This window comes from Loxodonta africana, chromosome 16 (assembly GCF_030014295.1).
Source record: "Loxodonta africana isolate mLoxAfr1 chromosome 16, mLoxAfr1.hap2, whole genome shotgun sequence".
NCBI lineage: Eukaryota > Metazoa > Chordata > Mammalia > Proboscidea > Elephantidae > Loxodonta > Loxodonta africana.
The window spans coordinates 31,931,814-32,003,243 of NC_087357.1; the positions used below are offsets into that span (position 1 = coordinate 31,931,814).

The 71,430-nt window shown below is 43.0% G+C and overlaps 2 protein-coding genes and 1 non-coding gene across 9 annotated transcripts; all 3 read right to left on the reverse strand.

The window, feature by feature from the left end:
• Positions 1-13,879: 13,879 nt before the first annotated feature.
• NOLC1 (nucleolar and coiled-body phosphoprotein 1) lies at positions 13,880-30,328 on the reverse strand. 2 transcript variants are annotated; one of them, XM_010589036.3, is made up of 13 exons: positions 30,155-30,328; positions 28,335-28,390; positions 28,081-28,220; positions 27,850-27,980; positions 27,171-27,336; positions 26,426-26,556; positions 26,170-26,305; positions 25,686-25,814; positions 25,360-25,473; positions 24,610-25,245; positions 24,316-24,419; positions 24,073-24,165; positions 13,880-23,886 (listed from the first exon to the last, which is right to left on the reverse strand). In XM_010589036.3, the coding sequence occupies exons 1-13, from the start codon at positions 30,272-30,274 to the stop codon at positions 23,728-23,730; spliced, it is 2,115 nt and encodes a 704-aa protein (XP_010587338.2). In that variant the 5' UTR covers positions 30,275-30,328; the 3' UTR covers positions 13,880-23,727. The 2 variants fall into 2 exon arrangements, with proteins under 2 accessions (XP_010587338.2, XP_023402559.2); XM_023546791.2 differs by having other exon boundaries at positions 28,081-28,223.
• Positions 14,192-14,294, reverse strand: LOC111750373 (U6 spliceosomal RNA). Its single transcript, XR_002785517.1, has one exon. It is a non-coding gene; the product is annotated as a U6 spliceosomal RNA (small nuclear RNA).
• A 1,602-nt stretch (positions 30,329-31,930) lies between the features above and the next one.
• On the reverse strand, positions 31,931-47,112 carry PPRC1 (PPARG related coactivator 1). Of its 6 annotated transcripts, none has more exons than XM_010589038.3 (14): positions 46,960-47,112; positions 42,864-43,055; positions 41,363-41,509; positions 41,154-41,246; positions 38,168-41,036; positions 37,823-37,876; positions 36,985-37,042; positions 36,130-36,200; positions 34,418-35,141; positions 33,284-33,433; positions 33,114-33,180; positions 32,871-32,992; positions 32,472-32,623; positions 31,931-32,180 (listed from the first exon to the last, which is right to left on the reverse strand). In XM_010589038.3, exons 1-14 carry the CDS (start codon positions 47,110-47,112, stop codon positions 32,077-32,079), a joined length of 4,956 nt encoding a protein of 1,651 aa, XP_010587340.2. In that variant the 3' UTR covers positions 31,931-32,076. The 6 variants fall into 6 exon arrangements, with proteins under 6 accessions (XP_010587340.2, XP_010587339.2, XP_064125465.1 ...); XM_010589037.3 differs by having other exon boundaries at positions 36,130-36,197; positions 41,145-41,246; XM_064269395.1 differs by having other exon boundaries at positions 33,114-33,174; positions 41,145-41,246.
• Positions 47,113-71,430: the final 24,318 nt, after the last annotated feature.

Here is a 71,430-nt window from a genome sequence, read left to right on the forward strand (position 1 = left end):
CCATGGTCTCCAAACCCCCACCCCTGCTATGCTGGCCTTTGAACCATTCAGTTTATTCAGGAAACTTCTTTGCTCTTGGTTTAGTCCAGTTGTGCCGACCTCACCTGTATTGTGTGTTGTCTTTCCCATCACCTAAAATAGTTTTTATCTACTATCTAATTAGTGAATACCCATCTCCCACCTCCCTCCCTCCCCCCTCTCATAACCATCAAAGAATATTTTCTTCTCTGTTTAAACTATTTCTCGAGTTCTTATAATAGTGGTCTTATACAATATTTGTCCTTTTGCAACTGACTAATTTCACTCAGCATAACACCTTCCAGATTCCTCCATGTTGTGAAATGTTTCACAGATTCATCACTGTTCTTTATCGATGCGTAGTATTCCATTGTGTGAGTATACCATAATTTATTTATCCATTCATCCCTTGATGGGCACCTTGCTTGCTTCCATCTTTTTGCTGTTGCAAACAGTGCTGCAATGAACATGGGTGTGCATGTATCAGTCCGTGTAAAGGCTCTTATTTCTCTAGGATATATTCTAAGGAATGGGATTGCTGGATCATATGGTAGTTCTATTTCTAGCTTTTTGAGGAAGCACCAAATTGATTTCCAAAGTGCTTGTACCATTTTACATTCCCACCAGCAGTGTATAAGTGTTCCAATCTCCCCACAACCTCTCCAACGTGTATTATTTTGTATTTTTTGGATTAATGCCAGCCTTATTGTTGTGAGATGGAATCTCATTGTAGTTTTGATTTGCGTTTCTCTAATGGCTAATAATCGTGCACATTTTCTCATGTATCTGTTAGCTACCTGAATGTCTTCTTTAGTGAAGTAAAGGCAGTCTTTTTAACAAATGGTGCTGGCATAACTGGATATCCATCTGCAAAAAAATGAAACAAGACCCATACCTCACTCCATGCACAAAAACGAGCTCAAGATGGATCAAAGACCTAAATATAAAATCTAAGATGATAAAGACCATGGAAGAAAAAATAGGGACAATGTTAGGAGCCCTAACACATGGCATAAACAGTATATAAAACAGTACTAACAATGCAGAAGAAAAACTAGATAACTAGGAGCTTCTAAAAATCGAACACCTATGTTCATCCAAAGACTTCACCAAAAGAGTAAAAAGATTACCTACAGACTGGGAAAAAGTTTGTAGCTATGACATTTCCCATCAGCGCTAGATCTCTAAAATCTACACGATACTGCAAAAACTCAACTACAAAAAGACAAATAACCCAATTAAAAAATGGGCAAAAGATATGAACAGACACTTCACTAAAGAAGACATTGAGGTAGGTAACAGATGCATGAGGGAATGCTCACGATTATTAGCCATTAGAGAAACGCAAATCAAAACTACAATGAGATTCCATCTCACAACAATAAGGCTGGCATTAATCCAAAAAATACAAAATAATACACGTTGGAGAGGTTGTGGGGAGATTGGAACACTTATACACTGCTGGTGGGAATGTAAAATGGTACAAGCACTTTGGAAATCAATTTGGTGCTTCCTCAAAAAGCTAGAAATAGAACTACCATATGATCCAGCAATCCCATTCCTTAGAATATATCCTAGAGAAATAAGAGCCTTTACACGGACTGATACATGCACACCCATGTTCATTGCAGCACTGTTTGCAACAGCAAAAAGATGGAAGCAAGCAAGGTGCCCATCAAGGGATGAATGGATAAATAAATTATGGTATACTCACACAATGGAATACTACGCATCGATAAAGAACAGTGATGAATCTGTGAAACATTTCACAACATGGAGGAATCTGGAAGGTGTTATGCTGAGTGAAATTAGTCAGTTGCAAAAGGACAAATATTGTATAAGACCACTATTATAAGAACTCGAGAAATAGTTTAAACAGAGAAGAAAATATTCTTTGATGGTTATGAGAGGGGGGAGGGAGGGAGGTGGGAGATGGGTATTCACTAATTAGATAGTAGATAAAAACTATTTTAGGTGATGGGAAAGACAACACACAATACAGGTGAGGTCGGCACAACTGGACTAAACCAAGAGCAAAGAAGTTTCCTGAATAAACTGAATGGTTCAAAGGCCAGCATAGCAGGGGTGGGGGTTTGGGGACCATGGTTTCAGGGGATATCTAAGTCAATTGGCATAATAAAATCTATTAAGAAAACATTCTGCATCCCACTTTGGAGAGTGGCTTCTGGGGTCTTGAACGCTAGCAAGCGGCCACCTGAGATGCATCAATTGGTCTCAATCCACCTGGATCAAAGGAGGATGAAGAACACCAAGGACACGAGGTAATTACGAGCCCAAGAGACAGAAAGGGCCACATAAACCAGAGACTACATCAGCCTGAGACCAGAAGAACTAGATGGTGCCTGGCTACAACCGATGACTGCCCTGACAGGGAACACAAGAGAGAACCCCTGATGGAGCAGGAGAGCAGTGGGATGCAGACGTCAAATTCAAGTAAAAAGACCAGACTTAATGGTCTGCTGAGACTAGAAGGACCCCAGTGATCATGGTCCCCAGACCTTCTGTTGGCCCAGGACAGGAACCATTCCCAAAGCCAAATCTTCAGACAGGGATTGGACTGGACAATGGGTTGGAGAGGGATGCTGGTGAGGAGTGAGCTTCTTGGATTAGGTGGACACTTAAGACTATGTTGACATCTCCTGCCTGGAGGGGAGATGAAAGGGTAGAGGGGGTTAGAAGCTGATGAAATGAACAGGAAAAGAGAGAATGGAAGGAGGGAGCAGGCTGTCTCATTAGGGGGAGAGCAACTGGTAGTATGTAGCAAGGTGTATATAAGTTTTTGTGTGAGAGACTAACTTGATTTTTAAACTTTCACTTAAAGCACAATAAAAATTAAAAAAAAAAAAAAAGACCGTCTTTTCCCCATTTAACTGTTTTGGGGCCTTTGTCAAATATCAGGTATTCATGTGTGGGTGGATTTATGTCTGGATTCTCAGTTCAGTTCCATTGGTCTATATGTCTGTTGTTGTACCAGTAGCAGGCTGTTTTGACTACTGTGGAGGTATAATAGCTTCTAAAATCAGGTAGAGCAAGGCCTCCCACTTCTGTTCTTCTTTTTCAGTAATCTTTTACTTATCTGGGGAGCTTGCAAGGAGCACCTGGTGGATTCAAACTGCTGACTTTTTGTTTAGCAGCTGGAACACGTAACCACTATGCCACAAGGGTTTCCATTCATTTTTTTATTCTTTATAAAAATGTGTTTTATATTGTTATATCACATGCGTCTTTACAAGCAGACTTATCAGTTAGGGATATAAAGATAATTTCAAGCATATTTTAATACAAAGCTTTGTACATAATAGATGTTCAGTAGATACTCATTAAGTTGAATTGAATGTTGTTTGAAGAAGAAAAGATTGGCTCCAAAATGTCAAAGTTTACCAAGAGTTTAGACTGAGAGTATGAGGGCTACAGAGTAAGAAACAAGCTTTGCCATCTCCTCCTCTGAGAAAGTCAGTCAATGTCAGCCTTTGCTCATCCAGAGTCATGGATTGAATTGTGTCCCCCCAAAATGTGTGTCAAATCAGCTAGCCCGTGATTCCCAGTATTGTGTGATTGTCCACCATTTTGTTATCTGATGTGATTTTCCTCTGTGTTGTAAATCCTACCTCTATGATGTTAATGAGGCAGGATTACAGGCAGTTATGTTAATGAGGCAGGACTAAATCTACAAGATTAGGTTGTGTCCTAAATCAATCTGTTTTGAGATAAAAGATAAGTGAGCAGAGAGACATGGGAGAATCTCATACCACTGAGAAATAACAGCCAGGAAAATATCACATCCTTTGGACCAGGTCCCTTTGCTGAGAAATTCCTTAACTGGGGAAGATGGATGACAAGAACTTTCCCCCAGAGCCAACGGAGAGAGAAAGCCTTCCTCTAGAGCTGGCAACCTGAATTCAGACTTCTAGCCCCCAACGCGTCTGTCAGTTTGTCATATTGAGGAGGCTTGTGTGTTGCTGTGATGCTGGGAGCTATGCCACCGGCATTCAAATGCTATCAGGGTCACCCGTGGTGGACAGGTTTCACCTGAGCTTCTAGGCTAAGACAGACTAGGAAGGACTCTACAGTCTACTTCTGGAAAGAATTAGCCAGTAAAAACTTTATGAACAGCAGCGGAACATTGTCTGATGTAGTGCTGGAAGATGAGCCCCTCAAGTTGGAAGGCACTCAAAATATGACTGGGGAAGAGCTGCCTTCTCAAAGTAGAGTCGACCTTAAAGATGTGGATGGAATCAAGCTTTCAGGACCTTCATTTGCTGATGCGGCATGACTCAAAATGAGAAGAAACAGCTGCAAACATCCATTAGTAATCAGAACGTGGAATGTACTAAGTATGAATCTAGGAAAACCAGAAATCATGAAAAATGAAATGGAACGCATAAAGATAGATATCCTGGGCATTAGTGAGCTGAAATGGGCTGGTGTTGATCATTTTGAATTGGACAATCATATGGTCTACTATGCCGGGAATGACAACTTGAAGAGGAATGGCATTGCATTCATCGTCAAAAGGAACATTTCAAGATCTATTCTGAAGTACTGTCAGTGAAAGGATAATATCCACACGCCTACAAGGAAGACCCGTTAACGTGACTACTATTCATATTCACGCACCAACCACTAAAATCAAAGATGAAGAAATTGAAGAGTTTTACCAACTTCTGCAGTCTAAAATTAATTGAACATGCAATCAGGATGATTACTGGTGATTGGAATGCGAAAGTTGGAAACAAAGGACATGTAGTTGGAAAATATGGCCTTGGTGATAAAGACGACGCTGGAGATCACAGGATTGAACTTTGCAAGACCACCGACTTCCCCATTGCAAATACCTTTTTTCACCAACATAAACAGCAACTATACACATGGATCTCACCAGACGGAATACACAGGAATCAAGTCGACTACATCTGTGGAAAGAGATGGCGGAATAGCTCAATATCATCAGTCGGAACAAGCCCAGGGGCAGACTGCGGATTAGACCATCAATTACTCATATGCAAGTTCAAATTGAAACTTGAGAAAATTAGAACAAGTCCACGAGAGCCAAAGTACAACCTTGAGTATATCCCACCTGAATTTAGAGACCATCCCAAGAATAGATTCAATGTGTTGAACACTAATGACCAAAGACCAGATGAGATGCAGAATGACATCAAGGGCATCATACATGAAGAAAGCAAGAGGTCATTAAAAAGACAGGAGAGAAAGAAAAGACCAAAATGGATGTCAGAAGAGACTCTGAAACTTGTTCTTGAATGTCGAGTAGCTAAAGTGAAAGGAAGAAATAATGAAGTAAAAGAGCTTAACAGAAGATTTCAAAGGGCTGCTCAAGAAGACAAAGTAAAGTATTATGAGGACATGTGCAGAGACCTGTAGACAGAAAACCAAAAGGGAAGAACATGCTCAGCATTTCTCAAGCTGAAAGAACCGAAGGAAAAATTGAAGCCTCAAATTGCAATATTGAAGGATTCTACAGGGAAAATATTAAACAATGCAGGAAGCATCAAAAGAAGATGGAAAGAATACACAGTCACTGTATCAAAAAGAATTGGTCGACGTTCAACCATTTCAGGAGGTAACATACGATCAGGAACCGATGGTACTGAAGGAAGAAGTCCAAGCAGCACTGAGGGCATTGGTGAAAAACAAGGCTCCAGGAATTAACGGAATAACAATTGAGATGTTTCAACAAATGGAAGTGCTCACTCGTCTATGCCAAGAAGTTTGGAAGACAGCTACCTGGCCAACTGACTGGAAGAGATCCATATTTATGCCTATTCCCAAGAAAAGTGATCCATCTGAATGAGGAACTTAAAGAACAATATTATTAATATCACAAGCAAGCAGAATTTTGCTGAAGATCATTCAAAAGTGGCTACAGCAGTATATCGACAGGGAACTGCCAGAAATTCAAGCTGGATTTAGGAGAGGTCGTGGAATCAGGGATAATATTGCTGATGTCAAATGGATCTTGGCTGAAAGCAGAGAATACCAGAAAGATGTTTACCTGCATTTTATTGACTGTGCTAGTGCATTCCACTGTGTGGATCATAACAAATTATGAATAACATTGTGGAGAAGGGGAATTCTAAAACACTTAATTGTGCTCATGAGGAATCTGTACAAAGATTAAGAGGCAGTTGTTCAAACAGAACAAGGGAATAATTCATGGTTTAAAGTTAGGAAAGGTGTCCATCAGGGCTGTATCCTTTCACCACACCTATTCAATCTGTATGCTGAGCAAATAATCTGAGAAACTGGACTATATGAAGAAGAATGGGGCATCAGGATCGGAGGAGGACTCATTAACAACCTGCGTTATGCAGATGACACAACCTTGCTTGCTGAAAGTGAAGAGGACTTGAAGCACTTACTGATGAAGATCAAAGACCACAGCCTTCAGTATGGATTACGCCTCAGCATAAAAAAAAAACAAAAATCCTCACAACTGGACCAATAAGCAACATCATGTTAAACAGAGAAAAGATGGAGGTTGTAGAAGATATCATTTTACTTGGATCCACAATGAACCCCAGTGGAAGCAGCAGTCAAGAAATCAAAAGATGCATTGCGTTGGGCAAATCGGCTGCAAGAGATCTCTTTAAAGTGTTAAAAAGCAAAGATGTCACACTGAGGACTAAGGTGTGCCTGACCCAAGCCATGGTGTTTTCAATTGCATCATATGCATGTGAAAGCTGGACAGTGAATAAGGAAGACCAAACAATTGATGCCTTTGAACTGTGGTGTTGGTGAAGAATACTGAATATACCATGGCCTGCCAAAAGAACGAACAAATCTGTCTTGGAAGAAGTACAACTAGAATGCGCCTTGGAAGCAAGGATGGCAAGACTACGTCTCACATACTTTGGACATGCTATTAGGTGGCATCAGTCCCTGGAGAAGACATCATGCTTGGTAGAGGGTCAGCGAAAAAGAGGAAGACCCTCAACGAGATGAATGGACACAGTGGCTGCAACAATGGGTTCAGCATAGCAACAATTGTGAGGATGGCCCAGGACAGGGCAGTATTTTTGATCTGTTGTGCATAGGGTCGCTACGAGTCAGAACCAACTCAACGGCACCTAACAACAACAACCACAAGCCTCCTAGACGGTGAAAGAATAAATTTCTCTTTGTTAAAGCCATCCACTTGTGGTATTTCTGTTATAGCAGCACTAGATAACTAAGACAGCCTGCTTATCAATTGCCACACACAAAAAACTTGATGAGGTCTTGAATGATATTACATCAAATTTATAGGTTAATTTTAGAAAAATGAACGTCTTAGCATTGTTGCGTCTACCAACTCATTATCATGTTATATCTCTTCATTCATTCATTCATTTCTTTCCTCAATAGTTGTTTTTAGTTTTCAGAATAGAGGTCTCATACATCTTTCATTAGATTTATTCCTTGATATTTGTAAATGATACCGTTTTTAAATTTAGTTTTTTCTTTCTTTTTTTTGTTGATATATAGAAATACCATTGATTTTTGTATATTGACTTTGTATCCAGCAATCTTGCTAAAATTCACCTTTTAATTCTAATAGTATGAAGCTTTTAAAAATTTTCTAAGTATATTACCATATCATCTGTAAATCGTGTTAGCTTTAGTTCTTCCTTTCCAATCCATATATATTTATTTTTTATTTTCCTTTTCCCGTATTATACTGCCAAGGGCCTTCAATACAATGTTGAATAGACATGGTGATAGCAAATCTCCTTTTCTCGTTCCTGATGTCAAAGGGAGAGATTTTAACAATTCACCATTAAGTATGATGCTTGCTGTAGGTTTTCTTTTTCTTTTTTTATTGCAGTATAATTCACAAACCATAAAATTCATGCTTTTAAAGTGTACAATTCAGTGGCTTTTAGTATATTCACAAAGTTGTGCAGCCATCATCACTATCTAATTCCAGAACTTTTTCATCACTCCCAAAAAGAAACTCAGAAGTGACTCCGCATTTCCCACCTCCCCAGTTCCCTGGCAACCATGTGGTGGACACCATGGTTTTCTGCTCTGTGGGTTTGCCTACTCTGGACATCTCATATAAATGGAATCATACAATACATGGCCTTTTGTACCTGGCTTCTTTCACTTAGTGAAATGTTTCCAAGGTTCAACTGTGTTGTAGTATGCATCAGTACTTCATTCCTTTTTACAGCTGAATAATATTCCATTACATAGAATATATTATATCCATTATGTGGTTATACCACATTTTGTTTACACATTCAGCTGATGAACACTTTGAATTGTAAAAACTTTTTGGCCATTATGAATACTGCCACTATGAACATTCATGTATAAGTTTTTGGTTGGACATATATTTTCAATTCTTTTGGGTGTTGTAGGTTTTGTTTGTAGATAGTTTCACCAGATTAAGGAAGTTTACTTCTATTCCTGATTTTTTAAGAATTTTTTTTTTTAATAAAAAGTGAATGTTAAATTATGTCAAATGCTCTTTTTTGGCATCTATTGAGATGATCATATGATTTTTCTCCTTTATTTTGTTAATTGGTGAATTGTATCAATTGGATTTGAAGTTTAAACCAACTTCTGTCTCTTTTAAGCAGTTTAAAAGTGGGTTTGCTTTTAATAGTCTGAAAATCTTTTTAACGTAGTGTATTTTATTGGAGCTCTTAGACCATTCGCACTCCATTTGATGTAATTACTGATTTAAACAGGTAAACAGTTATCATCTTGCCATTTATTTTCTAGTAAATAATTACAGATCTGTTCTTTGCTCCTTTATTCCTCCTTTCTCATTTCCTTTGGATTAATAAAGTAACTTGTATTCCAATCCTCCCCCGTATTAGCTTTTTTTTTTTTTTAATTGTACTTCAGGTGAAAGCTTACAGCTCAAGTTAATATATGTATACATATATTGTTATGTGACACTAGTTGCAAACTCTGTAATGTGACAGCACACTCCCCCTTTGCACTGCAGGTTTCCCATGTCCCTCCAACCAGCTCCTGTCCCTTCCTGCCTTCTCATCCTGTCTCCAGACAAGAGCAGCCCATTTGGTCTCCTGTATCTGCTTTAAGAAGCACAATCTTTACAAGTATTGTTTCATGTTTTATAGTCCAGCCTAATCTTTGTCTGATCTTTGGCTTCAGGAATGGTTTTAGTTCTGGTTAACAGAGCATTCGGGGGGGCCATGGCTTCATGAGTTCCTCCTGTCTCAGTCAGACCATTAAGTCTGGTCTTTTTACGTGAATTTGAGTTCAGCTCCACATTTTTCTCCTGCTCCATTAGGTACTGTCGTGTTCCCTGTCAGGGTGGTCATTGGTGGTAGCCAGGCACCATCTAGTTCTTCTGGTCTCAGGCTGATGGAGTCTCTGATTTATGTGGCCCTTTTCTCTCTTCTGCTAATATTTTCCTTGTGTCTTTGGTGTTCTTCATTCTTCTTTGCTCCAGGTGGGTTGGGACCAACTGATGCATCTTCGATGGCTGCTCACAAGATTTTAAGACTCCAGATGCCACTCACAAAGTGGGACGCAGAATACTTTCCTAATAAGCTTTGTTATGCCAACTGACCTAGATGTTCCCTGAAACCATGGTCCCCAGACCCCAGCCCCTGCTACTCTGTCCCTCAAAGTGTTTGGTTGTGTTCAGGAAACTTCTTAGCTTTTGGTTTAGTCCAGTTGTGCTGACTTCCCCTGTATTGTGTGTTGTCCTTCCTTTTGCCTAAGATGATTCTTGTCGACTCTCTAGTTAGTGAATTCCCCCCTCCTTCCCTCCCTCACTTTCGAAACCATCAAAGAATGTTTTCTTCTGTGTTTAAAACTCTTTTCTTGAGTTCTTATGATATTGGTCTCGTACAATATTTGTCCTTTTGCAACTAATTTCACTCAGCATAATGCCTTCCAGATTCATCAGTATTGTGAGATGTTTCTCAGATTCATCATTGTTCTTTGTTGTTGCGTAGTATTCCACTGTGTGTATGTACCATAATTTGTTTATCCGTTCGTCTGTTGATGGGCACCTAGGTTATTTCTGCCTTTTTGCTATTGTGAACAGTGTTGCAATGATCATGGGTGTGCATATATCTATTCGGGTGATGGCTCTTATTTCTCTAGGATATATTCCAAGGAGTGGAATTCCTGGATCATATGGTACTTCTATTTCTAACTTTTTCAGGAAGCGCAAAAGTGATTTCCAAAGTGGTTATACCATTTTACATTCCCGCCAGCAGTGCATAAGTGTTGCAGTCTCTCCATAACCTCTCCAACATTTATTATTGTGTCTTTTTTGGATTAATGCTAGCCTTGTTTGGGTGAGATGGTATCTCATCGTAGTTTTGTGTTACATTTCTTTAATGGCTAATGATCATGAGCATTTCCTCATGTATTCTTTAGCAGCCTGAATGTCTTCTTTGGTGAAGTGTATCTTCATATCATTTGCCCATTTTTTAATTGGGTTATTGGTCTTTTTGTTGTTAAAGTGTTGCAGTATCCTGTAGATTTTAGAGATTATACCCTGACCGGATATGTTGTAGCCAAAAATTTTTTCCCAGTCTGTAGATTGTCTTTTTACTCTTTTGAAGTCTTTTGATGAGCCTAAGTGTTTGATTTTTAGGAGCTCCCAGTTATCTAGCTTCTCTTCTGGTGTTTGTGCAGTATTAGTTATGGTTTGTATTCTGTTTATGCCAGGTATTAGGGATCCTAGTGTTTTCCCTATTTCTTCTTCCATGATCTTTATCATTCTAGATTTTATATTTAGGTCTTTGATTCATTTTGAGTTAGTTTTTGTACATGGTGTGAGGTATGGTTCTTGTTTCATTTTTTTGCAGATGGATATCCAGTTATGCCAGCACAATTTGTTAAAGACAGACAGTCTTTTCCCCATTTAATGGACTTTGGGCCTTTGTCAAATATCAGCTGCTCATAGGTGGATGAATTTATGTCTGGATTCTCAACTCTGTTCCCTTGGTCTATGTATCTGTTGCTGTACTAGGTGGTAGAATAGGTTCTAAAATCAGGTAGTGCGAGGCCTCCCACTTTGTTCTTTTTCAGTAATGCTTTACTTATCTGGGGCCTCTTCCCTTTCCATATGAAGTCGGCGATTTGTTTCTCCATCTTGTCAAAATATGTTGGAATTTGTATAGGAATTGCATTGTATCTGTAGATCACTTTGGGTAGAATTGACTTTTCACAATGTTGAGTCTTGCTATCCATGAGTAAGGTATGTTTTTCCACTTATGTAGTTCTCTTTTGGTTTCTTGCAGTTTTCTTTGTATAGGTTTTTTATGTCTCTGTCTTGATTTATTCCTAAGTATTTTATCTTCTTGGAGGCTATTGTAAGTGGTATTGATTTGGTGATTTCCTCTTTGAAGTTATCTTTGTTGGTGTAGAGAAATTCAACTGATTTTTGTATGTTTATCTTGTATGCTGATACTTTGTTGAAATCTACTATTAGTTCCAGTAGTTTTCTTGTGGATTCTTTGGGGTTTTCTGTGCATAAGATCATATCATCTGCAAATAGGGATGCTTCTACTTATTCCTTACCAATTTAGGTGCTCTTTATATCTTTTTCTTGCCTTATTGCTCTGGCTAGGACCTCCAGCACAATGTTGAATAAGAGTGGTAATAAAGGCATCCTTGTCTGGTTTCCGTTTTCAAGAATGCTTTCAGACTCTCCATGTAAGACGATGTTGGGTGTTTGCTTTGTATAAATGCCCTTTATTACATTGAGGAATTTCCCTTCTATTCCTGTTTTTTGAGAGTTTTTATCATGAATTGGTGTTGGACTTTGTCAAATGTCTTTTCTGCATCAATTGATAAGATCGTGGGGTTCTTATCTTTTGTTTATTTATGTGATGGATTACATTGATTGTTTTTCTAATGTTGAACCACCCCTGCATACCTGGTATGAATTCCACTTGATCATGGTGAATTGTTTTTTTGATATGTTGTTGAATTCTATTGGCTAGAATTTTGTTGATGATTTTTGCACCTATGTACATGAGGGATATTGGTCTGTAATTTTCTTTTTTTTGTGGTGTCTTTACTTGGTTTTGGTATCAGGGTTATGCTGGCTTCATAGAATGACTTCAGGAGTATTCCATCCTTTTCTATGCTCTGAAATACCTTTAGTAGTGCTGCTGTTAACTCTTCTCTGGCAGTTTGGTAGAATTCTTCAGTGAAGCCATCAGGGCCAGGGCTTTTTCTGTTGCTGTTGTTGGGAGTTTTTTTTTTAATTACCTCTTCAATTTCTTCTTTTGTTATAGGTTTATTTCATTTTTCTACCTAGGTTTGTGTTAGTTTGGGTAGGCAATGTGTTTCTAGAAATTTATCCATTTCTTCTGGGTTTTCAAATTTGTTGGAGTACAATTTTTCGTAGTATTGTTATGATTCTCTTACTTTCAGTTGGGTTCATTTTGATACTGCCCATCTCATTTCTTATTCAAGTTTTTTGCTTCCTCTCTTATTTTTCTTTCGTCAATTTCACCAGTGGTTTATCGATTTTGTTGATCTTTTCAAAGAACCAGCTTTTGGTCTTGTTGACTCTTTCAATTGTTTTTCTATTCTCTATTTCATTTATTTGTGCTCTAATTTTTTTAATTTTCTTTATGCTGGTGCCTGTGGGTTTTTTGCTGCTCTCTATTTGTTTGAGTTATAGGGCTGATGTTTTGATTTTGGCCCTTTCTGTGTGCATTTATTGCTATAAATTGACCTCTGAGCACTGCTTTTGCTGTGTCCCAAAAGTTTTCATTCTTATTTGATTCTATGAATGTCTTTATTCCGTCCTTGATTTCTTCTATAACCCAGTACTTTTTGAACAAGGTATTGCTCAGTTTCCATGTATTTGATTTTTTTTCCTTGCTTTTTCTGTTATTGATTTCTACTTTTATGACTTTATAGTCAGAAAAGATACTTAGTAATATTTCACTGTTTTGGATTCTATTAATGCTTGCTTTGTGGCCTAATATGTGGTCTATTCTGGAGAATGTTTCATGTGCGTTGGATAAGAAAGTATACTTGGGTGCTGTTAGGTAGAGTGTTCTGTATATGTCTAGGAGATCAAGTTGGTTGACAGTGGCATTTAGATCTTCCATGTCTTTTCTGAGCATCTTTCTAGATGCTCCACTGAAAGTGCTGTGTTGAAGTATCCTACCACTATTGTGGAGCTGTTTCTCTTTTCAACGCTGTTAAAAGTTTGTTTTATGTATTTTAGGGCCCTGTCATTGGGCATGTAAATATTTATTATGGTTATGTCCTCCTGGTGTATTGACCCTTTCTTTAATCATTATATAGTGCCCTTCCTTACCCTTTGTGGTGGATTTAACTTTAAAGTCTATTTTGTCAGAAATTAATATTGCTACTCCTGCTCTTTTTTGATTGCTGTTTGCTTGATTTATTTTTTCCATCCTTTGAGTTTTAGTTCATTTGTATCTTTGGGTCTAAGGTGTGTCTCTTGTAGGCAGCATATAGACCGATCTTTTTTTTTCTAATCCATTCTGTCACTCTTGTCTCTTTATTGGTGCATTTGGTCCATTTACATCCAGTATAATTATTGATAGATATGAGTTTAGTGCGGTCATTTTGATGTATTTTTTTTGTGTTGTTGACAGTTTCTTTGTTCCACTTAATTTTCTGTTCTGTGTTGCTTTTATTTATGTATTTTCTTTTCATTATTTTCATTGTCTTTGATTTTGTATTTGTTGAGTCTTTATGCTTTTCTTATTTTTTATTTTGATATGTATGTTTGTTAGTTTCCTTTGTGGTTACCTTAAAATTAACCTCCATTTTTCTAAGTTTAAACCAATCTTTTATTTCTTGATATCACCTTACCTTCCTCTCCATATCAAAGTTCTATGACTGCACAATTTAGTCCCTCCTTTTTTTTTTTTTTTGATGTTGTCATCTTTTATATAACGACATCTCTATTTCCCCATTTTCAGTGTTTTAGCTTTGACTTATTTTTGTGACTTTCATATCTGGGTTTATATCTTGTTGTTCTGTCCTGTGTTCTAGTCTTGGGTTGTAATCTGATATTATTGATTGTCTAGCTGAAGGACCTCCTTTAGTATTTCTTGCAATTTTGGTTCGGTTTTTACACATTCCCTTAATTTCTGTTTATCTGGGAATGCCCTAATTTCACCTTCATATTTGAGAGAGTTTTGCTGGATATATAATTAAAAATATGGAACTCTTCAACACTTTGCATGTTATCCTTGTGTAGGGGCCAAGCTAATCTTCTCTGTACCATTCCAATTTTTGTATACATGCTACTGAAGCAAACACCCTTATTGTATTCTTTTTAACAGTTGCTTCATATTCCATTATAACGTTATTGAAATACCTTCACAATTCAGAATTTTTTGAAACATGGCTTTTGCCATTTACTAAGATATATGCCTGCAGGAAGTGAGAAGAGCTTCCACCCATCAGCAGCTGGGTGACTACTTCACCTTATTTCTTAACACATCAGTTTTAAGGATTCTCTGATACAGAAGCGAACTCAAGATCTGCTGCCTCCCCTAACCTTTTCAGAAATCATTTTGGGATACACAGGTAAAAGAAGCCCTTGTCTTCCCAAGTGAATAAGTTTCCCAAAGACTGATGATGTAAATTTGAAAATGAATTCAGTATATATTTTGAAAATGGTGGCAAACGTGTAATAGTAATTACGATAAAATATAATTTTTGAAAAATACTCCAAATATACATTTCAAAAACAAGTGGAGTCCCAGTAAACAAGGTAAAGTATACATCTGAAAGGAGATTCAAATATTCACTTGAAAAGAAAGGCAGTCCCAGTATTATATTCAGAGCTTTTAACCTGTTGTGAAAACATTGGTGTTACCAAAAAAGCATTTATGATTTTTTTGTAAAATTATTGCTCAAGACATTGTCCATAATTATTCAAGCCTCTTATAATAAGGACCTTTATGACAATTTTTTTTTTTTTTTTAGAATTAAGTACCACCAGGAATAGTTGTGTCTCTATATGCTTCCTTATCTTTTGGGGATAATTATCAAACCTATTATAGTCCCCTCTTTGCTTTGGCTGCCAGGAGCCTCTGAGTTAAATTTAATGTTCAAAGTCAATAACTGTATCGACCTAAGTTTATGATGGTTACTTCCTCCTATGTTTTATGTTTTAAATCATCTATTTTAATGGTTTTAACGCCTTATTAGTGAGCTTCTTCAAATTTCTCTTTGAAATAGCACTTTAAAAAACAAATACTAGGTGAAAGCCACTTTACATTAATTGTCTATAATCCATAGACAGTCCCGCACTATGAATTTTATTACCTCCATTTTATAGGCAACTGTAGCATAGTGTTAAGGGCATGAATTCTGGAGTCCGACTGGCTGGATTTAAATCTCAGCTCTACCTGTCTGTGTAAACTCAGACAAGTAATTAACCCTTCTTTGCCTCATTTTCTTCTTCTGTAAAATATGAATAATATTTCACAAGGTTGTCATGAGGATTACATGAGGTATGCTTATAAAATTTATAGTGCCTGGCTTGTTGTAAGCACTTAATCATTATTATTATTATTTACACATAAGGAAGCTGAGATGAAACCAACAGAGTACTACAGCCTAGTACCACACAACTAGTAGTGCTGGAATTAAAATACAGGGCCATTTGGTCCTTTCCATTGCACTCTGCTGCCTTCCTCAGGATAGGCTGTAAAAGAGGAAACAAAACCTTTTAGAACCCCCCAGGACCCTGCCTTGTTCTGTAGTTGCTTTGGCACTAATGATGGCTCAGCATCATTGTACCTGGGACTGCTTTCTCGGTCCTGCTCTCTGGTGATCCCTCCAGTAACCTGGAGTTCTTGCTTGGGCTTGCAGATGCAGTTTGGTCTCCTTCTGCTAAGAGTCTCTGGGAACACATCTTAGGGTTCACGGCCCCCATAGCCACCCTTTCCCTTTGGTCTTATTACCCACCTTTGCTCTGTCCCCCACCCTTCTCTTTCCCTAAGGTTTCTCCCCATTTCACCTGTTGCAAGTAAACAGAGTCCTCCTTAAAAATACCCTTTTTATATGGTGAAATACAATAAGCATAAATGTGCAGCTTAATGAATTATTCTAAAGTACCACGCAATTAAAGAAATAGTACATTGTCTGTGCCCTAGATGCCCCCCTTATACCACTTCCCAATCACTCGTTCCCCTAAAGGTAACCAGTATCCTGATTCTCACGGTAATCATTTCCCTAGTCTTTATAACTTCACCATCTAAATATGCATGTCTAAATACTATAGTTTAATTCTGATTTTGAATATTATATATACAAAATCATACTGTGTCTGTATGTTGTTGTTATTGTTGTTGGTAGGTGCCATCGAGTCAGTTCTGACTCATAGTGACCCTAAGTACAACAGATCGAAACACTGCCCAGTCCTGGGCCATCCTCACAATCGTTGTTATGCTTGAGCCCATTGTCACAGCCACTGTGTCAATCCATCTTGCTGAGGGTCTTCCTCTTTCACTGACCTTGTACTTTACCAAGCATGATGTGCTTCTCCAGGGACTGATCCCTTCTGAGAACACGTCCAAAGTATGTGAGATGTGGTCTTGCCATCTTTGCTTCTAAGGAGGATACTGGTTTTAATTATTCCAAGACAGATTTGTTCGTTCTTTTGGCAGCCCGTGGTATACTCAATATTCTGCGCCAACACAGTTCAAAGGTGTCTATTCTTCTTCGGTCTTCCTTATTCATCATCCAGCTTTCGCGTGCATATGAGGCGATTGAAAACACCATGTATTGGGTCAAGCACACCTTAGTCTTCAAAAGTGACATGTTTGGTTTTCAACACTTTTAAAGAGGTCTTTTGCAGCAGATTTGCCCAATGCAATGGGTCATTTTATTTCTTGACTGTTGCTTCCATGGGTGTTGATTATGGAGCCAAGTAAAATGAAACCCTTGACATGTGTATATGTATATATAAATATGTTTCATTTGACTTCTTTTGCTCAATATTGCTTATAAATGTAATGTTGCTGTATTTGTAGTTTGTTCATTCTAATTGCTATACAGTGTTTCACTGTATAAATACAGCACAATTTATTCATTCTATGCTGAAAGACATTTGAGTTGTTTCCATTATAATGAATAATGTTGCTTATAGGTATTCTTGTAGATATCTCTGGTACACATATACACAAATTTCCCTAGGCAGTGTATATCCCTAGTATCAGAGTTTCTAGGTCATTAACTAATCTGTTGCCGTCGAGTCAATTCCAACTCATCTCTACAGGACAGAGTGCAATTGCCCCATAGAGTTTCCGAGGAGCACCTGGTGGATTTGAACTGCCGACCCTTTGGTTAACAGCTGTAGCTCTTAACCATTGCACTACCAGGATTTCCTCCAGGTCATTGGGCATGCGTATGTTGATCTTTAGAGGATATTGCCAAATTTCTTTCCAAACTAGTTTTATCAATTAACACCCCAACCAGCAGTGTAGGAGAGTAACACTGAGCCCTTTCTCTGTGGACACTTGCTAAAAGGTTTGTTCTCCTGCTAAAAACTCCATAAACCAGCCTGGTTTCAAAGAAGTTAACAGGATTCTAGAAGTCCTGGGTGGTGTAAATGGTTAACATGCTCAGCTGCTGTCTTAAGTTATCTAGTGCTGCTATAACAGAAATACCACAAGTGGATGGCTTAACAAACAGAAGTTTATTCTCTCACCATCTAGTAGGCTAGAAGTCCAAACTCAGGGTGCCAGTTCCAGGAGGCGGCTTTCTCTCCCTGTTGGCTCTGGAGGAAGGTCATTTTCGTCAATCTTCTCTTGGTCTAGGAGATTCTCTGTGCAGGAACTCCGGGTCCAAAGCACTGTTTTCTTGGTGGTATGAGATCCCCATGTCTCTCTGCTGGCTTCTCTCTTTTATATCTCAAAAAAGATTAGCTTAAGACACAACCTAATCTTGTAGATTGAGTCCTGCCTCATCAACATAACTGCCACTAATTCCATCTCAGTAACATCGTAGAGATAGGATTTACAACACATAGGAAAATCACATCAGATGACAAAATGATGGACAACACTAGGAATTATGGCCTAGACAAGTTGACAGATATTTTGGGGGGCCACAACTCAATCCATGACAGTTGCCAACCATGTTGGCAGGTTAAAAATTTGCAGGTTGGAGGTTCAAATCCACCCTGAAGCACCTCAGAAGAAAGGCATGGTGATGTCTTTCCCAAAAATCAGCCATTTGAAAGCTCTACGGAGCACCGTTCTGTTCTGACATACATGTGGTACTCTGACACACAAGTTGTAATCGACTCAGCAGCCACAGGTTTATGGGGGCAGTAGAGGTTCAGTGGTAGGATTCTTGCCGTCCATGCAGGAGACCTGAGTTTGCCTGTCAGTGCACCTCATACACAACCATCACCCGTCAGTGGAGGCTTGCATGTTGTTACAATGCTGAACAGGTTTCACTTCCAGAACAAGACTGACTAGGAAGAAAGGCCTGGTGATCTACTTCCAAAAGTCAGCCAATGAAAACCTTACAAATCACACCGGTTACTTCAATAGTGCATGATGTCTGCATGAGCCGGGGCCAACTGCACAGCAGCTAACAAGATTTTGGAAAGTCAGGCAGCAATGTCATTATTTTACAAATAGAGATACTGACAGTCCAGAAAGGGAAGTGAGTTGCCCAAAGTTACCAGTGAGTCCACAGCAGGACAGGGACTAGAATCCAGGACTCCAAACTCCTGCTTCAATGCCCTTCTCACCACTCTGCTGTCTCAAAACTATTCACTGATGATATCCTAATTTGTATCCCCAGTCCTGACCCCTTCCCTGAGTTCTAGATGAAAAAATCTCCACTGACTCCTCAACATTTTCACTTAGGTGACTCCAAAGTACCTCAAACATGTGCCAAACTGCTTTTCCAGCATCTCCCATCTCAGTGAATGCCCCACTTTGTGAAAAACCCAGAGCCCTGTCAAGGCCTGGGGGAGGTTGGGGGCACCATGATGGATATCAAGGTTCCTCTACAAGGAACATTACCTGCCACTGGCTTTCAGGTACCAGGTGGCTTCTCATAGACAGGCGTCCCTGGATGTTTCCTGATGCTTAAGACTCAGGGACCTTGTTAACCAGCTTGGGGAAGGAGATGATGAGGAGTAGGAAGTGGGATCAGAGTCCCTCAGATTTGATGAAAATAAGGCAGTGTGACTCCTTGTACACTTTGTGAAAATAGACTCATACCTGCCAAGTATAAAAGGTCAGGCTTGGCCTCTCAGCTCCAGACTGACCCTTCCACTGACTCATCCTTTTGGTTCTTTCATACATTTTATTGTCTTCCTCCCCCAGACAAGAATGTGAGCTCCATGAGGGTAGTGATTTTTGTCTAGCTTGTTCATGGCTATATCCCCAGCACCTGGACCAATGTCTGGCATATTAGACACCCAATAAGTTTTGATTCAAATATTCAAATAAATGAAGAAACTTCATCCCCCTTTCCTCCAAGGCTTTTCCCTTGGTCCCTACACCAGAACTTCTTTCCCTTTTCCTAGGCCCCGTAAGGAAAGAAGAGGATCATGGGTATCTTCTGCATCATCTTACACACAGACATCATTTTGGGTCTCTAAATTGGGTCTCTTTCCCTCTGCAAACAGGGCAAGGAAAATAGTAAAGGATCCAGACCTAACCCATTCTCCACTTTCCAGAACCAGGAATCCTCAAAGGAGGGCCTGTGTCTTATTCATCCCTGTATCCAAAGGCTCAAGGCAGGTGCTCCGAGTTTGTTGACTGGAATTGCAGGAAGGAGAATGTCAAGGTTCAACAGTTTAGTTCAGCTCTCGACACAACGGGCAAGGGCCCCACCTACTGGTCTCTTTAGTAACTGCAGTTTGAGCCGCCACTGCGGAAAGCAGGGCACCTGAGAACTCCTGGTGGTGAATTACCAAGGAACGCTGCTTTCCCAGAAGCAGTATTAGCACCAGGAACACTGCACTGAACTATCAAGCTCCTAATATACTCAGGTAAACAAAATAAAGTGCTAAGTCCTGATCTGGGTACAAAAGGCCATTGAATCCTGTCAGACTTTGCATTATATTGTCCCCACCTCCCACGCACCCTCTACTTGTGCCACTCAGAAATGCTTGCATTTTTCCACATTTAGTCTCTGCACTAGCAGTTTGCTATTCCTAAAGGTCTCCTTCTCCCACAGGAAAATACTTCCTCTTCCTTGCGTAGTATGTGCTTTCTCACACCTGGCAAATTGCTCTCTCTTCAGAATCCTAGGCCAGGGTAAACCAAGTCTTTTCCTGCTTATTCCCTTGGGGTGTTCCTCTGGTGCCCTCATTTGACAGGGCTCTGTATGGCATAATGCCTGACTTCCCTCACTAGACTTTCGGCTTTCAAGGAGTTCTATCACTGATACACTCAAAAAATATTGAATACATGTAGCTTGATTTTTAGACAGAAGACAGAGACTTGGATTCTTATCTCAATAGGCTAAGTTTCAGTTTTATCAACCCCCAGGCAAATTATTTGATACTCTGGGCTGTTTCATCTAGTTCAGTGGTTCTCAGTGAATGTGCTAGAAAATTTGCTAAACTGCCTCACTTATATAACACATTAGATGCATATAGGTAGCAGGTTCAGCTTTCCCAGACCGAAGGGGGAAAGGAAGTCTGTTAAGTTAAATAAGCAAACTAAGACTGGGAAGGGTTATGTTTACCAAATGCAAAAGAAAAAACAAGCCACAGCTTTACCATCAACAGTAAGCTCACAAATTATTCATCCCTTTTAAGGAGAAAAGTTAATGGAGGTATATCATAGCCCATTTTAAAATGAAAATACCAGAAAAACAAATATTTGCAACCCATGATTGAGGGCTGACCTTCTATTGATATATCAAGAGCACTTACAAACCATTATGAGAAATCATCCAATTGAAATATGGACAGAGTCAATCACACTTCAACAGAAAGGAAAATACAAATGGCTTTACATTTATAAGAGAAATGGAAAGTAAAACAACATTGAGATAGTACTTCCATTAATCCAAGTGCCAAAGATCAATTTGGTAATAGTGCTAGCAAGCGACACTTTTCATAAATTATTGTTGGAACTGCAAATCAGTTATCTGGAGGGCTGTCTTGATCAAAATGCTAAATGCTATATCCTGTTGAGCCAGCAATGACTTCTAGGAGTTTTTCCTATAAAAATATCCACGTATACCGCACCGTCTACCAATAATGCACTATTCATACTATTTCCATACAATGGAGTAATGCGCGGTCATTAAAAACAAGCTGTGTTCTGCTATGAAATCAGCTCAAAAGTTATAAAACAAGGTACATAGCAAACTACCATTTGTGCAAGGGAAAAGTGGGAAGGATACACATACACATAGTATTGCACACACAGACACTCTCTGGAAGCAGACACAAGAAACCGGCTCCAGGAACCAGGGCTAAGATGAGAAGGAAATCTAATTTCCACTTTTGTATGACTAAATGTTAACAAGCACATTTGAAATACGTGCATGGGGGCGGAATATCGTTTGTTTCTTTTCAAATACTCTTAGACTAGCAGTTTTTAACACCAGTTGCACATTAGAATCACCTGTCTGCTTTAAGGAATACTAACACCCAGGTCCCATCAGGGAGTACAAGTCAACTGGCCTGGGAATGGGATCCTGGGTGTCAGTGTTTTTTAAAATTCTAATTTGAAGCCGGTATTACGAAGCACTGATTTAGACCAGGTGATGGCAAACTTTTTCTGTAAAGGGCCAGATAGCAAACATTTTAGGCTTTGTGGGCCACATCAAGTCTCTGTCACCCTATTTTCCCCCCTAATCTCTTTAAATATGTAAAAATCATTCTTAGTTCTTAGGCAATACAAAAATAAGTCTTGGGCCAACTCCCAACTTAGACTATGCACAGGCTGAAATACTGCCTGGAAGACACCATGAGCAAAAGTGTTGCCAGTCAGACTCAGCAAGCTGCTGCCAAGAAGCCTCTGCAGTGAACCCAGATGTGGACCCCAGTCCTCAAACTGGGAGCCAAGTTGTCTTGTTTGGTGGGAGGCAGAAAGGGTGTGGACTCACTTGCAATAATACTCCCAAAGACACATTATAAACCAGCTCATTTATTATTTCATAGTAAGACATGTAACTTTCACCATGCAGACTGAAGTAGCTATGTCAGCATGAACAGTGCATCTTCTTCCTAGAGGCAGTTTCATGGATCAAGTTATCAGGTTAGGGAGCATGGAATCCAAACAAAGGGAGGTTAACCTGAAGTCCTACATCCCATCCTTGAGATCTTCGGACACACTTTCCCACCACAGGGATAGCCCAGCCTCCACAGAGCTCGCTGACTCTTCCCTCCTCACTTGTTGACTGGGCACTGCCTACGGTCACAGCTTTACACTCAGCCAGCTTGCCCTGGGTGTCACCCATCATCTCTGCTTGCTGTCTGTTACTGTTAAGTTCAATGTTACTGACATTTTAGTTTCTTAAGGGGGCACACCAATTACTCCTATGTACCAACTACCAGACACAAAATCCTGTTATGATGCTCTTTGAACCCCACTATACTCATTTTACTAGCTAATATGTTTTATAAAGGCCACTTATAAACTCACCTAATGTAACATTAATTCCTACTGAAGACTGAGATTTTTAAGTAAAGATAGTTGAATTGTCCCCCCCACCACCACCACCACTTTCTTGATCAGTGATCCCCAACTATTTCTGAGTCAATAAGAACAATTTTACGTCATGACTGCTACCAAGACAGAAATACCAAGTGATACGTGTCTTTCAGAATAAATTAATGTTATTTTGTTCTCTAAATGTAAAAAAAAATGAGAAAATGCAGTCCTCAAAGTTTTAAAAGCTTCTCTGGTAATCAGTGACCTAAACTATAACATTTAAGAACTTGGTACTCAATACTAGTAACGGTTGTCAAAAAATACCTTTCAACAAAAGAAAAAGTTTTAAGCTTCCAAAAAAAAACCCAAAAATGTTATTACAGACATTATGTAATAGTGATTAAAATCACAAACAAAATATTCAGACTGAGCCACGGTGTTCATACCATACGAGAATTTTGCCTGTCACAAAACAGTGAATTTTATCCCCCAGAAGTAGGTAGGTCCATGCTGACTGAAAACTTCAGTCCCAGACCTCAGGAATGCGAATGAACTGCACAGTGCATGCGTGACACACATGTATAAATAAGCCATGCTTTCACTGCCCCTCACCAGGGCTGTGAGCGGTGGGAAGGATGAAATGTGAATCACATAGGCAGAAATCTCCTTTACGTAGATTATTAAAACCTACACACAACCTTTATTACTCCTTGGGCAAAACTTAACCTGTGGGAGCCCGCCTCTGAAAATTGTAACAAAAATCAACAGGAAGTGATTTAATATAAAATATATAAATTTCTCAGTATGAGGACTTCCACAGTACAGGCAGAAAGGGATGAGAATTAAAACAAATTTTCTTAAAAATTAACACTCCCCTTAGCATGCCCCTGCTACTCAACACTCAAAAACAATTCTGTACAAAACTAGGAACACAGAAAAGGACCAGAGAGGATGTTACGTTGCAAAGTCTTAGTATTTACTCTAAGCTGCTGTCTTAACCCAGACCTTCCCCCAAGACAGCTGAGGGTTACAGGTCCATGAGGCAATGAGAGTGGTCCTGGAGCAGCACCCCTGCTTCACCAGAGATGATACCAGGTCATTCGCTGTCAAACTTAACGGAATTGACCTGGACGGAGATGGCGCCTCCCCGGTAGCTGCCCCGCTTCTTCTTGGTTTTCTCATGCCGAAAGGATTTGCCTTTGGTGAACTTCAGAACCTGATTGGCTCGTTCCCCCCAGTCTCCGACTGCACCTCGCTGGTAGATAAAAAGAGGTGGTCACCACACAGGAGCCCAACACCAGGTTCCTGTTGCTTTCTTCTCATTCTATGCCCTGCTCAAGGCAACCTGATCCCAGAGAACTGCTCACCAACCTGAACCACAAGCTGTCCTCTTTCCTGCTGCACCGCCCTCAAGAGTCAACAACGCCCTCTCTCCTCTCACCTTGGCATCAAAGGAGTTGTCTGCCACTCGTGCATCTACCTCAATTTCCTCCTCCTTGACCCTTCGGAATGGGGATGATGCCCTTTTCTCACCCTAAAGAATAAAGTAGGAAATTAAAAACCCTCCTGAGCTACACACATGTGCACGTGTGCCAGACCAGGCAGAGAGCTGTCAAAAAGAGCCCCAGATTTTTCTTTCTACTTTTAAGGGGCTGGCTCCTCAGAAGAAACTGAGACGACTTACTTTCTTCCTTTTTGGAAATGTATTGGGGGTCTGGAGCTTAGGCTTTTTGACTCGAGGAGTCCCTGCCTCCTTGGCAGCCTCAGGATTCTGCTTCCGCTTCTTTCCTGAACGAAAAAAACAAAAAGCTAGACTCAGTGGAGACAAGTTTCCTCTCCTCCTCCCAGATTCCCATGCTGAAGGTCTGCAACTAGAAACTTAGTGGTGTCTCTCCTCTTCCTATTCCAGCCCCTAAGACTATACCCCATCCTGATTTGCGGGGGTAAAACCCAGAAGGCAGGTTCTCTGGATACAGACCTGGCTTGGAAACTGCCACCGCATCCTCCTCCTCATTGTTGTCTCCGCCTGCTTTTCCATTCTGGGCAGTTAGTACAGAGGTGCCATTGGCCTTGGGAGCTTGTGGTTTTGGAGTGGCCTTGCCCTTGGGCTTCTCCTCTTCCTCTTCACTGGAGTCATCAGAGGAAGAACTGCTGCTGCTCTCAGCCTCTACTTTTTTTTTGGAAGCTGGCTTGGAAGGGGTCACAGTTCCTGCTGCCTTTTGCAGTGTCCTTTTAACGGGGGGGTTAGATGCCTTCTCTTCCTCCTCTGCCTCACTGCTAGAGCTGTCGGAATCAGAACTGCTATCCCCACCTCCCTGAGGGGTCTGTTTGGCAGGCAGAGATGAAGCTGCTTTGGCTGTCACCTTGGACTTGGGAGTGGCCACAGTTGTCTTTGTTATCTTCTCCTCCTCCTCCTCACTAGAACTGCTCTCCTCTTCACTGGAGCTGCTATCAGCCTTTCTGGGCAGAGATTTCTGGCCACTCCCTGCAGGCTGCTTGGGAGTTGCAGCTGGTTTAGCTGCAGGCTGTTTGGTAATGGCAGGTGGCTTACTTGAGGGACCTTTGGTGGTGTTGACTGGCTTGGCAGGAGCTTCATCCTCAGAGCTGTCAGAGTCTAGACACAGAGGGTCCAGAATGAACAGCTCCCCAAAGCAGATTCAAGGAGGTCCTTGTAGCAGCTGCCCAAGGGAGCGGGTATCCCACTGCTGAGGGCCTCCACCTGTCTTACCTGAGCTGTCTGAAGAACTCTCTGATGCCTTCTTTGCTGGAGCTGGTTTAGGGGTTGCTTTAGAGATAACTGCCTTAGCTGAGGGTTTCTTCTTCTCTTCCTCAGAACTTGAATCTGGGGAGAACCTGTGACATTATACTGGGCCCAGAGCTCCAACCCAACCAGAAGTGCCATCAAAAAGAGAATGTGAAAACAAATCCAGAGCCTTAGCTCTGTCTTGCTTTGGTGAAATGCCAGAGAGGGACCAGAGCATTTCTCCCTTCCTGACTGCTCATATCCTCCCCTCTGACCCATTTTCGGGGGTATGTTACATCCCTCAGACTCACCAGACTCATCACTGCTGTCCTCACTGCTTTCCTCAGGCTGTTTCTTCTCTGCAGCCTTCTTGGGAGGCTGGGTCCCCAGGGTCTTCTTTAGTGGAGGAGTAGAAGGTGGGGGTACTGAACTGTAGGGACCTGTTTAAGAGGAACAGTGTGGTGGTTTAAAAGTATTTCCACAAATTCTTTGCTACTGCTCCCTTCTAGCAATGAAGCTTAATTCCCCTTCCCTTGAGTGTGGGTTAGAATTAGTGACTCGCTTCTAACACACAGGCCGTGGCAGAAGTGGCGACAAATCCGAGACTGGGTCTTAAAAGCTATTGTGGTTTCTTCTTTGCTCTTTCTAAGATCACTTGCTCTGAGAGAAGCCAGCTGTCATGTCATGGGGACACTCCAGCAGCTCTATAGAGAAGTCCACATGGCAATTGCAGAGGTCCTTTAGCAACTGGGCCCTGGCCACAGTCCTGCAGCTTGACTCCCCATGTCCAGTCACCTGTTTTTTTCTTTATGGGTTTCTTCTGCTCCTTTTCCTCCTCACTGGAGGAGTCTTCACTGCTGGAACTGTTCTGGGCAGGGGCGACAGCAGCTTTCACTGGGGCCTTGGCCACCATTTGCTTTTTAGGTACAGTCTGTGTCAGAGAGAAAATCAATTACCCCAGGAATAATGCTGACCCAACCAGTCCTGCCAGAGTACAGAGTCAAGCACCCCCAACCCTGACACCCCTTCTCTGGTAAGTTATGGTATAGACCTTCTTAGAGATGACTGCTGACTTCTCATCCTCTGAGTCATCACTACTACTGCTGCTGCTGCTGCTGCTGCTGCTGTTATTGCCAGCTGCTTTGCCATTGGCTACTTTAGGTGTTGCTTGAGCTGGCGTTCCTAGAGGAAAAGAGAGTGTAAGGGATAACGAGGCAAAGCAGAGGCCGTGAAAGCTCTCCTTCCTATTTGCTCAGAACTTAGAGGGGTCTATTGGTTCTCTTATCTTTGGAACAGCCATGAAGGAAACTGCCATCGTTTACTGTGTCGAAGAATGGCTTCTCATCCAATTTCATGAATAAAACTTTCTAAAAAAGGAAGTTACGGTACAGATAATTTAAATATGTCCTCTTAAGTCCTCCATGACAAATTCCATTCAGAGAAGCTCTGTAAATCACAACCTAACCTCCAACGTGGGAGAAATTACAGAAGGAAAAAAAAAAATCCCATTCATCCTATGAAGGGGCGGGGGGAAAAAATAGCACTGAAGAGCACCGAGAACAGATATATAAGGGGTCCCAGTGGAATGGGATTTATGGGAACATAAAATGTCTATGAAATATAACTAAAAGAATGCCAAACAAGTACCATCTTTACAAAAAAAAAAAAAAAATGACATTAATCAATACCTCCATTTCAACAACTAGTACCACTCCACCCTTGCACCTAATGAGCCTAATTAACACCAGTTGCCAAGGCAACCTGCTCCCCAGCCCAGGCTCTTAGAGAAACTGTACCTGGTTTGGATGGGGCTCTAGCCTGAGCTTTAGCTGTCACAGGTGTTGTCTTTGGCTTCTGGTTCTTCGGTGCCTCATCCTCTGAGCTTGAATCAGAATCAGAATCAGAGTTCTCAGCTTTCTTGAGGGGAGCTTTGGCTGTCTTGGCTTGGGGCTTAACTCCCTTCTGTTAGGAAACACACAAGTAGGACAATCAGCAAGTACTTCTGGGTACTCAAAGGACATCCTAGTGTACAGGGCTTTCTAAGCCCTTTTTATTTTTTAACAGATAATGGAGCAGCAAGAGAAAGGGAAAGCTGAGGAGAAAAGCAGATGAAAAAGGCAACCAACTGTTAATGAGAAACAAAAGTTCAGCCACTTGACGTATCAGTTCTATCCCTGCTGGCCCCTGCCAAGAGTTTCCAGTACCTATCTACAAAATGCTCTCTCTTTTATTGTCAGAGCCCCAGACAGTCAATCAGAGAAGCAAAAATACCTCCAGATTTGAAGCTCAACTTCATCTTCGCACATCCGTTCCGGACCTCATACTTCTATTACCTCCCAGAAAGTCACTAGATTTTCTTCCTCACAGTCACCTGCCTCACACCCAGCACCACCTCTTGGTCACAAGCTAGAAGTCAAGAATTTAGGTTTCTTTCCAATTCCATAAGCAACCCCTTCCTTTCCCAAAACTGCAAACCTGGACAGGCTTCTTCTTTTTGTCCTCTTCCTCCTCCTCGTCACTGGATTCTTCACTGCTGCTGCTCTCTGATGCTTTGGCTGCAGCCTTTCCAGGATGCTGAGGAAGACTGGCCTGCTTGGCAGCTATAGCTGAACAGCACAGGCACCAGTAAGAGTTAGCCATGTGGAACAGAAAGGCTACAAATCCTTTTCCTGGAACCACCACCCCAAGCCCCCTGCCCTGCCTTACCAGCCTTTTTAGCTGGAGGCACTTGGGTTTTTTCCTCCTCGCTGCTATCCTCACTGCTGTCACTGGATGAAGTCTTCTTCTTAGCCTTCTGAATTACTGGCCCGTTTGCCTGTAACTTCCGCTTTGGGGCCTTAGCAGACCTGCTGAAGTCAATGACGCTAACTTCTGGGGCACCAGGACCTTCCCAAACCAAGGAACACAGCCCAAACCGCCCAGTGGGAGAATACAGACAATGTGGAACAGGGAAAGCTTACTTGAGCCAGAAACTATAGATGTCCAAGAGGGAAGAGGCGTTGGCATCCTGACGGGTCTGTAGGGGAAAAGAAAAAGAGCCAAGCAAAAGTTTTATACTGGTTATTTTAGGAGAGATCAAATGTTCCGTTATGCTTTAAATGCTACCTACTAATCCTGTGACTAAATTTAGTACAAACATTAAATTTTCATAAGACTTCTCCTACTTGCACACATTAAGGAAAAAAAAATTCCATTTGTGTATTTCCCAAAACTTGGGGCATTCCTGTGGTTTGTGGTACTATCTATCTTCCTGCCTATTTATCCACTATCAAAACCTTACAAAACATGCATTCTCTTTACCAATGTGTCATCTAGGAATGTATCCTTACTCATAAAACAAGGGCACAAACATTTATACAAGAAAATGTTTACTGTGTTTGGTTTGTACTACCAAATTGCTGAAAACAAGACTCCAAAAGAAAATTAGTAAATAAGCTACCAGTCGAGTCAATTTCGACTCATAGCAACCCTACAGGACAGAACTGAACTTAATCTCTGAGAGTGTTTTCTTCTCTATAAAATGAAGATAATACTACACATCTCATTAAGTTGATCATAGGATAAAAAATAATGCATATAAAAGAATTAGCATCCAATCCTTAGTAAACTCTCCACGATTAATAGTTTCTGTCTCATAAGACCAAAGAATTCTAACTCTGAAAGACCCAACTCTATCCAACCCATTGTGGAAACACTTTCTGCAGTCCCCCTAACAGTCAATACAAAATTGATCCAATAAAAAAAAAAAAGGGCAGTTATATCAACTTACAAGGCAGGTTATCCCAGCTTAAGGAAGTTCTTTCTGAAGCTGATCTAATCACCTCCTTTCAAAGACTGATTCTGCCACAAAGGACAAACCTACCTTCTCAATCATGTTATTACACATGCTTAAGACTACTATTCTACCCTTCTCTGCAGGGGTTTTCCCATGCAGTCATGTCTGCTTTCATTGAGATGTGGATTCCAAATCTATCATATTCCTGGTTATCCTTCTCCTACACATGTTTGGAGCATCTAAGTTACCATAACTATATCAACCGTTTTTACTCATTGATGCTTGCAGCACATCAGGCACTACGATTGCCACTTTGTATACATCATCTGGCTGAAACTCACAAAAATTCTATCAAGTGGATGATGTAGAACTACAAATACTCAGAGAGGTTAGTCAAACTGCCCGGGTTTCTGGGCCTGATCTTAAACCTAACTTTGATTCCATAAGCCGAAACTCTAAGCCCACTGCTATGCCTGCTTGGTAGAGCCATGATATACTCAGCCTTTGTTTCAATATCACTAAGAGCAGAACCCTGCCTCTACTTTCGTTCATTTTCTTCTTTACTCACAAAAACCCTTGCTTTCATTTCTGAAGCAATTTCACTCGTCTTTAAGTCTCGGACAATTGCGAATTACAGGTCAATTCACGCTTTCCCTCGGCTAACGAAAAGCCTAAAAAGCGCCACCAATACCCTTGGACACCAAGCTTCCCCCAAGATCACAGCCAGCCCACGTGACCTGGACCACGCGGGCCCCACACTGCAGCCGTTGCACGGCTCACCAGGAAAATGTAACAAGACTCAGCGCTATCTAGTCAAACCTCGTGAAAAAGGAAGTGCCGAGGCTTTGGACTTTCCCCGGTCACCGCCGAGAGCTCGGCACAAAGGTCCTGCAGACACTCGACTGGCGGATTCCACATACCTCCCTACCCGGAACCCTAAGCATGTCAAGGCCCAGAGCTTTGTGGTCATCCCTCCCCAACCCGCGCCCCAAGCCCGGGACTCACAGCGCCTGTCGCCTTGGCGAACTTGTTAGCCACTTCTGACAGTTGGTTGTCGCGCAAGAAGCCGAGCACTAGGGGATACAGGTCGCTAGGAACCACGCGGCGCAAACCGGCGTCCGCCATCCTCCAGGATACGCGCGTCACTACGGTTGCCCACGCAGCACGATTTAGAAACTCAGGAACACAAGGGGGAGGGCTCGCGTGACGTCATTGCGCCGCGCGGGCGCATACCGGAAGTGTGGTATTCTACATAGCAGTCCCACCTCCGCCTCCGAGGTAGGGTCAAGGAGGAAATCTACAAATTTCTTCCGGTCCTACGCGTGTCGCCATCATGGTAAAGGCGGAGCCCGCCGGCCGTCACTTTGTAGGAGGGGATCTCTGACGTCAGGAGTCACGCCCTCTGCCGTGGCGGGAAAACTCTGGGCTTCCCGCGCGCTGTTCTTTTGCTGGAGGTGCTTTCAGAGCAGATTCCCGCGCCTCAGCTGGTGAGTGGACTGGCCGGCTCGACCTGTGCTACTGTCTAGACTTGGTCACAAGACTTCCCAACAGCCCCCATTCTCGTTACAGGTGGATTCTCACTCTTCATCTTCACTGTCTCCAACACTCAGGGAGGCCCTTTCTCAGATACCACCCTAGCCTCCAGACTCCCATCTGTCCTTCAGGTTATCCGTGGTGATGAAAGTGTTGATCCCCACAACTTCCCTGTCATGACTTGCCCTACACCTCCCACAGATTTCTAACACATAGGCCTCTCTACCCCAATTACTCAGCCTTAGGTCAGCTCCATGAAAGAAAAAGGATAGTGCACCAAACCTCTGGATCACAGCAATCCCTCCAACCCCTAGTCCAGAAAATAAACCTTGTATCTCTTGGGTCAGAGCTCACACTGTGAACTCTCTGTGGGAGAACTGGGGAACCCCTCCCTTTGTCATGAGTAAACCCAATATCAATGCCCAGGTCTGCCAAGGAAATGCCAATTTCTGCCGTATTTCAAGTCACATTAGCAGACAACAATCCCTTCAATCTGAAGCACTACCCCTTGACTACTTCCTCTTAATGCATCCCCTCAGGAAGGATAAGAATCCACTTCCTCATGGATTTCCTCTTTCTCAAAAGAGGCACTCCCCTCCCCTAGATACAACTCTAGCAGTCCTATTCCCCAGAGAGAAGGTGGCCACATCTGTCCACATACGCGCATTCTTTAAACATCTGGCTGCCTGCAGTGTGTCAAGAATTGTGCTCAAGCTAAAATGGTGAACAAAACAGATGGTGAATGAGAAAACCTTTATTTGCAACAAGTGTGAGCTCTCTCTACATCCTTGGTGAAGCAATATCCCCTTGTTAGAAATGTAGAATCTCAGGCCCAATTCCAAAAGGACAAAATCAGAATCTGCATTCTAAACAATCTCCAGATGACTCAAATGCCCTTTAAAGTGTGAGATGCACTGCCTTAGATAGCTGATTTCATAGACAACACACTTCAGGAGTCAGTCAAGTAGAATTTTGTACCTGACCAGAGAAAGGTCCTAGGAACTTAATGGCATGAGTATATCCCTGATTATGTTCAGAAAGGAAAAGTATGTTTGGCAGTAGCATCAAAGAAAGAAACACAATCACACTTGAGAGTTCTCACTAGTTCATGTTTATTAATTAGTCTGCATAGTGACTTAAGATGTTCCGAACACTGGGGGAACCCCTCAGCCCTAACCATCTTACATAGGAATGCAAGTTATCTTGTTTCAATACCTGTTATAAAAAACAAATACCCTTTAAAAAATCTGATTTTACACATTTTTTATTTCACTTTTTTCCATTTCTTTATAAAACAGTCATCTCTTCACTAGCAGCTCTCTCCCCTAGAGTGGGGGAGGGGGGTGGAGGAGGTTGGGCACCTCCAAAGAAAAGGGGGGGAGGAGAGCCCAGGGTTACCTCCTGAGGTTCTTCTGGGCCTGTTTCAACAATGTGTCAAAGTCAAGAGAATCGAATTTGCTCTTTACAGGGGCAGGGTCAAAGTCTTCCCGGTTGGAGTCTATAAAGAAAGACCAAATGTCAGGGTTCAAAGGTCTCTGACCACTGCTTCCCAACCGCAGGGTCCTCAAATGGCTAGCCACCTCCCATCCCAATAATGAACGGAGTTAAAACTGCCTTGATTTTAAGTCAAAGAGACACAGGAGAACCCCATTTCTCTTCTGATCTCACCCCTCAGGTTCTTCACATGTCAGATGAAGGTTAAGTCTACCTAGCCCACACTCAAAGGCTTGGGAAGCCTTCTAGGGAGGCGATGAAATGTGCCAAAACCTCAGGCCCTCCCTGCACTCACCAAGATCAGAATAGCTCCTCTTGCAGAACTGCCTGCGGCCCCCAAAGCAGAGATCAAAAGGCTGTTCGTCAGCCTGCCGCAGCTTGTGGCCACTCTCAATGGCTGCAAATGCCTCCTCGGCATAGCGATAAGTGACGAAGCCGTAGTTGTCACTGGTGGGAAGGGTGAGGCAAGGGCTGGGATGGCCATTTGGGCACATACCATGGAGCAGTGACAGCACCAGGGTACAAAGAGGGTCTGCGGTGCTTCTTCCCACTCCCCAAATAACCAACCCTCTGATCGTAGAAATGAAGGTGCTCTACATTGCCCAGCACACCAAAGCAAGGGGGGAGGATGAAGAAACATCAAGGTAGCTGAATGGGGCAGAAAGAACATCCTGACCCTAGGGCCCAAGCTTACCCTTGGACACGGAAGTGGATGGTGCACTCCTCAATCTCTCCAAAAACCGAGAACCTCTGTTTCAGCTCTGACCGAGTCATGCGGCCAGGTATCTTCCCAATAAAGACCACCCTTCTCTCTTCCTATGTTGGAGCAAGGAAAAACAGACCTGCCATGAGCCAGGATCACAGCTACACTCAGCTCTTTGAGCTCATGGCTCAGAGGGAAGTTCCTCCTTCTCCCATAACTTGCTCCTCTACTCACTATTGCACGCTCCTTCTGCAGCACTCTCTGCCTTTGGTAATGGTCACTCGAACGGTAGGAGCTGTACCTGACAGAAGAAGGTTTCATCAGCTCCCCAGACACAAGACAACCCAAGACTCAACTCTCAGGTGTCTGCATCCCAGGTACACTGCCTCCCTAAACATGCTCACCGTCGCCTCCTGTCACTTCTCCGGCGGGGGGATGGGGAGCGGGAACGGCTTCGAGAACTGGACGAGGAGGATGAGGACGATGAGGAAGATGAGGAGGAGGAGGAAGAGGAAGAGCATCTTCGGGAACGCCCAGAGGAACTGCAGCTGGACCTGGAGGATAAAGGGGCATGCAGGAATGCTTGGAGTAGTGCAGGTATACTCCACTTACCTCACCCTGGCCCCAGCGCTGCCTCCCTGTCTGGAGGCTCAGGACCAGAGGCAAAGCAGAGTAGATGTCTAGAAGAGCACTTTTCTTCACAGATGAACAAACTGAGGCCCTTCAAGAGAACTTTACATATATCTGGTATGTTTTGACAAAGACCATACTTATCTTCAATTGTGCAATTAAAAACTGAAAAATATTTAACAATCAGAAAGAAAAAAAAATAGATAAAGACCCAGAGAGAATAGGAGTGGGCCCTTGGTCTCACAGCCAGCTATCTGTGGTGCTAAGGCCAGACCTGAGTCTCTGGCCTACTGCTCCCTTCCCATGACTCACAGGACTGCTGTGACCATGGCATTGAGGGGAGAAGACTATGCTAGACCTGTACAGGGGCCATTTCTGAAAGCATCTACCACCATCAAAAACCAAGAATTCATTAAGTGGGAAAATTTGGGTTCATTATTAAGAGTAAAGATACTGCCAAGAAATAGATGAGGCCACAGTGATACCCAAAGAAACTGCCCCAAACTCTTTCCTCAATAGATGATTAAGGGAAGGACTATTTCCTGTTAACAACTCACTATCCCGCCTTCCCACATACCACCAGGAAAATGCCATAAATGAGGGCCAATATGATATGTGAGGGGATCAACATGGTCAAGGTAGAACCGTAAGAGTTTCCCCAAGGCAAGTCTCAAGGAAGCAGGGGACCTCAGGGATACCCTATACTCCAACACAGGATAGAAGCTTTCTTCCCAGTTTGTCTCCTTCAACAATCTAGGAAAGGAGACGACAAACGCCAAAGACAGAAACAGAAACCTTAGTGCCTAAAAGTATCAAAGTTAATGTGCAAAAGGTTTCAAAAGAAAACCACAGAGAGGAGTTCATGAAGCTCCTAAACAGAGTGGACCTAACAGGCCACCAGAGCTCACCTTCGCCACCTCTTGTGTGGGGGGGAGAGGGACCTGGACCGGGAACGGGATGAGGAAGACGACGATGAGGATGAGGAAGAAGATGCTTCGCTGGTCCCGTTGGACCCAGAGCTGATAGAATGGCTGCTGCGGCCGCGGCGGCCCTGCCAGCCCCGGCTTGGGGGGCTGGCTGACCTGCAGGCTTTTCGATAACAGCGTATTGACTGCTGCTTGGCTGAGGATGCAGGGGGAATCCTAGTGTTCATGTCATTCCGGCAGGGAGAGGCCTCAGGGGACAGCAAGGCAGATGGGGCAAGGCAATGGGCTGGGGGATCTGCCTGCTCACTGCTAGTCCTGTGATCAAGCGGCTCCTTGGAGGCAGCTGTGCGTGGGGGCAGAGGGGCAGCTGGGCCCAGGGACAACACAGGCTTGATGGTGATGTCCTGATGGCGTTTGACATTCCATCGGGAGCCCACCTCTGGAATGACTAAGGCAGGCGTCTTTTTGGGGGGGGTCCTGCTCCGGACACAATAGTCATGGTCCCCAGAGCCCACATGGACTGGACTAGGGCCATGGACCCCTTCTTGGAGGCGGGCTGCAGCTGGATGTTTGGCCTCTGTAACTCCTTCAGGCTTCAGGGTTCCCTCCTGGGCGGTGGACTTAGGAGATTTGGCTTTGGCCAGCAGTGAGACAGCAGCCAGGGGCTTCCATAACTGGTGGGGAGGGGTAGCTGGAGGGGTGAGCCCTGTGGGGGGAGGGAGGATGGAGATAGCAGGGTGAGATCCCATTCTCTATTTCCAAATACTGTGCACACAGGCTCCAGAGACCCCCACCTCATCTCAGAAAGTACACCAAGCACGGTCAACAGCCCAATTTCTCCCACTGCTGCAACTGCTCCTTCCTGTGTTCCCCGTATCAGGGACCAGCAATAGACAACCCAGCCAGCTAGGGTCCCCCTGAACCCTTCATCCTCTCACTACCCAAACCTAGCTGGTGACCAGGTCCTGTCCAGTCTACCTTTCCATTCTTAGGCCCACCCCCCCCACCCAGTGCTGCCCAACTTCTGGACTGTCTCTTTCCCGAACTCATGCAATAATCGTCCAATGGTCTCCCTACCACCTCTGGTTTCATATCCATCCACCTATCGTCTATACTTCTGCCAGAGGGAGCTCCCAAAAACCAATCCAGTAAAGCTTTTTCAATTGCTTCTTACCACGCACACGATAAGATCTAAACAGATTAACAAGGCATTCAGAGTATCCATATCTGACCTATTTGCCACTCCATCTTTAACTCTTGCTTTAGCTCTGCCCACCACCTGATCAGCCACTATACCTCTCCAGCCATACCGAACCATTCAAAAATCCCCAGAACATACCAGGCTGTTTTCATTTTGCCAGCTCACTCAAGCTGCTGCCTCAATCTAGAATGCCCTGTCCCCTAATTCAACCTAATGTCTGTGATTTTCTTGTAAGCCTCAGTTTGGGTGATTACCATCTATATAATCCTTCCCAACTGCTCCCTTCTGCCCCCACTATGAACCAGTCTTCTTTAATACACCACCTCTGACACTCAACATACTCATTTGTTTACACATCTGGTCCCTAGACTGTGAACACCTCAAGGACGGGTATCTCTGTATCCCCAACACCTACACACTTGGTGCTCAGCAGGCTCTGAAAACGTCTGCTGCATGAACTAGTCAAAGGCAGAGTTCCCCACCCTGAACCCACCTGCCACGTTGGCCAGTTCTGGGGCTTGTAACCGGTCTAGGGGCCTCTTCTCCTGGGGGGTGTCAACGCTGCTGGCGGGGGAAAAGGGAGAGCCTGGTTCATTGCCTCCTCAACATCTTGAACATCTGCTCTCCTCACATAGCAATGGGAGAGGGGCGAGTGCAGAGAGGCATGGGACATACCAACTGCTCCCATCATTCTCCTTCCAGCACAAAAGGGGTCGTAGTGACTAAATTTTAGGTTGGGTCTCAACTCAGCTTGGCCTGATTCTAGGAGGTAGGCTGGCTATGACCTTGAATGCCCCACAACTCCTTCAAGCCAGGAGCCTTGCCTGCCCAGCTCAAACCAACTTGAGAACGATGTGGAAGGGAACAAGCTTGGGAGAACAGGATGGGGTGCCATGAACATGAAGAAAAAAGGCCTTTCAGTGATTTGGGGAGCAAGGAGGTCCAGGATACCTTTGTCCTCCAAGGAGCCACAGGAGACCTAGTCCTGAACATCTCCACCCCCTCACTTCCTCTTACACCTTCACCAGCGCTGAACAAGCGTCAAGTTTATTAAACGAAGGAAAGGTTACCAAAGGCATGGCTTGCCAGATGATAAGTGGCACCTCAAGGGCATTTGGATCCCCAGACTGGAATAAGCTGGAGGATGATACACACCCTCCCACCTTACCACCCAAGACAATGCCCAGCACTGCTGGGCAGAGTTGAAGGATGAGTAAAAAATGAGGAAAGCCTCTAAAGCAGACTGAACGTCCTTGCAACAGAGGCCTCCAGTCAACGGTCCTGGAGCACCAGCTGGCTGCTGACCAACAGCTGTAGGGTAACTCACTCACTTCATCTCCATACTTACCCTGAGTTTCCTACAGCCAAGTTGTCAGCAGGAGCCAGGGGAGGGCACTCCTTTTTGGCTGCAAAGAAACCACACTAGTTAAAAGCCCAACCATATGTTCCAGACTGAGGGGCAGAAAGGCTGGCTTAGAGACCCAGCGGAGGAACATCCAGTTTGCCCACATATCCTCTGTTGCGCTCTCCCCAGGAAGATCCACTCTCTTTCAGTGGGTGCCCAGGTACTATTTTTAATGTCTTTCCTCTGCTCAGAAACACCCACACTCCTCGCTGAATCTGAGACAAACTCTTGAGCTTGACATTCAAAGTTCTACATGACCTGCCTAACTTCCTAGCCTCATAGCCTACTTTTGTCCTACATTTGTATTTTGCTTTGTACTCTAGATACCTGTTACCGAGTCGTCAATTCTGCACATTTTTCTCCCCAATTAGACTGTAAGCTCCTTGAGAACATGACACAGTATCTTTCCTCTACAACATCTAAAACCATGCCTTGTACCTAGAAAGCTTAGCTACTCAGTGTCTTCCAAATAGAACACACATGATTCCTCTATGCACTCTCTGCCTTTATTCACCAAACATATGTTCTCTTTGAAATTCTACTTGTCTTCTGAGGCCCAGCATGAGAGCTACCTCCCTCTAGAAAGATGTCCCCAAACAACCCCAACCCACTTGAGCTGAGATTATGTCACAGGTGAATTTTATCTCCCCATTCCAATTAGGGGCTACTCCAGTGGCTGAGAACGTTCCTCTCCCCACCCCAGTTTAAGCAACTACAGGGCTGGGCCCAAAAGTAGTAGAAGCAAAAAGGGGTTGGAGTGAAGCTACCCAGGTTCCCTCACCTTCTGATTTCTCAAACTGCTCCAGCAGACTGGACAGATCCGACGCCTCAATTCCTGTGGAGGCACACAACACAGGATTGGAAACCAATCCCTAAGTACACAGATCTCAAGAAGCCCTAATCACCTCATCTCTCCCTTATGTTCCCCCTGCCCAATGTACTAAGTGAAAACAAGACAGCAACACAAAGCAGGAAAGATGCAAACAAACCCAGAGCTCTGCCTCCTGGGACTCTTTTAAGAAGTCCACCTAAGACCCACTGAGGTGGTTTACCCTGTTCTGTGGAAATCACTCCCCCCCCAAACCCTGAGCCCTTCTTTAAACCAACTGAACTGTGTGGCACTCACCGATTTCACTGATGAAAGCCTGTACCACGTCCTCAGGGCCCTGGGTACGAGGGGTAGGCAGGAAAGATAGCTTCCTTAGTCGGGCCGGGTGGACGGTGGGCAGCTTGGGGCCAGTGCTCTGCCTTGGTGTCAGTGTAGCCTTGGCAGCAGGAGAGAGGGGCTTCTCCTGGGTCTCAGGCTTTAGCCTCTCTGACATAAGCTCCTCGACAGCCAGAACCTCAGCAGGCAGACACGGTGGAGCCTTGATCTGGGGGCTTTGCACCGGGGAAGACACCTTGTGCTTCAGATGGGGAGATACAGGCAGTGGTTTGACCTCCACCTTGGTGGGCTCTATCTGTGGAGCTCCCTGGCCAGTAGGCCCAAGACTGACAGGAGCCATAGGCATAGGAAGTACACTTTCAGGAGGGCCAGCTGGGATGCCACTGAGCTCCATCTGGGGTGGAGGAACAACTCTCCCAACAGAGGCTGGAGGCAATGGAGGTGGAGGCACAGCAGGCCAGAATGGAGAGTGTTGTGGCCCTGTGCCCCATCCCAAGGGCCCATAGGAGCAGCTGGAGTTGTAAGGTGGCACTGGGGCAGGAGGGGGTACCCAAGGCACACTGCAAGTGGGGGGTACAGCATAGATGCCAGGAGTACCAGATACTAGGGGGCCCGTTGGTGGGGGAGGCAGGCAAGGATATCCAGAAGGGGACATGGGTGGATAACAAGACCAGGGTGGCACAGAAGCATAATGGCTATAGGGATCAGGTGGCACTGGCCCCATAGCCATCGGAAGGCTAGGAGGTTGCAAAGGTGGTGGGGGCAGGCTGGGGACCCCTTGCCCCCTTGGGGGAAGCGGCAGCATGGGGGGCATGCCCAGCCCACCTGGAGGAAAAGGCAAAGTGGGCATCGTGGGAGGCATGGGCCTGACAGGAGACATGGTCTGCACAGTAGGTGGAGGCCTTACAGGCAGTGGCATCTCTTGGGATGGCACCTGCTCAGTGGGAGTTGAGGCCACAGGTTTGCTTAAAGATAGCTCAGGACTGGAAGAAGCAGGGCTGGGAACCACAGTCATAACACAAGCCTCAGGGGGAGTCTCAGAGAGAGCTTCAGGGCTTCTCTGTAGAGCTGTCTTCTTGGCTGGGGCTGGTGGAACGACAAGACAAGGTATGTCTGCCAGCCCTGTGGGGGTCTCTGGGAGGCTGGGCCACTTCCCAGCTGGAGGCTGGGGACTCCTCTCTTCTGCCTCTGCTTGGCGTTGCTGCCTTCGTCGCCGGTACTCAGATAAGCTGAGAGGCCGAGGCCTGGCTTCCTGGGTTGTGGCATTAGTACCACTTTCCACCTTCAAAGGACCCACAACCTCCTTGACTTCAGGGATGATGGCCTTTGGGTGATCTGAGGACTCCGGTTCCAAGAGAAGCTGCGGAGCTGGACTCCCCTGGGCTGATGATGCTGCACCACGCCTGGGATCAGTTGGCCTGGGCTTAACTAGCGCAGGTTTAACTGGAGCCAGGTCATCAGGAACAGGGTCAAGTGGCACTAGGTTAGCTGGGACAGGGTCAACTGTCGGCACGTCGTCTGAGATGGGAACAACCACTGCGGGGTCAATGGCTGCTGAGTTAGCCAAAGCTGGGTCAATTAGCACTGGGTCAGCTGGGAGAGGGTCAACCAGCTCTAAGTTGGCTGAGGCAAGGCCAACCAATGCCGGTGCAGGGTCAGCCAGAATGGGTTCAACTGCAGTAGGAACAGATTCAACAGGGTCTACTGGCATGGGGTCAGCTTGAGCAGAGCCAACCAATGAGAGACAGGCTGGAAGAGAGTTGGCTTGGATGGTGTGAACCAGCTTCGGGTAGAGATCTAGAGGCCTGTCTTTAGCAGGGATAGCTTGTTCAGCATCACTCTCCAAGTTCTCAGAGCCAGGCTTTTCCAAAGCAGCTGCCCAGGCCCGGGCCCAGGCCCGGGGCTTCCCCCGACCCTGAGGAGGCCCAAGCTCTCTTTGAAGTTTCTCTTGAGGCTGCTTCTGCAAGGTGCCTGCCTGAGAGGTGGCCTCCAAGGCCACAGCAGACTGACCACGAGAGGACGACCTCAGCCTCCTGACACAGCCTTCTGCACAGGCTGCTGGCTGCTCTTTGCTCTTCTTCCTCCTACCCTTTCGAGCTCTCTGGGAACCCAACACTGCATTGGCAGGTGGCTTTTGAGGCCCCTCGGGCACCACTGGCTCCATGACTTCTGTGGGTTCCAACAAGCACGCTGATTCCAGTTCTTCCTCTTCCTTGGGCACAGTAGCCTCTATCTTGGACTCCAGTGTGGGCATAAGCAACTGCAAGGCTGGAGTAGCCTCTAGTGAGTTATCCAGGAGCACAGGTTGGGGCCTGGTGGGGATCTGCCGTACCACAACTGGGATCTCGAGGTCATCGCCAGCTGTAGCAGCCTGGCCCACAATCTCCAGCACCACGCAATCCTCAGGTAGCGTCAAGTCATCTGCCCGTTCCTGAAGCTCATCCGCAAGCGATGTCAGGTGGGTGAGGTTGGGCAGGCAGTATGGATGCATGGCCCGCACCAGCTCACTCAGGGAGGAGATGCTCTCATCACCAGCTGCTGGCGCTGCCATCTCTGCTGCTGCTGCCTCATCTTCCTCCTCAGGGCAGGCAAGGTGCATGGGGAAGTCTGGGATGCCACTCCCAGAGTTGTCGAGCTCCCCAGCATGCACCTGGCCACTGAAGCCAGCTGCCTCCTCCTCTTCTTCTCCATCACTACGCTGCTGCGGAGGAGGGGACTGGCCCCAGCGGGGTCGTGATCTTGGGGTCCTCCAGCTAGGAAGCTTGGGGGAGGAGGTCTCCAAGAAAGTGGGTGGGGAAAAATCCCAAGGATCTGTGAGAGACATATCAACCTGCAGAAAAGAAGCAAAACTTCAGGAGTTTTCTCTAGTATTTTTAAAGACGTGTCCCCACACACCCCTATTCTTAAGAGTCCCTGAGGCTCTCCAGGTCAGGCTTACCCCACTCACTCTGCTACTGCCTGTGGTAGGCCCCAACGGGTCAACCGGGGTGATGAGATCACGGTCTGGGGGTGTCCGAGACAGAGTAAGCAGCTTGTGCAGCTAAAAAGGAAGAGAAGAAAGATCTGAGATCACCTTTTGCCTCAGACGTGAGCAGACCCACAAAGTTCTACCCTTTGTACTAACCACACATTGCGTTCCCTTGGTCCCACACTCACAGAGGAGCCTTCCCGAGGTGACACAAACAGCTCCGAGTCAGGAATGCTGTCAAATGGAGATAGGTTCTCTGAATCTGCATTGTCCAAGATCTCTGTCAAGGCTGTGAGCAGCGACACTTCATTCTGATCCTCCAGAGATAACCTGCTCTGCTCCAGAAAGAGAACAGGAAGGTCCCATCAACATGCCAAATGACCTACTACTGGGCCACTAAAACAGACTGGATGCCAAGAGAATCATGTCTCCCAGGAGCAACTCAATTTGCCAGACAGAAGGATCTAGTCACCAAGAGGCATGGATTCCAATCTCATTTATACCATCCATCACCTATCTAGTATCAACTGAGACCTGTCTCGTAGGACCTTTTGTCTCTGGTTTCTGAAAATGGCCGTTGGAATTTTCGAGCCATCAAGGTGCTCTTCCGTTTTTCTAAAACATCCAGGCAACACTTAAAATGTGGAAAAGAGTTGGGAGCTCCCAACTCATCACCTTGGTAACAAGCCTCAGGAAGGGAGGGGGGCATGATGTAGAAGGCCTCAGAACACACACACCCTCTGAGGCTTAATGTTTGTCAGCAGTGTTAAAGAAATGCCATTATGGATTGGTGCCCACACATCTGACTATGCCCCTACCCCCACTCCCAGGGTGGTCAGATGGGAAAATCTACATTGCAATTGGTGTAGCAGATTACATAAGCTTTGGGGTATAAAAATGGCTGAAAGAAGGACCACGGGGTCCCTTGCCTATGATACCAGGTGGAAGCACACATACAACAGCTCTCCATCTCCACAGGGATAGCTTCCGCAAGCCAAGGAGTGCTGGTTTGTCATGAAACTGTCCCTTTGAGTCCCTCACCTACACAGTGAGGTACGTGTAGAAGACGTTTTCATCTCCATGCACAGAGCTTTTGAGCCAGGGAACCACTCATCCTGTTTTGTTGTTGTAATAAAAGCTACCTTCCACGTGCTAATACTCTAGGAGCATCTTGTACGTTCAGGCTCTGATGGCAAGGGTGTGATATTCATGGAGAAATCACTATTAGTGACTGGTCCCCCTTTTCTAATGGCCTCCTGGCTATTTAGAAATCTGGGATAACCTGTGAGTGCATGGCAAGTCTTAAGCTTGGATTTCATACAACCCCCGGCCCCATCCTCAAGTAAGATGTGGGATGCTCAGCAGACAACCCTTGGCTAGGTTGGAATTGGGCTCAAAGACAGAGATGGGAACTTTCTGGATACGTAGGTCAGGGGCCCAGGCAGCGAGAAAGGCCTTGGGCTATAGTCCAAGGCCACCAGGGCAGCCTTACAGGAGACATTATTACCTGGCAGTCTGCAGCCCAACTCCCACCTAGAGATAAAAAACACTCTTCAAGGAGTTAGGTTGGATACCCAGGAGCCCAGGTCCAGGGAGAGCAGAACCATCCCTGAAGCAACTCCAAGCATTTGAACTACAGCCTCCCACACCAAGCTCCTGCCTGGTGACCTCCAAGCCAGCCCAGCTCACCTCTCCGAGGCTCCCAAAATCCTCAATGAGGGAGATGAGGGAGGCATCCATGTAGCTCTGCATGGTCCCCAGTAGTGTCTCGTCCTGCAGCATGAGCTCCTCCATCTCCAGGTCCTTGTCTCTCAGAGACGAGCCCAAGCGAGATAGACTGACAAAGCCAGAATCATCATCCCCTTCCTCATGTAAGAGCACCTGGGGTAAAAGGGGGGAGGCTTAGAGAACATGGTAAAGGCTGCAGAGCATGGGCCAACTGGGGTCAGCTGTTTGATATGCTCCATAAGCCAGGGACCAAGCCCTTCACCAATGGGCCCAAACTCTGCAGCAGCCCTACCATCGCCAAACCTCTGGGCTACCTAGACAAAAAAAAGTACAACCCATTAGCAAAAGCTCCAACCAGGATGGCAGTATTCAAGGACCTTCTGGGCAGAAAAAGTATGGGCTTCATTCAGAAAACAGTTGGAGCCAAAGGAGATTATTAAACTGGGAAGTAAAAAGATCATCCAGCAGTCATCTGCTGGCAGTGGTGAAGCAGTCTGAGAGGCATACTAAAGCAAAGGAAGCCATCAAGGAGGCAGTTTCAGCTACCACAACCTTCCTGTCCTCAAATCCCACTTAGGCTTCTCTTCTCCACTTAGCTCAAATCCCATCTTCTTTCAGAAGACACCTCAGGAATCCCTGGCTCATGCTGAACTCTCCTCAGGCCCCTGAATTCACATATTTTTCTGTGCCAACCACTTTTCTGGTGATCGCATCCTGTCTCAGCCCATCACAATCTCCTAAAGCTAGGTTCCAAGTCCTTTGGGGCAAATACTATCTTTGGGGGCAATCACCCTTTGTATTTTATATTTTTCTTAGTTTAAATTGTGGTAATACTTCCCAGTTACCCTGAAGCCTGACACAGTCTCTTATACACAATTCATATTCACACTTATTTCACTTTTATTTTGAAGTCCTTTTTTTATATAGGGTCGCTATGAGTCGGAATTGACTCGATGGCAATGGGTTTTTATAGTGTGCCACCCAACCTTTCAACGGGAGTCCCAAGAGATGAATGCCCTCTCCATCTCTACCAGGTTGAGAGCAAAATAGAAAGCCTGGTTCTGCAGATGGACAGCCTCCACCCCATGTTCTATTGAGAACTAACATCTTCACCCTTGTTAAACAAGGAGCCGCTGCCCAGGCCTGTCATGAGTGTGGGCATGGGCAGGGCCAGAAGTGGCTGGAATGGGGCTGTTGAGGCCACAGCCACGGTATCTCCACTGTAGGAAACAGATGGATGCAAAGGCTGGAGAACAGGAACAAACACAGACCAGCTCCCCACCACCTTCTGTACCAAAGGGAAACTACACCTCTTCCCAAAGACAAAAAAAAGCAACAGGTGTGACCACACATGCCCTAGCCCCCCACTACCTACCATTATACACATGCATACACACTCTCCACACATCAATAGGCTGAGGAGTGCAGACGCCTCAGGAGAGGAAAAGTTGGATAGTGACATTTTGAGACCAACCCCAGAGATGAAGCGAAAGGTGACAGGTTTCAGGCACTAACCCCTCCCAGGGCTTCAACCCTGTTAATTACAGCCAGCAGCTGAAGAGCATCTGGCTCAGCAAACACTCCTGTGTGAACAAGGAGGCTGCATCCCTATGTTCTCCTGTCCCCTATCTACCAAAACCCTAGCCACCAGGCCAAAATCTCAAGACAATCCCCAACACCGTCAGCACCTCCGTCAGGCAGGAGCCAGGCCAGGATCTCAAGACAACCCCCAACTCTGTCAGCACCTCCATCAGGCAGAGCGCCAGGCAAGAGACCCTCCCCTCCCCCAGCCTGACCTCAACCATTTTTCAATCCCCAAACAGCACAATTCCCCAAGATCATACAGGGCTTAAACCCAGGCTAGAAGTACGCCAGGAAAGGCCAGCCACCAGCATCTCTAACTTTAACAATTTCTCCCTTGGCTTTCCCAATTTCATTCCTCCAGGGTTCCAAACTTTTTAAAACATACATCTGATCACTTTCCTGAAACCCTCCCTAAATCCTTTCGATGGCATCCTACTTAACTGCTCTTAGCATTAAGTTTAAACTCTTCAAAATATGACTACAGGGGTCCTTCCTGAAGCGTTGTTTCCCCACCAGGGTCTTCTGTTCCGGCTGTCCTCTCCCACCATTTTGCCTCTGGCTCTCTCCATAAGAAGGTGGGCCATGCAGGTCTCTCAGCTTCTCAAATGCGTTGTGTTGTCTTCCCCCTCAATGCCTTCATATACTGTTTCCTACGATGAAAGCTTTTCCATACACACACACATGGAACTTTCAGGTCTCAGGTTAAAATGTCCCTTTCCAGACCTTAAAAAGTAGAGTACTACTGCACTTCCTTCTGTCCCACTTAACATTGTTTATTGTCTGCCTACCCTGATAAAAACAAAAGACTCTGGAGGCCAGGGGCCATGTTTGTGTGGTTCACCACTGCACCCCTTGTGCATGAACTTAGTGATATCTCAGTAAACAGCTGGTTAACAACCCAGCTCACAATCTGTTGAGAGTGAGGGGCAATCTCTTTCCCAACACCCCAAATGACCACCTAACTTGAATTACAACTGGATCTTGTATCTTTCCAGCTTCTCCCCCAGAAGGTGGGCAGCACCAGTCAAACAAGATGTGGCCTCTGGGAAAGTGCGTGTGCGTGTGTGTGTGTGTGTGTGTGTGTGTGTGTGTTGGGGGTGTGGGGAGGGGTGGGGCCTGGATTGGTCTGCTGGACTTGACAATACCTGATAACCTGTACCCCAACTGCCACCTGGAGACAAAAAGCTCTCAAGGACTCAGCTTAATTGGTTAAGAGAGATAACAACTCAAAATAATCCCTGCCCACCCCACCCTGAGTGGGAACTTTTAAGAAGCCCTCTGCTGAGGAGTGGGACGGTAACACTTTAAGTATGCAGAACTGAAGGCCAAGAAGATACTCTGGCAGAAAGAACTGTCCCATCCAATAGATATTCAACTACTGTTAAACAGTTCTCAAACTGCCCCCAACTTTTCCCATCCACAGAAAAAATTCCAGAAGGCCTTAAACCACAGACCACCCCAGTTGCTGTGCGTCAGTTCAGGGAGCAGGGCTTAGCAGCCTCCTCCAAAGATGCGGAAGGAACACGTGAGCGAGGAGCGATTCCCTTTCCTTAACTGAAGCTTGTCCCGTGTATATACTGACACTCCTCATTCCCCCTGAATCACGAATGAGGCAGAACTGCAGGCAACCAAAACGCCAGTACCCATGACTCACAACCCACCCCAAGCCGGTCAGACAGAAGCCGCCACAAGCTCACTCCTCCACAGCCCTTCAGCCTCAGTCCTCTACCATCCCCAACACACTCCGCCATCCACAGGGAACCCCAACACATATGGAAAGTCCTTCACCATCCGCTGTAGAGAGCGGCCGCAGACCAAAGCAGAAGGAAAAAACTCCAAAGCTCTGGGCAAAGTTGACTCTAGCAGCCCCCTACCTCCCTTCCCAGCCGGGGGCCCCAGCCTGGGCCGGAGATGGCGGGACCGCCTGGGACACACCCAGTTCCCGGCAGTGCGGTTCCTAGGCAGATACGAAATGCAGGGGAGCTTGGGGCGGGAGCCACGTGGACATCCCCTCCCCGCCCCTACGTGGACCCGCGGGGGCCCCCCCATCAGGAGCCCAACCCATGTGGGTGCCCCGGCCGCCTAGAGGGGGAGGGGAGGCAGACAAGTTCTCCCGGGAAAATCGCCCCCCCACCCCACGTGGCTCCGAAAAAGCAATTGCGGGGCGGGGCTAGGGACGCAGCACTCCGCATCTTTAGAAGATCTTAGCCTTCTACTCCGAGTCTCCTGACCCCCCAGCGTAACCCATAATGTTTCCGACACCAGGCTCTGCCCCTCCGGCGACCCCTAAGAATGGCCGTAGGGACTCCGCCTCTCCCCAACAAATGGCTCAGGTCCACTCGGCCCAGCCCGGCTCCCGCGGCCGCCCGGCATCGATTCTACAGCGCTTCCTCCCTTTCCTGTGGCGTCCACGTGTCACCGCCCGGCACACGCCGCTGGGCTGCCAACCGCGGGCCGCCAGCCAGCCTCTCACCTGTTCTCCGCCACTCACAGAGCCCACGGTCCCATATGGCGCTTGGCTCCGACTCCCCCAACCACTGCTGCGAACTCCACCGCCGGGTCCTGGCCCGGGGCCTCCTCCTGGGGGCGGCGCGACTCCGTCTCTCCGTCCCCGGCGCGCCGCCATCTTGGCCCCTGAACGCCCAGCGCTACTCTGAACCGCGGCGCCGCCTAACTCAGCCGATTGTAGGAAGACAACTACAACTCCCGGGTGACACTGCAGAACTACGAATCCCAGAAGGCCGTGCGACGAGGCCCACTTGAACCCGGGAAGAGGACCTCGGCCTCGCGCGAGGGTGCTTGGGAATAGTAGTCGCTTTAGAAGGAGGGTGGGTGGCACGTGCCGTGGGAATACTAAAATGCGTAGTGTTGGGTTGCGTAGGGAGGTCGAGATGGGGAGCGAGCGGTAATGAGGGTATAGTTAATATTTGCATGTCTTAATTTTTGGAATTTTTGCCACTCGTCCTCTTTGAACGTTTTACCTGCTGTACGTTCTTTTCACCTTAGCCCAAGTGGACCTATGTTGTTTAAACAGCACCCCCTAGTGGGCACCCTGACTTCAGACGCTAACCCTCACCTAATCCGGTACTGCGCCAACTGCTGCTAGCTTAATTTTAAAACACCGCGTTATCTGCATCTCTCTGCTGCTACCGAGGAACCTACACTGGTTCACTTCTCATTAACGAATTTATTTCCTGCTGCTACAGATCTCCTTACTATCCCCAATGACAACAGGTGTTCTCCTTCCTGTCTTGGGTTTTTCTGCCTGAAATACTCGAACCATGTTTCACGCCCTATTATCCAGGAAGTCCTTTCTGATCATCCCAGCCAATCGTGATCTCTGTCTGTAGATCTCTACAAACCCTCACTGTCTCTACTATTCACTCATTTGCCACTTAGAGGCCACTACATACTATTTTCCTATATTTAGAAAACTTATTTTTTTTTTACAAAAGTTTAAAAATTCTTCAAACAGTATAAAACTGTGTAAACTGAAAAATGCCCTTGGCCTCCAAAATTCCAGTTCTAGTCCCCAAATTTAACCCTTGTTATTTTTGGTGTATATCCATTCACAGTTTTTTTTATACTTATAAAAATGTGGAAAGATCCCATTTTTGAACAAAGACCAGTGTGTCTTTATACACATGCAACTTAATTTTTCAATGTAACAATATATTAATCTTTCATTTACCAAATATTTACTGAGTGCTTACTGAGTACCAATTCCATTATATGACTATATAATTGTTTAAATAATCTTGAAGTTGTTTCTAGTTTTTCACTGTAACAAAATAAGTTACATTGAAAATCCTTATATGGGTATGCATGTATTTTTGCACTTTTGTGCAATCTTTCTATAGATTAGTTTCCTTGAGAATGGAATTACTGAGTTAAAAGGTGTATGCATTGGAAAATTTGGTGGATAATGCTAAACTACCATTTGGGAAGGTTGCATCAATACACATTGTCACAAAAAGTTCGTGAGAGGAGAGGACCTTATTTTTGGTTACTTTCTTAATCTTTTGGTTGAATTAGTTTTGCCATAAATACAGAACAATCTTGTTCACAGTTTTCTCTACAAAATAGTCACATGAGGGACAATGATAAAGTTTATTCCCAATAAACTTGGAAATGAGAAAAAAAAAAGCTGGGAAATAAAGTCTGTGAGAAGCTAGTAAAAACTAACACAGGATAGGCATAATTTTTCATCTATGGAAGAAAAACACTCTAAGATATGCTCTGCAAGTGGTAGTGATTTGGGCACTAATTATGGTGATTAGGCATTGGGAAGAAGACTAGAGTAAAAAAAACGAAAGAAAGCAGAAAGTAGTGCTGTTTTTGCTCCAACCAACATCTGAAGACTCTATTCACCTAAATATGGGGCCTACATGAAACCTACTCAAAAAATACAAGAATATATCTCTGTGATTCCCATGTCATCTAGATAGGGGTGTCATGGCTACTAAGTCCCCTTGAGAGGTACATTCTTAAGGGCCACAAACATTGCGAACCTCCTTGTCTGACTCCAGGTTCCTCAAAGACTTAACTGACTTCTCATATTATTTTCTATTTGATCAAGTGACACAAAATGTCCAGTTCACATGTCATCTATTTTTCACTGTGATTAATAAAGCAGTGTGGGACAAAGAACTTGATTTGGCCCTTTGTCCCTGGTTTCTGAAAATAGCCCTTGGAATTATCGAGTAATTAAGGTACGCTTTGTTTTCTAAAATAGCCAGGTAACACTTAAACATATGTAAATAACTAAAATGGTGGGACTTCAGTCTGACTTACTTTGGACATGTTATCAGGAGGGATCAGTCCCTAGAGAAGAACATCATACTTTGTAAAGCAGAGGGTCATTATAAAAGAGGAAGACCCTCAACGAGATGGATTGACACAGTGGCTGCAACAATGGGCTCAAACACAGCAATGATTGTGAGGATGGCGCAGGACTAGGCAGTGTTTCCTGTTGCACGTAGGGTCATTAATGTGTCAGAGCCAACTTCCAGGGCACCTAACAACAACAACAACGGGGACTACAGGGGCCTCACCGTGAGGTAGCAAACCTAAGGAAATAAGAGGGACATGATGCGGTCAATCATGCATAGTCATTGTGTCGTGCATATGCATGAGGCCCCAGTGACTCAGGACCTAGGACCTTGAAGCTTCCTCTTTTGGGTTTCCTGGAGTGAATATCCTTACACTGGAGAGTGTGGCATGTCCCTGGGGACAATGGAAATCTCATGGCAGAACTTCTCCGAGACTTTGCCTGATGCATCTCTTCACTTGTATCATTTTCTGATTATAATTATGGATAATCTCCATGAGTTCTGTGAGTCATTCTAGCAAATTATTGAACCCAACGGGGGCAGAGAAAGAAAGTTCCACACATAGATGTGGGAAAGTAGGGTTATGAGTTATCTTCGAATTTTGGAAATTAGACTTACATTGGTTATTATTAACACAATCAACATTCTGGCTTATTTACTGGGTGCCTACTATGTGCCAGCCACTGTTTTAGGCACTGGAGAAACCACAGTGACAAACCAGGCACACACAAAAACCCTCCCTAATGAAGCTTACAAAAGGGGAAGAGTTGTACGAAGATAAGATCTTACGTAAATTTGATTTGAGTGAATCAGTCTCCTGAATCTGATGAATTCTGATACACAGCCTAAACTGAATTTCCATACCTGCAGCACTGAAGATTAGACCTGGTATGGTAGGAAACATCGAAAATGCCCCCAATAATATCTACCTCCTATTACCCATACTGGGTGGGGATTACCCATACTCTTATGTAGTTCCCTCCCATATTGTACCAAGGTTGTTCTGTGTAACCAATAGTATAAGGTGCAAATGATACATCACCTTCAGTATTAGGTTGTAAAAAGACTGTACCCTTCATCTTAGGTGCTCTTGTTCTTCTCTCTTGGATCTCTTACTCTAGGGAAAGCAAGCTACCATCTTGTGAGCAGCCCCAGGAAGAAGCCTACATGGTAAAAGATTGAAGCCTCTGGCCAACAGCTAGTGAAAAACTGAGGCCTGCAAACAATGACAGGAGAGAGTTTGGGAGGGGATTCTCCAGTCCAAGTCAAGCCTTGAGATGACTGCAGCCCAACTGACAGCTTAACTGCTACCTGGTAAGAGAAGCTGAGCCAGAACAACCCAGCTAAGTTACTCCTGGATTCCTGACCCTGAGAAACTGTGTGATATAATAAAATGTTTATTGTTTTAAGCTGGTAAGTTTTGGGGTAATTCATTACACAGAAATAGATAATAAACCTGGGATGCGGTTATCCTACCAAGGAAGGAGTTGCAACCCTTCAAGCAACGTCCCTTTTAGCCTTCTATTTCTAGCCCCAAACCACTTGAAGAATGGTTTATAGTCCTCAGCTAGCTGTGGTATCTTTAAATCCTTGCAGCATCCCTGGGAGAATTCGAAAAACAGGGATCACTATCCCCATTCTACTGAGAAGGAAATTGAGCTAAAGAAAGAATAAGCCACTTGCCTAAGAACACGTAGTAAATTGATTATTGGTTTTGTTTTTTGGCACTTCAGTTCCTCCATGGTGTATCCTCCACTGTACTAAGCAGTTACTAATGGATTCATTCACCTTAGATGGGGATACTTTGAAGGACAGGGACCCTTTAGGAAGGTTATTGTTGTTAGGTGCTATCCAGTCAGTTCTGACTCATAGCAACTGTATGTACAACAGAACAAAACACTGCCTGGTCTTGCACAATCCTCACAATCGTTATGTTTGAGACTGTTGTTGCAGCCACTGTGTCAATTCATCTCCTTGAGGGTTTTCCTTTTTTTCACTGACCCTCTACTTTAGGAAGTATGATGTCTTTCTCCAGGGACTGGCCCCTCCTGATAACATGTCCAAAGTACGGGAGACAAAGTCTCACCTTCTCACTTCTAAGAAGCATTTTGGCTACACTTCATCCAAGACAGATTTATTTTTTCTTCTCACACTCCATGGTATATTCAATATTCTATTCAATATTCTTTGCCCACACCATAATTCAAAGACATCAATTCTTCTTCAGTCTTCCTTATTCATTGTCCAGCTTTCACATGCATATGAGGTGATTGAAAATACCATGACTTGGGTCAGGCACACTTTAGCCCTCAAAATGACATCTTAGCTTTTTAACACTTTAAAGAGATCTTTTGCAGCAGATTTGCCCAATGCAATACACTGTTTGATTTCCTGACTGCTGCTTCCATGGACATTGATTGCAGATCGAAGTAAAATGAAATCCTTAATAACTTCAACCTTACGTCCATTTATCATGATGTTGCTTATTGGTCCAGTTGTGAGGATTTTTGTTTTCTTTATGTTGATGTGCAATGTATGTTGAAGGCCATATCCTTTGATCTTCATCAATAAGTGCTTCAAGGGAAAGAGGCCCTGGATAAGGAAAGCATTACTGAAAAAGAAGAACAAAGTGGGAGGCCTCACTCCACCTGATTTTAGAACCTGTTATACTGCCACAGTAGTCAGAACAGCCTGGTACTGGTACAACAACAGATACATAGACCAGTGGAATGAAATTGACAATCCAGACATAAATCCATCTATGTATGAGCAGCTGATATTTGACAAAGGCCCAAAGACCATTAAATGGGGAAAAGACAGTTTCTTTAACAAATGGTGATGGCATAACTGGATATCCATCTGCAAAAAAATGAAATAAGACCCATACCTCACACCATGCACAAAACCTAACTCAAAATGGATCAAGGACCTAAATATAAAATCTAAAATGATAAATATCATGGAAGAAAAAATAGGGACAATGCTAGGAGCCCTAGTACATGGCATAAACAGTATACAAAACATTACTAACAATGCACAAATGCCAGAAGAGAAACTAGGTAACTGGGAGCTCCTAAAAATCAAACACCTATGTTCATCCAAAGACTTCATCAAAAGAGTGAAAAGATGACCTACAGACTAGGAAAAAGTTTGTAGCTATGACATTTCCCATCAGCAACTAATCTGGAAAATCTACATGGTACTGCAAAAACTCAACTACAAAAAGACAGATAACCCAGTTAAAAAATGGGCAAAAGATATGAACAGACACTTCACTAAAGAAGACATTCAGGTAGCTAACAGATACATGAGGAAATGCTCACGATCATTAGCCATTAGAGAAATGCAGATCAAAACTACAATGAAATTTCATCTTACTCCAACAAGGCTGGCATTGATCCAAAAAACACAAAATAATAAATGTTGGAGAGGTTGTGGAAAGACTGGAACACTTCTGGTGGGAATGTCAAATGGTACAACCACTTTGGAAATTGATTTTGCGCTTTCCTAAAAAGCTGGAAATAGAACTACCATGTGATCTAGCAACCCCACCCCCTTGGAATATATCCTAGAGAGATAAGAGCCTTTATATGAACAGATATATGTACACCCACGTTCATTGCAGCACTGTTTGTAACAGCAAAAAGATGGAAGCAACCAAGGTGCCCATCAATGGATGAATGGATAAATAAATTATGGAACATCCACACAATGGAATACTATGCATTGATAATGAACAACGATGAATCCGTGAAACATTTCATAACATGGAGGAATCTGGAAGGCATTATGCTGAGTGAAATTAGTCAGTTGCAAAAAGACAAATATTGTGTGAGACCACTATTATACAAACTTGAGAAATAGTTTAAACAGAGAAGAAAATATTCTTTGATGGTTACCAGAGGGGGGAGGGAGGGAGGGACAGAGAAGGGTATTCAGTAACTAGATAGTAGACAAGGACTATTCTAGGAGAAGGGGAAAGACAACACGCAATATAGTAGAGGTCAGCACAACTGGACTAAACCAAAACCAAACAAGTTTCCTAAATAAATTGAACGCTTCAGAGCAGGGGTGAGGGTTTGGGGACCATGGTTTCAGGGGACATCTAAGTCAATTGGCGTAATAAAATCTATTAAGAAAACATTCTGCATCCCACTTTGGACAGCGGCATCTGAGGTCTTACAGGCTAGCAAGTAGCCATCTGAGAGGCATCAGTTGGTCTCAAACCACCTGGAGCGAAGGAGAATGAAGAACATCAAAGACACAAGGTAATTATGAGCCCAGGAGACTGAAGGGGCCACATAAACCAGAGACTACTTCAGCCTGAGACCAGAAGAACTAGATGGTGCCTGGCTAGAACTGATGACTGCCCTGATGGGGAACACAACAGAGAACCCCTGAGGGAGCAGGAGATCGGTGCGATGCAAACCTCAAGTTCTCGTTAAAAATACCAGAATTAATGGTCTGACTGAGATTAGAAGGACCCTGGAGGTCGTGGTCCCCAGACCTTCTGTTAGCCCAAGATAGGAACCATTCCCAAAGGCAACTATGGGATAGAAAATGATACTGGTGAAGAGTGAGCTTCTTGGATCAAGTAGACACATGAGACTATGTGGGCAGCTCCTGTCTGGATGGGAAATGAGAGGGCAGAGGGGGTCAGAAGCTGGCCAAATAGACACGAAAATAGAGAGTGGAGGGAAGGAGTGTGCTGTCTCATTAGGGGGACAGCAACTAGGAGTGTATAGCAAGGTGTGTATAAATTTTTGTATGAGAGACTGACTCGATTTGTAAACTCTCACTTAAAGCATAATAAAAATAAAAAAGTGCTTCAAGTCCTCTTCGCTTTCAGCAAGCAAGGTTGTGTCAGCTGCATAGTGCAGGTTGTTGATGAGTCTTCCTCCAATCCTGATGCTGCATTATTCTTCATGTAGTCTGGCTTCTTGGTATACAGACTGAGTAAGTATGGTGAAGGAACACAACCCTGATGCACACTTCCCTGATTTTAAAACATGGAGTGTTCCCTTGTTCTGTTCCAACGACTGCCTCTTGTTCTATGCAATGGTTCCTCATGAGTACAATTAAGTGTTCTGGAATTCCCATTCTTCAAAAAATTATCCATAATTTGGAATGGGCACAAATATGGATCTTTTCTGACCGGTTGGCCAGGTACCTGTCTTCCAGTCTTCTTGGCATAGATGAGTGAACACTTCCAGTGCTGCATTCATTTGTTAAAACATCTCAACTGATACTCCGTCAATTTCTTGAGACTTGATTTTTGCCAATGCCTTCACTGCAGCTTGGATTTCTTCCTTCAGTACCATCGGTTCTTGATCATATGCTGCCTCCTGAAATGCTAAACGTCAACCGATTCTCTCTGCTGCAGTGACACCATGTATTCCCTCGATCTCTTTTGATGCTTCTTGTGTGATTCAGTATTTTGTCCATAGAATCCTTCAAAATTGCAGCTCCAGGATTGAATTTTTTCTTCAGTTCTTTCAGCTTTAGAAATGCTGAACATGTTCTTCCTTTTCGGCTTTCCAACTCCAAGTCTTTGCACATTTCATTATAATACTTTGTCTTCTCCAGCCACCTTTCAAAATCTTCTATTCAGCTCTTTTACATGATCATTTCTTCCTTTCACTTTAGCTACTCTCCGTTCAAGAACGAGCCTCTTTCCTGTCTTTTTAATGACCTTTTGCTTTCCTCAGTTATGGTGTCCTTGATGTCATTCCACAACTCATCTGTTCTTTGGTCATTAGTGTTCAATGAATCAAATCTATTCTTGAGATGGTCTCTAAATTCAGGTGGCATATACACAAGGTTGTACTTTGGCTCTCATGGACTTGCTTTAATTTTCTTCACCTTCAACTTGAATTTGCTTATGAGCAATTGATAGTCTGTTCTGCAGTCAGCACCTGGCCTTGTTCTGAATGTTGATATTGAGTTTCTCTATCATCGCTTTCCACAAATGTAGTCGATTTGATTTCTGTATATTCCATCTGGTGAGATCCATGTGTATAATTGCTGTTCATGTTATTGAAAAAAGGTATTTGCAATGAATAAGTCGTTGGTCTTGCAAAATTCTATCATGCGTTGTTTCTATCACCAAGGCTATATTTTCCAACTAGTGACCCTTCTTCTTTGTTTCTAAGTTTTGTATTACAATCACCAGTAATTATCAATGCATCTTGATTGTATGTTTGATCAATTTCAGACTGCAGAAGTTGGTAAAAATCTTCAATTTCTTCATCTTTGGCATTAGTGGTTGGTACATAAATTTGAATAATAGTCAAATTAACCGGTCTTCCTTGTAGGTGTGTGGATATTATCCTACCACTAACAGTATTATACTTCAGGATTGATCTTGAAATGTGCTTTATCACAATGAATGCAATGCCATTCCTCTTCAATTTGTCATTCCTGGCATAGTAGACCATATGATTAATTAAAAATGGCCAATACCAGTCCATTTCAGCTCACTAATGCCTAAGATATCAATCTTTACACATACTGTTTCATTTTTGACGACTTCCAATTTTTCTAGATTCATCCTTTGTACTCCATATTCCGATTATTAATGTGTGTTTGTGGTTGTTTCTTCTCATTTTGAGTCATGCCACATCAGCAAATGAAGTCTTGAAAGCTTGACTCCAACCATGTCATTCAGTTAGACTCTACTTTGAGGAGGCGGCTATTCCCCAGTCCTATTTTGAATGCCTTCCAACCTGAGGGGCTCATCTTCCAGCAGTATATCAGACAATGTTCTGCTGCAATTCATAAGGTTTTCACTGACCAATTTTTAAAGAAGTAGATCACCAGATCTTCTTCCTATTCTGTGTTAGTTTGGAAGCCCTGCTGAAAACTATCCACCATGAGTGACCCTGCTGATATTTGCAATGTCGGTGGCAGAGCTTCCAGCATCATAGCAACACACAAGCCACCACACTATGACAAACTGACAGACGAGTGATTCCCAAATATTGGTGTGTATAAGAATCATCTAAGAGGCAGGGTCAAGATGGTGGAATAGTCAGTCATTTCCTGTGGTCCCTCTTACAGCAAAGACCCAAAAAAAAAACAGGTGGATTGATTATATACGACAATCTAGAAGCCATGAACGGCAAACACAAAGTTGAGGAGTCGGACCAAGAGGCAGGGGGAGGTGGAGGCAGTTTAGAAGCAGCAAGGATTTGCCAGACCTGACCTGGCCAGCACCCTGCAGGCTGAGAAGATATCTATCCAAGAGGCTTATTGAACCCCACACAAGGTAGATCCCAAAAGAAAGTCACCAAGACATATTATAATCAAACTTGCCAGAGGCTTATTGAACCCCACACAAGGTAGATCCCAAAAGAAAGTCACCAAGACATATTATAATCAAACTTGCCAAAATGAAAGATAAAGAGAGAATTTTAAGAGCAGGTAGGGATAAATGAAAAGTCATCTACAAAGGACAGTCAATAAGACTAAGATCGGACTACTCAGCAGAAATTACACAGGCAAGAAGGCAATGGGATGACTTATATAAAGCCTTGAAGAAAAAAAATTGATAGCCAGGAATTACATATATCCAACAAAACTGTCTCTCAAATATGACGGTGAAATTAGGGCATTCCCAGATGAACAGAAGTTTAGGGAATTTATAAAAACCAAACCAAAATTACAAGAAATACTAAAGGGAGTCCTCCATTTAGAAAATCAATAACATCAGATAACAGCCTGTGACTAGAACACAGGACAGAACCACCAGATATCAACCCAGACAGGGAATTTACAAAAATAAATCAGAGCTAAAACACTGAAAATAGGGAAACAGAGATGTCAATATGTAAAAGATGACAACATTAAAACAAAAAAGAGAGACTAAGAAATGTACTCATAGATCTTTCATATGGAGAGGAAGTCAAGGCAATATAAAGAAATAAAAGATTGGTTTAAAATTAGAAAAATAGGGGAAATATTAAGGTAACCACAAAGGAAACTAACAGTCCTACACATCAAAATAAAAAAGAAGAAAAACATAAAGACTCAGCAAACACAAAATCAGTAGCAATGAAAAAGATGAAAAGAAAACACAAAAATACGTAAAGAAAAAAGACTCAGCACAGAAAATTAAATGGAACAAAGAAACTGTCAACAACATACACACAAAAAATACATCAAAATGGAAGCACTAAACTCATACCTATCAATAATTAGGCTGAATGTAAATGGACTAAATGCACCAATAAAGAGAGAGAGAGTGGCAAAATGGATTAAAAAAACCACGATCCATCTATATGCTGCCCACAAGAGACATACCTTAGACCCAAAGACACAAAGAAACGAAAACTCAAAGAATGGAAAAAAATATATCAAGGAAACAACAATCAAAAAAGAGCAGGAGGGACAATATCAATCTCTGACAAAATAGACTTTAAAGCAAAATCCACCACAAAGGATAAGGAAGAACACTATATAATGATCAAAGGGTCTATACACCAAGAGGATATAACCATAAAAAATATTTATGCACTCAACCACAGGGCTCCAAAATGCATAAAACAAACTCTAACAGCATTGAAAAGAGAAATAGACAGCTCCACAATAGTAGTAGGAGGTTTTGACACACCACTTTCAATGAAGGAGAGAACATCTAGAAAGAAGCTCAATAAAGACACAGAAGGTCTAAATGCCACAATCAATAAACTTGATCTCACCTAATAGCAGCTAAGTATATTTCCTTTCCAACACACATGGAACATTCTCCAGAATAGACCACATGTTATTCCACAAAGCAAGCCTTAACAGAATCCAAAACATCGAAATATTGCAAAGCATCTTTTCTAACTATAAAGCCGTAAAAGTAGAAATCAATAACAGAAAAAGCAAGGAAAAAAGCCACATACATAGAAACTGAACAATATGTTGCTCAAAAACTACTCAGTTATAGAAGAAATCAAGGACAGAATAAAGAAATTCACAGAATCAAATGAGAATGGAAACACATCCTACTAGAACCTTTGGGGCACAGCAAATGCTATGCTCAGACGTCAATTTATAGTAAGAAATGCAGACATCCAAAAAGGAAAAAGGGCCAAAATCAAAACATTAACCCTACAACTTGAACAATTATAAAGAGAGCAGCAAAAGAAGCTCTCGGCCACCAGAAGAAAGGAAATAATAAAAATTAGAGCAGAAATAAATTAGAGAATAGAAAAACAATTGGAAGAGTCAACAAGACCAAAAGCTGGTTCTTTGAAAAGATCAACAAAATCAATAAACCATTGGCCAAACTGATGAAAAACAGGAGAGGAAGCAAAAAATCCAAATAAGAAATGAGATGGGCGATATCACAACAGACCCAACTAAAATTACAAGAATCATAACAGAACACTGAAAAATTCTACTCCAACAAATTTGAAAACCTAGAGGAAATGGACAAATTTCTAGAAACACAGTACGTACCTAACCTAATGCAAAGAGAGGTAGAAAAACTAAATAAACCTATAACAAAAGAAAAGATTGAAGAGGTAACAAAAAAAATCCCCAACAACAACAACAAAAAAAGCCCTGGCCCTGAAGGCTTCACTGGAGAATTCTACCAAACTTTCAGAGAAGAATTAACACTAGTGCTACTAAAGTTATTTCAGAGCATAGAAAAGAATGGAATACTCCCAAACTCGTTCTATGAAGCCAGCATAACCTTGATACCAAAACCAGGTAAAGATACCACAAAAAAAAAAAATTACATACCAATATCCGTCATGAACATAGGTGCAAAAAAACTCTCAAGAAAATGCTAGCCAATAGAATTCAATGACATATCAAAAACATAATTCACCAGGACCAAGTGGGTTTCATACCAGGTACGTAGGGATGGTTCAACATTAGAAAAAGAATCCATGTAATTCATCACATAAATAAAAGGTAAGAACCACATGATCTTATCAATTGATTCAGAAAAGATATTTGACTAAGTCCAATGCCCATTCATGATAAAAGCTCTCAGCAAAATAGGAATGGAAGGGAAATTCCTCAACATAATAAAAGGCATTTATACAAAGCCAACAGCCAACATCATCTTAAATGGAGAGAGTTTGAAAGCCTTCCCTTTGAGAACGGGAAGCGGATAAGGATGCTCTTTATGACCACTCTCATTCAACATTGTGCTGGAGGTCCTAGCCAGAGCAATAAGGCAAGAAAAAGAAATAAAGGGCATCCAAATTGGTACGGAAGAAGTAAAAATATCCCTATTTGCAGATGATGTGATCTTATACACAGAAAACCCCAAAGAATCTACACGAAAACTGCTGGAACTAATAGTAGATTTCAGCAAAGTATCAGGATACAAGATAAACATACAAAAATCAGTTGGATTCCTCTACGCCAACAAAGAGAACTTCTAAGAGGGAATCACTAAATCAATACCATTTACAGTAGCCCCAAGAAGTTAAAATACTTACAAATAAATCTAACCAGAGATGTAAAAGATGACCTATACAAACAAAGCTGTGATACACTACTGTAAGAAACCAAAAGGGACTACGTAAGTGGAAAAGCATACCACGCTAATGGATAGGAAGACACAACACTGTAAAAATGTTGATTTCACCCAAAGCGATCTACAGATACAATGCAATCCCGATCCAAATTCCAATGGCATTTTTTAATGAGATGGAGAAACAAATCACCAACTCCATATGGAAAGGAAAAAGGCCCTGGAAAAGTAAAGGATTACTGAAGAAGAACAACAAAATGGGAGCCCTCACACTACCTGTTTTTAGAACCTCTTATACCACCATGGTAGTCAAAACAGCCTGGTACTGGTACAATCATAGATACATAGGCGAATGGAACAGAATTGAGAATCCAGACATAAATTCATCCACCTATGAGCAGCTGATATTGACAAAGGCCCAAATTCTATTAAATGGGGAAAAGACAGTCTCTTTAACAAATGGTGATGGCGTAACTGGATATCCATCTACAAAAAAAAAATGAAACAAGACCCATACCTCACACCATGTACAAAAACTAACTCAAAATGAATCAAAGACCTAAATATAAAATCTAGAATGATAAAGATCATGGAAGAAAAAATAGGGAAAACACTAGGATCCCTAATACCTGGCATAAACAGAGTACAAACCAAAACTAATAAGGCACAAACACCAGAAGAGAAGCTAGATAACTGGGAGCTCCTAAAAATCAAACACTTAGGCTCATCAAAACACTTCACCAAAAAAATAAAAAGACGACCTACAGACTGGGAAAACAATTTTGGCTACAACATATCTGGTCAGGGTATAATCTCTAAAATCTACAAGATACTGCAAAACCTCAACAACAAAATGACAAATAACCCAATTAAAAAATGGGCAAAGAGTATGAACAGGCACTTCACTAAAGAAGACATTCAGGTGGGTAACAGATACTTGAGAAAATGCTCATGATCATTAGCCATTAGAGAAATGCAAATCAAAACTACAATAAGATACCACCTCTGTCCAACAAAGCTAGCATTAATTCAAAAAATACAAAATAATAAATGTTGGAGAGGTTGTGGAGAGGCTGGAACACTTATGCACTGCTCGTGGGAATGTAAAATGATACAACCACTTTGGAAATTGATTTGACGCTTCCTTAAAAGATAGAAATAGATCCATCAATTCCAGTCCTTGGAATAGATTGTACAGAATAAGCACCATCACACAAATAGATATGGGCACACCCATGTTCACTGCAGCACTGTTCGCAATAGCAAAAGATGGAAACAACCTACGTGCCCATCAGCAGATGAATGGATAAACAAATTATGATATATTCACACAGTGGAATACTCTGCACTGATAAAGTATAGTGAGGAATCCTCAAAACATCTCACAACAGGGATGAATCTGGGAGGCATTATGCTGAGTGAAATCAGTCAGTTGCAAAAGGGCAAATATTATATAAGACCACTATTATAAGAACACAGGAAAAGGTTTAATCACAGAAGAAAACATTCTTTGATGGTTTTGAGGGTGGTGAGGGAGGGGGAGGGTGAGGAGGGAGGGAGAGGGGAGTTTACTAACTAGATAGTAGACAAGAATCATCTTACGTGAAGGGAAGGACAACATACAATACAGGTAAGTCAACACAACTGGACTAAACCAAAAGTTAAGATGTTTCCTGAATACAACCAAACACTTCAAGGGACAGAGTAGCATGGGCTGGGGTCTGGGGACCATTGTTTTGGGTGACAACTAGGTCAACTGGCATAATAAAGCTTATTAAGAAATTGTTCTGCATCCCACTTTGGTGAGTGGCTTCTGGGGTCTGAAAAGCTCGTGAGCGGCCATCTAAGATGCATCAATTTGTTCCAACCCATCTGGAGCAAGGGAGAATGAAGAACGCCAAAGGCACAAGGAAAATGTTAGCCCAAGAGACAAAAGAGCCAAGTAAACCAGAAACTCCATCAGCCTGAGACCAGAAGAACTAGGTGGTGCCTGGCTACCACTAACGACCACCCTGACAGGGAACACAACAGAGAGTCCCTGATGGAACAGGAGAAGAGTGTGGTGCATAACTCAAATTCACATAAAAAGACCAGACTTAATGATCTGACTGAGACTAGAGGAACTCAGAAGACTTGGCTCCCAGACTCTCTGTTAACCCAGAACTAAAACCATTACCAAAGCGAACTCTTCAGTCCAAGATTAGACTGGACTATAAAGCATAAAATAATACTCGTGAAGAGCGTGCTTCTTAGTTCAAGTAGATACAGGAGACTAAATAGGCAGCTCCTGTCTGGGGGAAGGATGAGAAAGCAGAAAGGGAAACTCAGGGCTGAAAGGGGGAGTGTGCTGTCACGTTATAGGGATTGCAACTAGGGTCACATAACAGTATGTGAGTAAATTTTTATATGAGGAATTAACTTTAGCTGTAAACTCTTACCTAAAGCACAATTAAAAAAAAAGGAATTCTTTTAAAATGCACATTCCAAGACCGACCGTGCTCCATAGATTGGATTTAGTCCATCTGAGGGTAGGACCTTCAATATGTTTAAGAGCTTTCCTGAGAGTCTCTCATACACTTTGAGAAACTGCTTTGGAAGAGTAAGGAATGGTGGTGGTAAGTGGTGATGGTGATGATGACGGCAAATGGGCAAGAGGGGAAGAAGTCAAATATTGGGGCAGGGGAAAATGAATCCAATGAGAATTCCTGAAATCATCCAACAAATGTTGTACGACACATACGAAGTTCCAGGCACTCCGTTAGATGCTGGGGATGCAGCCATCAATAAGACATGTATTTTCTATTGTTTGGCTGGAAAAAGAAGATTCATCCTTGAAAGAGCAATGCCAGTAAGTGAGAGGATCTTGGGGGCAGGAAAAAATATAGATGGCCAAGGTCAGGAGAGGGAGTTGGATGGAGGAGATATTAGGAGCTGGGAGAAGTACAAAGCCCACCTCTCCTGAAGCGAGCCTAGCAGTTGCTTCTGCTCTCTGCCTCTTTGTGGAGCTCTTCTTCCCTTTCTCCTTTCCTCTTTCCTCGACTTGCCTCTTCTCAAAAAGTTTATCCCACTTTGTTTCATTCCATGTGTCCATAGTCCATCTTGCACTAATGATTGCTATTAAAAAATACTGCCTATGCATGCATCTAAACCAGCTAAGCCTCTCGTCCTCCAGGACATTGTTATTAAGTTAAAGGCTTTGACATAGCTTCTACTGCCTCCTGACCACACCCCAGGTCTGTCTGCAAGGCATCTGTGACTTTTCTTCTCATTTTTGTCTGCATCACAATTCCCAGAGCTGCTCCAGACGTGTTTTCCTCTCCTTCTCCAAGTCTGAACCATGCTAGAAGTAACGTGGGGAGAGGGTCAAGTACTTGTTATCCAGATGAACTTGGGCAAATTATTTAACCTCCCTGAGCCTGGTTCCTCAAGGAGCCAAAACCACTCACCTCAATCATTCATTCAACAGCATTGAGATGGTATTTCCTTAAAGGAAACAGAACCAATGGAGCGGTGATTAGAGAATAACCTTCCCAGAGGGGGTGAAACTAGAAGTCCTTTTTCTTTTTCCTTTTTCATTGTGATTTAGGTGAAAGCTTACGGAACAAATTAGTTTCTCATTAAAAATTTACGCACAAATTGTTTCATGGCATTGGTTGCAATCCCACATTGTGTCAGCACTCTCCCCCTTTCCCTTTCCACTCTGGGTTCCCTGGTTTCATTCATCCAGTTTTTCTGTCCCTTCTCGCCTCATCTTTGTTTTTGGGCACGTGTTGCCATTTGATCTCCTGTACTTGAATGATCTAAGAAGCACATTCCTCACGTGTGTTTTTGTTTGTTTTATAGGCCTGCCTAATCTTTGGCTGAAAGGGGAACTTCAGGAGTGGCTTCAATTCTGAGTTAGAAGAGCATCAGTCGCCATAGTCTCAGGGGTTCCTCCAGCCTCTGTCAGACCAGTAAGTCTGGTCCTTTTTGTGAATGTGATCATTTGTTCTACATGTTCCCCACTCTGTCCAGGATCCTCTGTTGTAATCCCATTCAGAGTGGCTGATAATGGAAGCCAAGCACCATCTAGCTCTTCTGGTCTCAGAGTCCTATAGGCTGTGGTTCACATGGTCCATTTGTCTTTTGGACTAATTGCTTCCCTAAGTCTTTAGTTTTTTTTCCCTCTCCTTTGCTCCAGACTAGAAGAGACTGATAGTTTTAGTTCTATCTTAGATGGCTGCTCACAATCTTTTAAGACCCCAACTGCTACTCACCAAAGTAGGCTGTAGAACTATGGTGTCCCAGTTGACGTAGATGTCCCTCAAGTCTATGGTCCTTTGCCTTCGAGCTTGGGAACTTCATGCTGTGATGTGTTTAGTTATTCTAACAGGTTTCACTGATTGTACCACTTGTGTCCTCTGCTGACTATATTGATATATGAGGAGCACCTACAGGCATGTATTTAGAAATTTCCACTAGTTGGCATGTTCCCTTACCCCCTCCCTCACCTCTTTGCATATCTATCTATGTATCCATTCATAGATGATTTTTTTTAATTCTATTGTTGTGGGATTGTCTGTGCTATAGTAGTTACCATAAAAAACAAAACAAAAAAAACCTAGAACCGTCAAGTCATCATTGTCCTTTATTACAGCTTTCCTCTCAGTGTCCTCTCTTGCCTTGGTCATGTTGTGCTGACTTCTCCCATATTGCGTATTACCTTTTCCTTCACCGATATTAATTCCTGTCTACTATCTTTTTGGTAATTTTCCCTCCCCAGATAACCATCAAAGAGCTTTTTTTTTTTCTGTGTGTAAACCTTTTCTTGTTGCTTTATAAAAAAAAAAAAATTTGTCTTTCTGCCACTGACTTATGTCCCTCAGCATAACGCTCTCCAGATTCGTCCATGTTGTGAGATGCTTCGAAGATTCATCATTGTTCTTTATTGTTGAGTAGTATTCCATTGTGTGTATGCACCATAGTTTGTTTATCCGTGCATCTGTTGTTGGGCACTTAGGTTGCTTCCACCTTTTTTGCTATTGAGGATAATGCTGTAATGAACATGGATGTGCATATGTCTATTCATGTCACAGCTCTTTTCTCTTTAGGGCATATACCTAGGAATGGGATTGCTGGATCATATGGTATTTCTATTTCTAGCTTTTTGAGGAAGCACCATACCGTTTTCCACAATGGTTTACCAATTTACATTCCCACCGGCAGTGTGTAAGAGTTCTAATCTCTCCTCATCCTTGCCAGTATTTCTTATTTTCTGTTTTTTTTTCCTTTTGATTAGTGCAGGAAATGGTCGGGGTGAGATGGTATCTCTTTGTAGATTTGATTTGCGTCTCTCTAATTGCTAATGGGAAACCCTGGTGGCTCAGTGCTTAAGAGCCACGGCTGCTAACCAAAATGTCAGCAGTTGTAATCCACCAGTTGCTCCTTGGCAAACCCTATGGGACAGTTCTACTCTGTCCTATAGGGTCACTATGAATTGGAATTGACTTGATGGCAATGAGTTTGGTTTTTTTTTTTAATTGCTAATGATCGTGAGCATTTCTTCATATGTTTGTTTGCAACCTGAATGCCTTCTATAGTGAAGTGTCTGTTCATATCCTTTGCCCATTTTTTAACTGGATTGTCTTTTTTTTTTTTTCTTGTGGAGATGTTGATGTTTTCTACAAATTTTAGAGATTAGACCCTTGTCAGACATATCGTGCCAAAAATTTTTTCCCAATTTGTAGGTTCTCTTTTTACTTTTCTGGGAAAGTATTTTGTTGAACATAAGTGTTTAATTTTTAGGATGTCCCATTTGTCTAGTTCATCTTTTTCTGTTCGTACATTTTTAGTTACGTTCAGTAATCTATTTATGCTATACATTAGGGTCCCTAATGTTGTCCCTAATTTTTCCTCCATGATCTTTATAGTTTTAGGTTTTATATTTTGGTCTTTGATCCATTTTGAGTTAGTTTTTGTGTGTGTGGTGTGAGGTACGGATCCTGTTTCACTTTTCTGCAGATAGATATCCAATTTTGCCAACACCATTTGTTGAAGAGACTGTCTTTTCCCCATTCAATAACCTTTGGTCATTTGGTGAAGGTCATCTGTCCATATGTGGACGGATTTATGCCTGTGTTCTCAATTCTGTTTTCCATGGGTCTATGTGTCTGCTGTTGTACCAGTGCCAGGCTATTTTGACTACTGCGGCTATATAGTAGGTTCTGAGATCAGGTAGTGTGAGACTTCCTACTTTGTTCTTTTTTAATAAAGCTTTACTTATTCAGGGACTCTTTCCCTCCCATGTAAAGTTAGTGATTAGTTTTTCCATATTGGTAAAAAATGCTGTTGGGATTTGGATCAGGATTGCATTATACCTATATATCACTTTGGGTAGTATTGATATTTTCACAATGTTGAGTCTTCCTATCCAAGAGCATAATACATTTTTCCATATATGTAGGTCTCTTTTGGTTTCTTGCAGTAGTGTTTGGTGGTTTTCTTTGTGTCAGTCTTTTATGCCCCTAGTTAGATTTATTCCTAAATATTTTATCTTTTAAGGGGCTATTGTAAATGGTATTGTTTTCCCGATTTCCTTTTCACAGTTCTCTTTGTTGATGTAGAGGCATTCAACTGATTTTTGTATGCTAATCTTGTATCCTGCCACTTTGCTGAATTTTTCTATTAGCTCCAATAGCTTTCTTGTGAGGGCCTTAGGATTTTCTATATATAGGATTATATCATCTGCACACAGGGATACCTTCACTTCTTCCTTACCAGTGTGGATGCCCTTTATTTCTTTTTCTTGCCTTATTGCCCTCGCTAGGACTTACAACACAATTTTGAATAAAAGTGGTGATAAAGGGCATCCTTGTCGGGTTCCTGTTCTCAGGCAGAATACTTTCAGATTCTCTCCATGAGGATGATGTTGGCTGTTGGTTTTGTATAAATTCCCTCCATCATGTAGAGGTATTTTCTTTCTGTTCCTATTTTGCTGACAGTTTTTATCAGGAATGGGTATTGGACTTTGTCAAATGCCTTTTCTGCATTAATTGATATGATCATGTGATTCTCTTCCTTTGTTTTGATTGATCAATTTTCTAACGTTGAACCAACTTTGCGTGCCTTGTATGAACCCCACTTGATCATGATGTATAATTTTTTTGATATGCTGTTGTATTCTTTTGGCTAGGATTTTGTTGAGAATTTTTGCACCTATATTCATGAGGGATATTGGTCTGTAGTTTTCTTTTTTAGTGATGTCCTTGCCTGGCTTTGGTATTAGGGTTATACTGGCTTCATAGAATGAATTTGGGAGTATTCCTCCCGTTTCTATGTCCTGGAATAGTTTCGGTAGAATTGGTGTTAACTCTTCTCTGAATATTTGGTAGAATTCTCCAGTGAAGCCATCTGGACCGGGGCTTTTTTGGGAGGGCAGGTTTTTATGACCTCTTCAATTTCCTCTTTTGTTATGGGTCTGTTCAAATCTTCTACCTCAGTTTGTGTTAGTTTAGGTAGCTGTGTGTTTCTAGAAATTTGTCCATTTCTTCTAAGTTTTCAAATTTGTTGGAGTACAATTATCTGTAGTATTCTGTTATGATTCTTTTTATATCAGTTGGTTCTTTTGTAATATCACGCATCTCATTTCTTATTTGGGTTATTTCCATCTTCTCCTGTATTTCTTTTGTCAGTTTGGCAAGTGGCTTCTCAATTTTTTTAATCCTTTAAAAAAAAGCTTTTAGTTTTGTTGATTCTACTGTTTTTCTGTTCTCTGTTTCATTTGTTTCTGCTCTAATTTTTTTTAAATAATTTTTATTGTGCTTTAAGTGAAAGTTTACAAATTAAGTCAGTCCCTCACACAAAAACCCATATTCACCTTGCTACACACTCCCAATTACTCTCCCCCTAATGAGACAGCCTGCTTTCTCCCTCCACTCTCTCTTTTCATGTTCTTTTCACCAGCTTCTAACCCCCTCCACCCTCTCATCTCCCCTCCAGGCAGGAGATGCCAACATAGTCTCAAGTGTCCACCTGATCCAAGAAGCTCTTTCCTCACCAGCATCCCTCTCCAACACATTGTCCAGTCCAATCCCTGTCTGAAGACTTGGCTTCGGGAATGGTTCCTGTCCTGGGCCAACAGAAGGTCTGGGGGCCATGACCACCGGGGTCCTTCTAGTCTCAGTCAGACCATTAAGTCTGGTCTTATGAGAATTTGGGGTCTGCATCCCACTACTCCCCTGCTCCCTCAGGGGTTCTCTGTTGTGCTCCCTGTCAGGGCAGACATTGGTTGTAGCCGGGCACCATCTAGCTCTTCTGGTCTCAGGATGATGTAGTCGCTGGTTCATGTGGCCCTTTCTGTCTCTTGGGCTTGTAATTACCTTGTGTCCTTGGTGTTCTTCATTCTCCTTTGATCCAGGTGAGTTGAGTCTGCTCCAATTTTTATTATTTCATTTCTTCTGGGGACTGTGGGCTTCTTTTGCTGGTCTCTTTCTAATTGTTCGAGTTGTAGGGTTGATGTTTTGAAATTTGACCTTTCTTCTTTTTTGATGTGTGCGTTTATTGCTATGAATTGACCTCTGAGCACTGCTTTTGCTGTGTCCTGCAGGTTTTGGTATGTTGTGTTTTCATTCTCATTTTGATTCTAGGAATTTTTAAAATTTTGTCTTTGATTTCTTCTCTTATCCATTAGTTTTTAAGCAGAGCATTATTAATTTCCGTTTATTAGGTTTTTTCCTTACTCTTCCCGTTATTGATTTCTACTCTTACAGTGTTGTGATCAGAGAAGATGCTTTGTATTATTTTGATGTTTTTGAATTTGTTGCGGCTTGCTTTGTGGCCTAAAATGTGGTCTATTCTGGAGGATGAATCGTAAGCATTGAAGAAGAATGTGTACTTTGATGCTGTTGGGTGATGTGCTCTGTATATGTCTATGAGGTCAAGTTGGTTGACTGTGGTGTTCAGATCTTCTGTGCCTTTGTTGAGTTTCTTCTGTCCTTCACCAAGAGTGGTGTGTTAAGGTCTCCTAGTATTATTTTGGAAGTGTGTATTTCTCTTTTCAGTGCTATTAGAGTTTATTTTATATGTTTTGGAGCTTTGTCATTGGGTGTGAATACATTTATTATGGTTATGTCCTCTTGGTGGATTGACCCTTTAATCATAATATAATGTCATGCCAGAGTGGCAATATTAATCTCTGATAAAATAGATTTTGCTTTAAAATCTATTTTATCAGAGATTAATATTGCCACTCTGGCTCTTTTTTGGTTATTGTTTGCTTGATACATCTTTTGCCATCCTTTAAGTTTTAGTTTATTTATATCTTTGTGTCTAAGGTGTATCTCTTGCAGATAGCATATTAATGGGTCGTGTTTTTTTAATTCATTCTGCCCCTCTCAGTCTCTTAACCGGTGCATTTAGGCCATTTACAGTCAGTGTGGTTATCAATGGGTATGGGTTTATTGCTGTCATTTTCTTTCTTTTTTTTTTTTTGTGGTGTTGACAGTTTCTTCATTCCACTTAATTTTCTGTGCTGTTTTTTAATTTTTTTTTAATTATGGCTTGTCTTTTCATTTTTGGTTTTGTGTGTGCTGAATATTTATGATTTTTCTTTTATATATTTTTTCACTTAAAAAAATTTTTTTTATTGTACCCTAGATGAAGGTTACCAAACAAACTAGTTTTTAAACAGTTAGTATACATATTGTTTTGTGACTTTGGTTAACAACCCCATGACATATCAACACTCCCCTTCTCGACCTGGGGTTCCCTATTACCAGCTTTCCTGTCCCCTCCTGCCTTCTACTCCTTGCCCCTGGGCTGGTGTGCCTCTTTAGTCTCATTTTGTTTTATGGGCCTGTCTAATCTTTGGATGAATGGTGAACCCTGGGAGTGACTTCATTACTGAGCTAAAAGGGTGTCCGGGGCCATACTATTGGGGTTTCTTCAGTCTCTTTCATTAAGTCTGGTCTTTTTTTGTGAGTTAGAATTTTGTTCTACATTTTTCTCTAGCTCTGTCTGGGACCCTCTATGGTGACTCCTGTCAGAGCAGTCAGTGGTGGTAGCCAGGCACCATCTAGCTGTACCGGACTCAATCTGGTGAAGGCCGTGGTAGATATGGTCCATCACTCCTTTGGACTAATCTTTCCCTTGTATCTTTAGTTTTCTTCATTCTCTCTTGCTCCTAAAGGGGTGAGACCAGTGGAGTATCTTAGATGGCCACTCACAGGACTTTAAGACCTCAGACACTACTCACCATAGTGTAGAACGTTTCTTCATAAACTATGCTATGCTAATTGAGCTAGATGTTTCCCAAGACTATGGTCTCCATAGCCCTCAGCACAGCAATTTGGGCCCTCAGGGAGTTTGGATGCATCTACGGAGCTTCCATGACCTTGCCTTGGACAAGTTGTTCTGGCTTCCCCAGCATTGTTTATTTTCTTACCCTTCACCAAAGTTATCACTTATCTATTGTCTATTTAGTGTTCCCCATCCCTTCCCTTCCTGATAACCATCAAAGACTGTTTCTTTTTGTGTGTAAATGTTTTCGTGAGTTTTTACAGTAGTGGTCTCATACAATATTTGTCCTTTTGTGATTGACTTATTTCACTCAGCAAATGCCCTCCAGATTCATCCAAGTTATGAGATGCTTCTCAGATTCATCATTGTTCTTTATCGTTGCGTGATACTCCATTGTGTATATGTACCATAGATTATCCATTTATCTGTCGATGGGCATCTAGGTTGTTTCCATCTTTTTGCTATTGTGAACAATGCTGCAGTGAACATGGGTGTGCATATGTCTATTCATGTGACGACTCTTATTTCTCTAGGATGTATTCCTAGAACTGAGATTGCTTCATTGTATGGTATTTCTATTTCTAGCTTTCTTAGGAAGCACTATATTGTTTCCCAAAATGGTCATATCATTTTGCATTCCCACCGGCAGTGCATAAGAGTTCTGATCTCCCCACAGTCTCTCCAACATTTGTTATTTCCTGTTTTCTTGATTCACGCCAGTAATGTCAGGGTGAGTCTTCTTTTATATTTTGATTAGTGAGTTTGTGACTTTTTTTGTGGCTACCCTGAAATTTACCTTTATCTTCCTAAGTTTAAAGCAGTAATTTATTTCTTGATATTGCTTTCACTTCCTCTCCATATGGAATAGAGCTGAAGTTTTAAAGAGGCATTAACTAGTTAGTAGGTAAAGAAGATGAGGAGCCCTGGTGGTGCAGTGCTTAAGCACTCGGCTGCTAACCAAAATGTTGGCAGTTCAAACCCACCAGCTGCTCCATGGGAGAAAAATATGGCAGTCTGTTTCCATCAAGATTTACAGCCTTGGAAACCCTATGGGGCAGTTCTTTCTGTAAGGTCGTTGAGTCAGAATGTACTTGAGAGCGGTGGGTTTGGTTTGGTGTTTAGATGAAGAATAGAGAGAAGGCAAGTTCAAATTTATTAGCCTCTCTGTGCCTCAGTTTTCTTGCCTGTTCAGTGGAGGTAACAGGACCTTCCTCCAAAAGTCCTTTCCAAAGAAATAAATGAGATCTCAGGTGTGAAACGCCTAACACAGTGTCTGGCACAGACTGCATGCTCAACACATGCTGTTTTCTTTCTCCCCTTCCTTCCACCTTCCATGTGTGTAATCTAGAGAAGGGAA

Bases quoted from the DNA above. Each gene is read 5' to 3' on its own strand.
- NOLC1 (XM_023546791.2), bottom strand. From the start codon at position 30,274: ATGGCGGACGCCGGTTTGCGCCGCGTGGTTCCTAGCGACCTGTATCCC. The intron at 25,474-25,685 runs GTGAGTCTGAGG...GGTTCTCCCCAG, and splicing joins GGACAGCAGTGATGAGTCTG to ATTCAAGTTCTGAGGAAGAG. The intron at 24,420-24,609 runs GTCTGTATCCAG...TTTTTCGTTCAG, and splicing joins GGTGGCAGTTTCCAAGCCAG to GAAAGAAGCGGAAGCAGAAT.
- PPRC1 (XM_003409157.4), bottom strand. From the start codon at position 47,112: ATGGCGGCGCGCCGGGGACGGAGAGACGGAGTCGCGCCGCCCCCAGGA. The intron at 41,247-41,362 runs GTGAGTGTGGGA...CTTCCTTTTTAG, and splicing joins CACCTCGGGAAGGCTCCTCT to CTGCACAAGCTGCTTACTCT. The intron at 32,624-32,870 runs GTAAGCTTGGGC...CCTTCCCACCAG, and splicing joins ATCCACTTCCGTGTCCAAGG to TGACAACTACGGCTTCGTCA.